The sequence below is a fragment of the Tamandua tetradactyla genome, chromosome 16 (assembly GCF_023851605.1).
Source record: "Tamandua tetradactyla isolate mTamTet1 chromosome 16, mTamTet1.pri, whole genome shotgun sequence".
NCBI lineage: Eukaryota > Metazoa > Chordata > Mammalia > Pilosa > Myrmecophagidae > Tamandua > Tamandua tetradactyla.
In genome coordinates this window covers 52985502-53057590 of record NC_135342.1, presented here as the reverse complement: position 1 = coordinate 53057590, position 72089 = coordinate 52985502, and the positions used below count along the sequence as shown (strand labels likewise).

The 72089-nt window shown below is 39.2% G+C and overlaps 1 long non-coding RNA gene and 1 other non-coding gene across 2 annotated transcripts; one reads left to right on the top strand and one right to left on the bottom strand.

The window, feature by feature from the left end:
• Window positions 1–18440: 18440 nt before the first annotated feature.
• On the bottom strand, window positions 18441–56809 carry LOC143660330 (uncharacterized). Its single transcript, XR_013163959.1, has 4 exons — window positions 56599–56809; window positions 52235–52318; window positions 21953–22077; window positions 18441–18523 (listed from the first exon to the last, which is right to left on the bottom strand). It is a non-coding gene; the product is annotated as an uncharacterized LOC143660330 (long non-coding RNA).
• LOC143660445 (U6 spliceosomal RNA) lies at window positions 31837–31940 on the top strand. Its single transcript, XR_013164046.1, has one exon. It is a non-coding gene; the product is annotated as a U6 spliceosomal RNA (small nuclear RNA).
• Window positions 56810–72089: the final 15280 nt, after the last annotated feature.

Genomic DNA, 72089 nt, shown 5'->3' with positions numbered 1-72089 from the left:
AAAAAATTACATAACCATCTCAATGGACACAGAAAAGGCATTTGATAAAATCCCTTTCTTGATAAGAACACTTGGAAGGCTAGGAATAAAAGGAAACTTCCTCAACATAACAGGACAAATGTGGTAAATAAACAGCTAACATCCTATTTAATGGTGAAAGACTGAAGGCTTTCTCTCTAAGAGCTTGTACGAAGAGTGTATAATTTGGGGTATAGGGGGAAAATGATATTGCACGCTTTGGGCTATGTTGAAGGAAAACATCAACAGTACCGCATCAACACCAGGGATGCATAATAGAGGAGGGACAAGAGTTAGGGGGAGGTTTGGATTTTCTATTTGGTGAGGGTGTGTTTGTTGGCTATCTTTCTTTTGGGGACAATGAAATTATCAAAATTGAGAGTGTTGATGGACTGTTGACTTTGGACATTATACATGAGGCCCAGTTGATGGAGGTGGCTGAAAGATGCACTGACTGAGAAGTGGATTGGTGAATGACAGTGTAGACATATGATCAAACACAGTACTGCTACAAAAAGAAAGTTGTGAGGCATGTAATGATGCGAATGAACCTGTGGAACATCGGTGAGGCAAAATAAGAGCAAAAAAGAGCAAATAATATATGATCTCATTTAGAAAATACTTATAAGAAAACTGGGGCCTAGAGTGTAAGGTCTTATAGCAGTCACATTTAGTCCAGAGTAGTAATTATTATTTCTGGATTTTGAGGGGCTGCTTTATATATGTATAACTTGGTATTTAGAGATAAAAATGGATCCAAACGGGTTGTAATTAAGGTAATTCAGCATACAGGAGTAAGGAAGACATTGCCTGTATTTTCAAACTTCATCTATTCTTTGAGACCAAAGGAACAAAGTTACATTATGTCCAGAACCTAGGTTTTCTGTAGCACACAATCTAATTTAACCTGTCTGGATAGATCATTTAAATGATCTAAACACAAGGAGCCCAGAAAAAGAATGAGAGCCTTTAATCCTGTATAGCTGAATGTAATGCCTGGATACATTCCAGAGTGTATTAAGCAGATAATGAAAAAGTATTGGCCAAGTCCCTCAAGGGATGGGGAAAAGCTATGGAATATTAGACTTTACCACCAAAGAAAACCCAGATACTGTGTCAAACATTAGGGACACCCAAGTCAATAAGCCTAGCCCTCGAGGCTTGCTCTTATGAAGCTTATATATGTAGTGGAGAAGTTTGGCCTACCTATAGGTATGCATAAGAGTCACTTCTGGAGGACCTCTTTTGTTGCTCAGATGTGGGCATTCTCTCTCTGTCTTGGCCCAACTATGCAAATGAAACCATTGCCTTCCTGCCTACATGGAACATGACATCCAGGAATGAACGTCTCCTTGGTGGTCTGGGAGATGACTCACAGGGATGAGCCTGGCCCTGGCACCATGAGATCAACAATGCCATCCTGATCAAAAGGGGAAAAGAAGTGCAACAAATAAGATTTCAGTGTCTGAGAGAGTTCAAATAAAGTTGAGAGGCTACACTGGAGGTCACTCTAACACATGCTTCAGTTAAACATTGCTACCTAGCATAACTTGCCAAACCCCAACCAAAATCACTCCTGCCAATCCTAAAGAATACCTAGGGCATTATATAAGATTCTAGAAAGTTCCAAAACCTCCAACTTCCAGATGGGTCACTGGACCAGATAAGTACTGAAATGCAGAGGGACCAGCCCTTTCAGAACATCAGCTAGTTCCATCCCCCATCCCATATTATTGACAGCCCCTTCTAACATAAAAAAATTATAATGAGCATAGCCCAAACACCCCTGAAGAGTGGGGAGAAAGATCAAAGGTAATGATGGAGTTTTACAGAGGTTGAACAAACAAGTATGATTGCTTAATCATTATACTGACATTTCTTTTAGTCTCCAGTAGCTTAGAGCAGCTAGAAATAAAAACCTAAAATTGTGGAATTGCAACCCATTCCAAACTCTGAAATCTATACTACATCTAATTGTTGCAATGTACTTTGAAATTTATTGCTTTTATGTGTACATGTTATTTAAAGAGAAGGAGTAGTATAACAGAGAAGATAGGATTTAACACATAAGTATGACTGCTGAATCATTATATTGACATTTTCATTGTTTTCCAGTGTGTTTTGGAGCAGCTAGAAGAAAAACAATCATGGCACTGTAACCTATTATATTCTACAACTACTTATTAAAAAGTACTTGGAAATTTATTGTTTTTTTGTATATATGTTATATTTCAAAATTTTAGAAAAAGTTTTAAAAATCCATTCAGAAAGAAAAAGAACGAATATTATCATGCCTCACTCATATGGACTAACTATAATATAAAAACTTAGTGAACTAAAGTCAAGAGCATGGGTTATCAGGTAGGAGCCTATGGTAAAGTGTTTTACATTATAAGTTCTTACAGCAGCCACATATATGCAGGAGGTGTAGCTGTAATTTCTAAACTCTGAGATGCTGAGCTCTTCATATAGAACCTGGTCATTTCCAGAAACTTCGAATATTTATGTAAACCCTGAGTCTCAGAGTTGGAGCTCTGAAGCTATGAAAGTCAGCATTACCCTATACAGGAACTGGTTAAAAAGTTGTAAAAAAGAATCAGACTTCAACTAGAGATAAGAATGAAGCTAAGCTGGATAGGACTGGGGTAGATCCGAATACTGGATAAAGGATGATATCATCCATATTTTAAAACGTCAACTTCTGTGTGAGACCCCAGGGAGAGGTGTTTATTCGGTGCAAAATTAATATTTGGGGTAGCACATTACCTAATTTAACTTGTATGATCAATTTAGTTGAACACCATAAAAAGAAATAAAGGGTGCACGGGTGGCTCAGTGGTCGAATGCTCGCCTCTCATGCGGGAGACCCAGGTCGATTCCCGGACCATGCACTCCCCCACCAAAAAAAATAGAGGAAATAAAACACACCTTAGCATGGCACCATTTTGGATTTTTTTTCATAAAGTGTAGATTATACTTAGAAATAAAAATTTGTGGAACTCTTAAAATAAAAAAAGTCATGCAGATAGGAAATGCGTTAATTAAGGTAAACAAAAGACTGAGGGGATAGATGAATGGCTAATATTGAGGAAGTCCCAATTGATCTGAAATGATTTAGCTGGGAGGCAGCCATCAGGGTAAGTGAATCTAGGAGAAGTTAAAGATAAAGGTAAGACTTCCGGAGAAGATGGCGGCTTAGTAAGATGCGCGGGTCTTAGTTCCTCCTCCAGAAAAGCAACTAAAGAAACAGAAACAATACGAAACAGCTCCCGGAGTCACGACAGAGACCAAAAAGACAGCGTACCCCATTCTGGAACAGCTGAACGGGCAGGGAGAATCTGCTGCGGTGAGATACCCGAGGGGCGCGCGTTTTCCCGGCCGGGGCGGCTGGCGACTGGGGTCCCCTCCACGCACGTGGCTCCCCAGTCTGACTGGGAACGTTGGATAGCGGGGCCCTCCCATCACGCTTGGCGTTTCGTGCCAGCTGGGCAATTAGGACCGGCACTCTCCCAAGCCGCGGCGGCCAGCGACCCCCGCCTCCACGCGCGGTTTCCCGGGCCGACTGCCGTGCAGACAGACGAGCGCCACGAGCGCCACCTACTAGGCAGGAAAAGAAAAACAGAGCCCAGAGATTTCACAGAAAAAGCTTTCAACCAGCTGGGTCCCACACCCAGGGAAATCTGATCAAATGCCCAGACACCAGCAGAAAATAATGGATGATGCTCGGAAAATTGAAGATATGGCCCAGTCGAAGGAACAAACCAATAGTTCAAATGAGATACAGGAGCTGAGACAACTAATGCTGAATATACGAACAGAAATGGAAAAACTCTTCAAAAACCAAATCAATAAATTGAGGGAGGACATGAAGAAGACATGGGCTGAACAAAAAGAAGAAATAGAAAATCTGAAAAAACAAATCACAGAACTTATGGGAGTGAAGAACAAAGAAGAAAAAATGGAAAAAACAAAGGATACCTACAATGGTAGATCTAAAGAGACAGAAGCTACAATTAGTGAACTGGAGGATGGAACATCTGAATTCCAAAAAGAAACAGAAACTATAGGGAAAAGAATGGAAAAACTTGAGCAGGGGATCAGGGAACTGAATGACAATATGAAGCGCACAAATATACGTGTTGTGGGTGTCCCAGAAGGAGAAGAGAAGGGAAAAGGAGGAGAAAAACTAATGGAAGAAATTATCACTGAAAATTTCCCAACTCTTATGAAAGACCTAAATTTGCAGATCCAAGAAGTGCAGCGCACCCCAAAGAGAATAGACCCAAATAGGCGTTCTCCAAGACACTTACTAGTTAGAATGTCAGAGGTCAAAGAGAAAGAGAGGATCTTGAAAGCAGCAAGAGAAAAACAATCCATCACATACAAGGGAAACCCAATAAGACTATGTGTAGATTTCTCGGCAGAAACCATGGAAGCTAGAAGACAGTGGGATGATATATTTAAATTACTAAAAGAGAAAAACTGCCAACCAAGACTCCTATATCCAGCAAAATTGTCCTTCAAAAATGAAGGAGAAATTAAAACATTCATAGACAAAAAGTCACTGAGAGAATTTGTGACCAAGAGACCAGCTCTGCAAGAAATACTAAAGGGAGCACTAGAGTCAGATACGAAAAGACAGAAGAGAGAGGTATGGAGTAAAGTGTAGAAAGAAGGAAAATCAGATATGATATATATAATACAAAAGCCAAAATGGTAGAGGAAAATATTATCCAAACAGTAATAATACTAAAAGTTAATGGACTGAATTTCCCAATCAAAAGACATAGAATGGCAGAATGGATTACGACCCAGCAATACCACTGCTAGGTATCTACTCAAAGGACTTAAGGGCAAAGACACAGACGGACATTTGCACACCAGTGTTTATAGCAGCATTATCTACAATTGCAAAGAGATGGAAACAGCCAAAATGTTCATCAACAGATGAGTGGCTAAACAAACTGTGGCGTATACCTACGATGGAATATTATGCAGCTTTAAGACAGACTAAACTTATGAAGCACGTAATAACATGGATGGACCTAGAGAACATTATGCTGAGTGAGTCTAGCCCAAAACTAAAGGACAAATACTGTAAGGTCCCACTGATGTGAACCGACATTGGAGAATCAGCTTGGAATATATCATTGGTAACAGAGACCAGCAGGAGTTAGAAACAGGGTAAGATAATGGGTAATTGGAGCTGAAGGGATACAGACTGTGCAACAGGACTAGATACAAAAACTCAAAAATGGACAGCACAATAATACCTAAGTGTAATGTAACTAGGTTGGAACACTGAATGAAGCTGCACCTGAAATATGGTTTTTTGTTTGTTTGTTTGTGTGTTTGTATCTTTTGTTTTTGTTTTTTTCTTTTTCCTTTTTATATATATATATCTTTTATTAGTATTATTATTTTAATTCTCTTCTCTATATTAACATTCTATATCTTTTTCTGCTGTTTTGCTAGTTCTTTTCCTAAATTGATGCAAATGTATTAAGAAATGATGATCATACATCTATGTGATGATACTAAGAATTACTGAGTGCATTTGTAGAATGGAATGATTTCTAAATGTTGTGTTAATTTCTTTTCTTTTTTTGATTAATAAAAAAAATTAAAAAAAAAAAGATAAAGGTAAGAGATTTAAAAAAAAAAAAAGTGAAAGGATATCATGTTCTTACCGTTACCATTCTAACCAGAGACTCTTCCCACAAAATCTCCTACCCCTCCATTTGACTCAAAAGGAAAACTCAAAACAATGCTAGACAGGCACAGAGTTCCTGGAAGGTAGGCGTGATGCAAAGGCAGCTCACTATTGCCAAAGAGGAAAACTAATATGGACTGAAATATGGGTTTCAAGAGGACGTGTCATAAAGGGAATTTCCCGCCCTCCTACGATCTGGTTGTTAATACATCTTATTGCCATGTACCCCTGGTATAGGCAGGGGTGTCCCAGACATTGTGGGAGGGGGCACCTGGCAACAAGGTATGTAAACCAGAATTCTTACACAAAGTGGCAGAAATTCAGTATAAAACAGATTAAGGGAAAAAAGACTTTCATTATGGATGTTGATATGGTGTTGATCTGACTTAAAATCCTCTATCAGGTAATCACCCATCCCAGTTTACCTAGGACGCTCCTTTTAGCACTAAATGTCCCACATGTCAGAAAATCGCTCCACTCCAGGCACACTGGTGTAGTTGGTCACAGTAGCCCAGCTTTTTATACCGCCCTATACTGATTTTGTATATAAAATCATTGCTCTTCATTCTTTTGAATTCTGTTTCTTCATAAAATCACTTCAAACCCTCTGTCATCTCTCTATTTCCCTCTCTTTAAGATTATTTGCTCAAGGAAAACAGACATGGGTGAGTATTGAAATATAAAATCAATAAGTTAATTGGGGGGAAACTGCCTTATAGAAAGGGACATTTATGCCATGTTTTTATTAGTTTCCTGTTAGCTGCAACCCTCGCTGCTTTCAGGGACAAATACCAGGACCAACCTGAAAACCTTCTAGCATGTGCTGAACAAAAATACCAGCTAGAACAAATAAGCATTCAGGTCTGGGAACGCAGTCTGGGATTTGCCCTTTCAAAGGGCAGCGGTCTAACAGCTTGTTAGTTAGCCTTTTTAAAGGCCAGCAACCAGGAAAGTAGACCACTGGGTGTGGGTCACTCCACAAGAAAACAAGTCATGCTCCTGCGGCTATTTGCAATGCAATAAGACACTCCAGTCCAGAAGTAAACCAGTCACTCTCGGTCAGGGCACCGGAATGGAATTTTAAAATATTGTTGCAGCTCTAAAAATGCTTGACCTGAGAGCAACTTTTAAGGATTACATTCTAAGGAGATACACCAAATTACCAAAAAGAAGATTTATGTACAAAGATGTTCATACCAGGGTTATTTAGAAATTTAAAACAGATTAAATTCTTAGCCACAACATGATGACATGAACAATAGCATGTCTACTTAATAGCTACTGTAAAAATAAAAGTAATAATAGCTGAACTAAATAGTATGCGCAGTGCCTTAAATAACCTATCTCACTTAATCTTTATAATAACTCTCTAAGATTATTTCACTATTTTTCATCCTCATTTTACTCGTTAGAAAAGATAGGCTTAAAGAGATCAAATGCCCAAAGTCACATAGCTCCTAAGTTGCAGAAGGAAGTTCTTATGGATTCCAGAGTCAAAATTTATCTGCTCTGCAACACTGAAAAAAAAAAACACTTAAAATATGAATCAGACCAAATATTTTTTATACTATCCAATACGAACAGTATCTGTTCTAGCTCCAATTCCACCTATATTTTAGGAGGCTGTATTTGGACCCTGGAGACAAATATTTCTTTCATTAAACTTCCTGTGTGAGCAACAACAAGGACTAAAAACCATACATACTGATATTAAATATTTTAGCTGAATTAATCCAAAACAGCGGTCTCCAATGATTAATTTCTGAATGTAATTTTACAGTTTCTAGTTCCTCTGGCCTGCATAGAATGTGTCTCTAGATTTTATTTTACTCTCCATTTTCCCTCTGTTTAGAGGATATATTATCTTTAAATAAGAAGGCAAATGTTATTTGAGCAAAGGTTAGGGACACATTCTGTGCCCTTAATACAAATAATTTTAAGCAATTTGACAGATAGAGTGCCATTACATCATTTCAAATACTAAAAGGCATAATAACTCTTCAGCTTCCTTGTGAAAGAGAGCTCTAAAAAGAGACAACCGAGTGAAAAGAAAATGTCAAGTTATTTATGGATTCCATCACTCTTTTATGACTCATTGATGGAAGGTGGTCTCTTTGTGAAGCCATGTGTCCAGCCTGACCTTATCTTCAATGGGCATTTGCTGCTCTTTTGCCAGCCAGCATCTTCTGCTTCTACAGGTTTCCATACCCAGATTTTGCTTGGAAATCACTCTCCCCTCTTCTTAGTGCACGTGGTTCACAGAACCTGACACAAGCCCATCCCAGGGGTTCACTTATGATACAAACATAATCAGAGCATCACACCCCTGGCTGTAGATAATTCAGAACACTTAACATATGTCAGGGCACTCAGAGCCAACAAAACTCAATCCTGGAACCATTGCTAGAACACATAGTAAAGGGAGGTATTCTTCCTCAGAGTTTGCCAAGGTTATATGAAACTCAGTCTGGAGCTGGCCCATACTTAGCCTTAAGGAGCTTACTATTCATACATTTCTTTGTATTGTGTGTGCCTAACAAGAGAAATTTTGGTCACAGTGGAAGGAATCTCTTATCTTAATTTAGCGATCTAATTGAGTGACTATGTTACTAAACATAATAGCTATGTTTAGTAAAAGAAGCTTCTTTTACTGTGCAGGGAAAACTATCTTTTAACCAATACAAATTATTGTTATCAATTTATCAATAAATATTCAAACTAATTAGAGATCTTCTTCTTCATCTTTGCTCTGTTACATAAAACCCAAGTGAATTAACAAAGCAAGCATCAACATTCATTTTTATTTTTCTCCCTAGCAGCCATACAAGATTGTGTCTGTAGACCTGAAAACTTTTATTGCATAAAATTTGTTGATGTTTGCAACGAACTATAAACTAAATTCAAAAGTGTTAAAGGGAGAACTGGGGAGGTAGAGGGCGTTAGAGATCATCTGGCCCTTTGGGAAATTTTCCTGATGCAAAGAAAATATGGCCTTTACATCCTCAAGCCAGTGTTCTCTCGATAGCATTACAAAATATTGCATTCTTTCACTAAAGCAATCATCTTAAATATACATAAACTACATACACACAAAACAAATATTGTGAATATGTTTTCTTTTTCTTGTAAAATACACAATTCTATCCTACATTTGGATGCCTCCTTGAATTATAACATGCTCCCTGTGCTTATAGCACACTTCCCTTTTCTCCTGTGGGAGAGAAAATCTTGAATATCAGGTCAAATTATGCTCCTTTTCCTGATGTAACGCGAAATCAGGAACGAGGCTGCAGGCCTCCAGGAATATTTCGCGAAGTTAGAACGGGCTGAGACTAAGGATCCGTAGTTTCGGGAAGCAGGTTTTATTTGCTCGTGCGCATGGGGGGGGGGGGGGGTGCCCAGCTGAGTCACCTCAAAAGTCTGAGCCTCGAACAAAAGGCAACCTTAGCTTTTATAGACTCTTTGACATGATAAAGACAAGGTAAACAATTGGCTGATTTAAGTTGAGAATGGCCCAGAGCTGAACCATTGAGGGGCCCCCATCCCAGGAATGTCTTCTTTTGCCTACATGCATTTTCACCAGTTCCTGAAGGCTAGGGGAGGGGGTTTCTATACCAGGAAATGTGCCTTATCTCACTTGCCTGCAAGGAGAGGGGGTTTGGGGATTTTCCACAGAGAGCACAGCTAAACCAGAAAGAGGGCAAGGCCTGCCCGCTGCACTGATTCCTGCCACATATAGTAATGTACATCTGTTATATGATCTCGTGTTTCCTTGTGCAACAGCTTTTTGTGAATGGGTGAGCCTCCTTACTATAATGTGAGGTGTTTATTTGCTTCAGAAGTTTCCCTCTGCAAATAGTAACACAAACCAGTGTGTGGGAAACAGTAAGCTAAGTTATATATTTGCTAAGTTATTCATAATGCTGTGATGATGATTACTATATGCTAGGCTCTTTTCTAAATAATATAAATACAAATTGATTGCATTCCATCTTCACTGTAGGAACTATTATATCATCATCCCCATTTTATAGGCAAGAAATCTCAAACTCAGGTTATAAATATAGTAACTGGGATTTAGCCCCAAAGATCCAGCTCTCCCATCCATGATCTTACCACTGCACTACAAAGTCTTAGTTCTTACTTTTGACGGTATAGTTTGATATCCAGCTTGAAATTATGAAATTTAGTACACGTAATATAGATGATTAATTAAATTCAAATGGAAGTTGACTTGTGTAGGAAACCTCTTGTATGTTCCCTGAGAAGTATGAATAATGTTTAGCTGCATATATTGATAAATACTAGTTGACCATCCATTGTTTGTTAGGTGACTAAATTTATGGATAAATGAATGAATCCTATGAAAACTGCATAAATGTAAAAAGAATAGTGAAAAGTCATTTGAAATCATGCCTGAAAAATAAACATTATGCTATCAAAACTTAAAAATTCTTTGTGTTTTTAGTTATTGCATGTTATTTGTATGGAAAATAAGGTCTCGAAATGCTTGAAGTTTACAGAAATGCAAGTCCTGAGGCTAATTCTTTGCATAATACAGTGTAGAAAAGTTTCTTATTCCTTTGAACTTTAAATCTTCTTTTCCATGTTCTTCTTAAAAATATATTTTCGCTCTAGCATAAATCCATGCTAAAATGTTACATTATAATATATGTCCACACAATATTAAAAGCTCGTGTCATTTCTTATAGATATCATTCAATTAGTTTATTTTAGATACAATTTTCTGATTAAAATGAAGCTGATTAAAAATAAATTGAAAGTAAACATGAAGAGATTGTTTTCTATTCTGATCTTGTCTTTAAAAGTAGAAATAGCAATGCCTTATTCTGTTCAACCTAATGCAGGTCATGCTGGTGGACCCTTGATGATTACATGCACCAACTGGAAGTCTTGGTCAACTGGATTACAGACATGAGGATGTCAGGCATTTGGTTACAACCACAAAAATTGCATCTGAGTAATAAAAAATGTATTGGATTCAAATAACTGCTGTATCACTGGGAACCAGTTATATAGCTCTACTTATCAGCAACATTCCAGATAGAGATGTTATTCAGTGATTTCAAAGACTGACATAAAGTTGCCAATTATATTTGGAGTCAAAACAAAGATTTTATCTTAAAATCATAGAAGAAATTGTAAAAGTTTTTATGTGGTCTTGTCCTTACACACACACACATACACAACACAGACTTGGACACACCTTGAAATGTAAGAATCTGTCCTCTCTTCTATGACTCTGATTACTCCAGGTATGTCTTGATATTACAAAAGATTGCCCAATGGGAACAGCTATCTTCCATGTGAAAAAGTATTACTCTATTGATGGGTTACTGGGATCAGGTACCTGCCTGATTTATAGTAGGTTGTGTTTATCTCTCAAATACGACTGTGAGCATCAGACACTTGAAGAGTCGATTTGACCAACCTAAACTTGTTTCTGGAAGTGTACAGGTATATCAAATCATAGTAAATTAGCCTGAATCTATGCACCTCAGATCACTTCCCCAGGAGCTGTTTTATTTTCCCAAAGATCTTCTTTCCACTCTTTCACTGACATAAATGTAAGCACATTTTTTAGTTTTTGTTACTGATGCTGATGTTTCATCCTGAGTCATGTATCTTAATATAATTGTAAAAAACTGTGGAAATTATTGGCAATGTATCATTGCTATTTAGAATAATGAGGAGATTTACAGCTTATGAAGTTCAGCCTCTCTGTGCTCTTTCAGGTTTTGCAAAGTCTAGATAGTAGCACCGTAAAACAAGAGTAATCATGTTCTTTAGAGGTTCTTTCAAGTATTCGAACTCTCCTTTCTTCTCTGAAATCTTAGAGTTTTAAGTAATGTGCGGCATTAAGATGCACTGAATGGATGTCCTCTTAGCTGAGCAATTAGGATGATAAATACCCTTCTCTACACTCACGACATGGTGGCCTCAAGTTGCAACAGTTCCTGTATCCTAATTACTGCCAAGAAGAGGTCAATATCCACTCTGCTGAGATTAATATTGTGGGTTTTGGCAGGCATTCTTCACGATCCAAGCAAACTTTCTCTACTGCCTCATCTAGCCAGCAAGTTGACGCAGTCATAGGAGAGGCGCAGTCTACTGTGTGGTTTAGAGAAAAAGCATAAGTTCCATACACTATTGACACAAATCAGAAAACAGCCCCTGGCACACAGTGTCAGTGATTATAAATGTTAAACCACAGGCTCATCAGCTATGGGGCGGGGGGAGGAAGATGCAGATTTTGTGGTGTTTGCTGATATCCATGATGCGAAAACTTCCACCAACAACCTATTTCAAGCTACCAACATGACATCAACGAATCTGCAAAGCAATCTGCTCTTGCAAGCTAGTGCAAGCCGACTCCAGCACACCACTGGGTATATATCAAATACTTCCTTAAATAAATGAAAAGTGACCAATGTGACAAGTGCTACAAAGAAAAGAATGCTAATTCAAGGCAGGATATAATAGGAGGATTTTTCATTGATAGGGAAGATCATGGAAGAGTAGCAGACGCTCTTGTTGGCCCCCCGCACACCATACCCCATGGGCACTCACCATTTCATTTTATGCTAATAGAATTCTATAGCAGATACCCATGACTTTCCAGCTACGAGCATTCTCTCAGCCCACTCAGGGGATGGATCAGAAGTGCCAAGATTAATGCCCTTCAGAGCAACCCTCAGCCAGTGACATATGAGAGTTAGAGGAAAGAAATCCCAGTTTCATTGCACCCAGGAAGGACAACTCTGAGACGTGTTTCACACCATCTCTCAAAAGGCCCCAAAAGCCTCGAGCCTCAGATACCCAAAGAGGTAGTTCATGAATGGTCTCTGATTATAAGCTTCCTTTCCTTCATGGTAAGGTTTATCCCTTCCCCAACTAGTTCTTCCTAGAATCACCTCTCACATAAACTACCTGCACTGTATATACTTGTCTCCAAGTCTGCTCTAAGATAATGAGACTTAGATACTAATCTTTTCTAAAGAAATGGAGATTGATCTAAAGAAAGAGTAGAAACCAAGAGGTAGAATGGGGAGGAAGAATATTCCAGGCAGAGGGAACAGCATGGAAGGAGGAAGCAATGCAAATTTCAGTAAGTGTACATACATGCACACATCTACACACACAATCAAATCTGTTATAGTGTGATGTATGTGTTTCTACAAATCGTGTCATATGCAAAATCACATAATTAAAAACCACAGGGCTTATGGGATATATGGAGTTAAGAACAAAATACTCAAAAACTTCATCACTGACATACAACAACAATAAAAGATAAGAACCTAATAAAAACAGTAGAGTGGACTTATACATGTTAAATGACTAAAAAAACCACAAACGTTTTGTGAAGAGGCCGACAGAAGGAAGGCAGCTTGTAATTTATTAGATGCATCGCAAGGAGGGTTAACAAAATGTGAGAACTTTTGCAGCCTTAAATTCTGGGGCATGTTTTTCTGCCTTTAAAATGTAGGTCTTTTGAGGCATGCATTTATAATAGATAGCTGTTTCACCAAAATTGAAAATTTGATCCTTTGGATGCCTTCTTCTTCAATTAACTTTTCTATCACTGCTGGAAATTCCTTTTGTGGCTTTCTCATCTGCATTCATGGTTCCTCCCTAAAGCTGAAGACTTTAGAAATTGTAACACTGTTTGAAAGCAGCAAACCAAACAAAATAGCACTAAAAGGAGCCACATCTGCTGGATTAGATGGTTTTGTTTAAGATCTTCAAATCTAGATGGTACTTTCTCTTTGTGAAAAAGGTTGTACCTGATTTCTCACTGTTTGGTCTTCAATCAATATGCTTAACAGTCTTTCCATTTCTTTTATGTCTTTGGGTCTTGCTCTTATCGACTTTGCAGCATTTGAAAGTTTCAGTCATAGGTTTTCTTTTATTTTCATGGTGGCATCTCTGATGGTCCACAATATGGAGTCCTTTATGCCTGTTGCTCAGGAAGGTACCCCATGTTCTCCCATTTCTTTCAATATTCAAAGCTTTCTTTTTTGCATGCATTGCTTGGTGATTGTGAACTTGGACATTTAAACATGTTTTGGATTTTGGATAAGTGCTTTTTCTTTTGTTAAATAGAAAAGTTCACAAATAGAGGAGACAAACACAAGCGTATAAGACTATACACATCGCATACCGAGATAGATGGGAGATGTTTGGGTGTGTGTGTGTGTGTGTGTGTGTGTGTGTGTGTGAACTTTTTGTGGTAATCTTATATGGCTCAGTTCAGCTGGATGTAGTTTTCTGCATTCACCTAGCGTTTCTCATGGATGAAATTGAACATAAGTAAACGCGAAATTCACGTCATGCTCAAATTGTCCCCTAATATATCAATCGTGTTGGAACAAATTCGTATTTTCAAAGCAGGCATTATAGCAGAACTAACAGTATATATATGTGTGTGCCTTTGTGTGTGTATGCACTATAAAATAAAGTGTTAATTCCTGATCTGGATCGACAAAATAAAAAAAATAAGTTTCTGATTTCTTTGATAAAATATTCTGACCTTTTAAAATATATTTATGCTGGGGAAATGTTTTGTTTTAAATAAGGATGCAGCAAGGAATAGGCCTCTTCATCTCCAATACCTTGGGATTTTAAGTAGATTAGAGATATATAGAAGACAGAATCAGAGTATCAAAATCTCTGGTAGGGCTAAACACTTCAATTTGTGCCAACCTGAGGGCCAATGTTTGTTTGAATACTGTCTTAGGGCAAGTCCCTTGCAAGCAGTACATGAGATGGGGATTAAGGTTAAAGTGATTTATGAAGATAATTCTCTCAATAAGGGACATGGAAGGGAAGGAGGGAGGCACTATGGGATTGGGGGAAAAGTTAAGCAAAATGTAGTTTGACAGAAAGTCTGACTTCAGCCTAATCCCATTAAAGTATCAATTGTTCTGCATAACCTGTCCCACCCTGATGCAAGAGAGTTGGGGTTTTGAACCTCTGCAGCAGTCAGCCATAGACTAACTTAGTTAGAGGAGGAGACGTAACTCTAAGGAATCTCCTGGAAAGATTGTCCAATCACCCAAGAGCAGTCCTCTGTTAGCAGCAGCACCTATTGCAGCTGATGGATGCATGCATCAAATGGGTGAAAGTGATCCCAGAAGATATAAGAAGTGCATAAAAGTGTCTACTTCACAATGGCTAAATGTCAGATTCTAATACAGTAAGTTATCCAAACTTCCAAATTGCCTTGTATGATAGACATTATTATCACCACTTCTCAAATAAATTTTCAGCTCTTGGTGTTCACATAATTTGTTCACTGTCACATATTAGTTAGCATGAGAGTCTATTATGCAATCTTTTTAACCCATAGCTCATCACCTTTCTTCATAGTAATGCCATATTACATTTCACTTGATTTTGTTTTGAGTTTTTCTTTTTGCTTGATTGGTTTCGTTTTAGTTGTGTAAATCTTTCTTTAAAGCTCACACAGAAATGCACCAAGCAAAATACATGAAATACATGAAATCTCTTGGATTTCCATCTCATTCTTCCCACAGCATCATCGCTGAGGTCCAATCACAGAACCCTATTATATTACATTGTATTGAGAGACAATTCTTCATGGGTCTTTTCTGTTTCTCCCTGTCTTCTGAGCAAAGGTATTGACAGATTTTGCTCTGGGCTTTCTTTTCAAAGATATTTGTATAGCAAACAGCCTGGGGAGAAAAACATAGTGTTTTCCTCTGGTGCAGAGGGCTAGCTAGTTTCCTGAGCAGACAGCATCCGGGGCAAAGGTTGGGCAAGTTTGTTAGCAGCTCCCTTATAAGATTAGAGGTTTCCTAAATTCCAAGTCCTCCCTTACTCCACCCCCGACTTCCATCTCTTCCTCTACATTACAGTGATGTTTCAGTCTGCTTCCATTCCACAACCCAGGGGAGGTGTTAGGTCTAATGAAAAGGTCTGACCAGACCTTAATCCCAGAAACCAGGAACAAGCAGCCCCAGATGCTTATCAGAACAGTGGCAGGGCTGACTTTCCCTGGGGCGAATAAACATCCCCCTCCAGCAGCACTAACTTGTCTCTACTCCAGTGTGAAGTGGAGAATGTGGAGCTGCCGTCCACCAACCCTGAGCAGGGCAGCTTGGTCTTCCAAAAGGCCAGCCATGATGGGATCTTTTCCCCTGCTCTTCTGGACCTTTGTCCTATGTAAGTAATAAATTGGTTATTTGTTGAACGTCTGTTTTGTGCCCTGAGCTTATATTCCCATCATGCATGGAATAGCAACCCATTCCACAGGCTCTACCTGAGCCTGCCTCTTCATCATCCCATGAGATTTGTTGGGGGGGGTGGGGGTGGCAAACAAAATCAGTGTGAACATGAACCTCATGCTGTCTGCTGTGCCATGAGTCATAAAATCCTTCATCTCTGACCCAAGAGTCTCATGTGCTTTGCCAGCATCCGTGAAATCATGGCAGGCTCACTTCTTAGTTTACATGCAGGGAAAATCTCAGACCCTTCCCAGTTTCTGGCATAATCCATCTTCTATTCACATAGATCATATAGAAATAATAACACTCATGTTTAACCAGCATTGCTTATTGTGCAGTTGCTAAATTTCACCACTTAATTAAGTTTGGGAATGGCTCTCATACTCCAAAAGATATTCCCAACTGCATTCGCAGCTGAGACAAACCCAAAGAAGGATTCAGCCGTTTGACAGTCAGATACCCAGTCAGACCAATAGCTCAATGATGTGTCTGGGTGTTTCCAAATGAAACAGTTTCGTACAAAGCTGGCAGACAGAATGGCCCTCTCAAAAAAGCTGTGAAGGGCATTTGGCCATTTAGGATATTTATTGGAAACAGGGTGAGTTTTGGTTTAACTTGATTGCCGAGTATTTCTTCTCTGTGTGAATTCCCTTTATAAAATCACAGCACAGTGTGCTTTTGAGAATTAGAAGAAACGCAGATACTATAGAGTCTGTTCCAAAGCCAGGGTAGTCTTCAGTGGAAACTAAAATGCTCAAAAAGCTGGGAAAAATTTTTTGTGTGTGTATATAAGAAATATATGGGACATATATTACACAATATTTGCATTTACCATAGTCAACATTTAAAGTGTTGTACCAATTGTATTCAATTCCCAATATTACTATCCATATCTAAAGGAATGCACAAAAGTTATCACTGATTATTGAGAATTTTAACAAGTTAGTCCTATGATTGCCTGCCTTTTCTATTTGGGGATCATGAAGCAAATGAAAGGAAAAGTCACTATAGCTGTTAAGGATAATAATAACTAAAACTTATGGAGCATTTACCATATGCCTGGTATTATGCTAAGATTTGTACCTACGTTGTCTATCTAATTGTTAACACAACCAATAAGAAAGCTATTATTAGTTCAAACAGTTTACAAATTAGTAAACTGAGTCTGAGAAATGTCAATTATAAAATCTGGCCAAAGTCACATAGCTAGTAAGCAGCATAGATGGTATTGAAATTCAGTCCTCTTCAATACAAGAATCTGAGATTTTAAGTACTTCCTCACAGGACTTTGCACAACAACACATACTCGATAAACTGAAGTGAAGATAATCGGTAATATTAATTTTGCCAATGCAAGCACAGAAGCATGTATAGGATAAAACTTACTGCCCTCTACTGACTTCATATGTTCAATTTTTAAGAGATGGGAGTAGATTTTTTTTTTTTTTTTTTTTGCATGGGCAGGCACTGGGAATCGAACCCTTGTCTCCAGCATGGCAGGTGAGAACTCTGCCACTGAGCCATCATTGCACTGCCCGAGATAGAGTAGATTTTATAATCTCTAAGGTTCATTTCTGATTTTAATCTTCTGAAGTTCTGTGCTGTTTCTTCTCTATTTACTTGAATGTATGAGTCCTCAAGTCACCAGAACCTCAGGGCTTCCTCATCTCCCTGAGATGAGCTCCAACAAGCTCACTTGCCCCCTTCAATTATTGGCAGGACCCTGTTCCCACATTGTTCCTCTGCTCAAGCCTAAAACAATACAAAATAAAGTGTCTTTTGTAATTTATCCAAAGGAGATTTCCTTTGTTTGTACTTCGAAAAGAGAACTTCTTTTGCAGCTGCTTCGGTGAATGGTGTGTAGTATTTCTGAACATATGATGCATTGTCTTCAAGGAAACGGCTGACTTTGTTTATCTGGAGACCACTCTGACCCTGATCCCAAGGGGTTACCTAAGTATACTGTGGATGTTATTGCTAACACATGGATAGGTTGGCACAGTGACCCAGAAACATGAGGGAACCCCAGGGGAGTGGCTGTGAACAACCTTTTCTTTTGTGATTTTCATTTTTCATTATATTTGACATTTTTGAAGCTGAGCTTTTTAAGAAATACCAGTTTTAGTAGAACAGACTAGGGATATATTTCAAGGAAATGTAGTGCAGTCACAAAAAACAAAAAAAAAAACAGTAGAAAACTTCTCATTTGAGATGGGAAATAGTGTAGGTGCAATGTCTTTTATTTTGTCTGTGCACTGTTCTTAAAACTTTCAGAAATAAACAAATAATCAAATTGCATTTACCTTTTGTTTGTTCTGAAACATCTGTGATGTTAGTTGTCAGCCCTGTGTTTGATGTTTCCAACTGCAGAATACATCTGCACACGGTAGAGATATTTCAAACTACTTCTCATTGTATTCTTAAGATGGAATCCTTGCTCTCTTTATTAGTGAAGATAAAGTATATCAGTTGGCAATTCAGTTGTAGTATTGTTTTTCATTCTTCCCAGGATATGGATGTTCTAAAATTTGACAAATAAGAAGATAGTTATTTATCATTAAAAAAAAGGTGGGAAATTCCTTAAGATTTAATATTATACTCAAAGTAAAAGACTGAAACCTTTGCCCTAAGATCAGGAACAAGACACAAATGGCCACCTTCTCTATTTTTATTCAGTATTGTACTAGAAGTTTTAGTCAGAGAAATCAAGTCAAATAAATAAAAATAATCTACATTGGAAAGAAGGAAGGTAAGACTATTTCTATTTACAGCTGATATGATCTTTACACATAGAAAATCCTTAAGAGTCAATAAAAATATTAGAACTAATAACAAAATTCAGTAAAGTCACAAGACAGAAGATCAACACACAAAAATTAGTCATGTATCTGCATGCTAGCAATGAATAATCTGAAAATGAAAGAAAACAATTCCATTTACAAAAGCATCAAAAAGAATAAAATAACTTAGGAATAAATTTAACCAAGGAGATGAAAGGCTTGTACATTGAAAACTACATAACACTGTTTAGAGAAATTAAAGAAGATCTAATAAAATGGAAAGATATCCTATGTTCCTGGGTTGGAAAACAATATTTTTTAAATGACAATACGTCCCAAAGAATCTATAGATTCAATTCAATTCTTATCAAAATTCCTACGGCCTTTTTGTAGAAATGTGAAAGCTGATCCTAAAATTCATATTGAATTTCAAGAGGTCATGAATAGAAAAAAAAAAACCAAGGTATTTTCTCTTGAAAAAGAAGACCAAAGTTGGAGGACTTGCACTTTGTAATTTCAAAACTTACTACAGGGTGGGCCACGGTGGCTCAGCAGGCAAGAATGCTCGCCTGCCATGCCAGAAGACCTGGGTTCGATTCCCGGTGACTGCCCATCTTAAAAAATAAAATTAAATAAATAAAATAAAATAAAGCTTACTACAAAGCTAGAGTAATTAAACAGTGTTGTACTGAAATGAGGATAAACATATAGAATCTAGAAATAAAAATAAACCCATATATCTATGGTCAATAGGTTTTTGACAGTGATGCTAAGACCATTTGTTGGGAAAAGAACAATCTCTTCAACAAACAGTGCTGGCACAGCTGGTTATTCATATGCAACAAAATTAAGCTATTCCTCACCTCACATCATATAGACGTTAACTCAAATTGGATTGAAACCAATATAAGAGATAAAACTATGAAACTATTTAGAAAAAACATGACAGTAAATCTTCACAACTTTGCATTTGTCAATGGATTCTTATGTATGACACCAAAGCAGAAGCAACAAGAGAAAACACACATAAATTCTACTGTACCAAAATGTAAAACTTTGAGCCTCATGGACACTATCAAGAATGTGAAGAGACAATTCACAAAATGAAAGTATTTGCAAATCATATATATGATAAAGATCTAGTATCCCGAATATATAAAGAACTCTCACAATTCAACCACACAAAAATAGACAAACAGCACAATTTAAAAATAGGCAAAGGCTTGATCAAACATTTTTCCAAAGGAGATATAAAAATGGCCAACAAGCACATGAAAAGATGTTTAACATCATTTGTCTTTAGGGACATGCAAACAAAAACCACAATGTGGTATTACCTTTAATGCACTAGGATGGCTATGATAAAAAAAGTGGAAAATAACAAGTATTGGCGAGAATGTGGAGAAACCAGAACCCTCATACATTGCTAGCAGTAATGTAAAATGTGGCAACTGCAGTGAAAAACAGTTTAGTGGTTCCACAACAACCTAAACAGAAATTACCATATGATCCAGCAATCTCACACTTAGGTAATATCCAACAGAATTGAAAACAGGGGTTCCAACAAAAACTTTTACACACAAGGTATTAATAATAACCTATGGACTAGAGCTAACAGTACTATTTTAATATTATTTCATCAATTGTAACAAAGGTACCACACTAATGCAGTGTCAACCACAGGAGGGCTATATAGGAACATTGTATTTTTTACATGACTTTTCTGTAAACCTACAACTTCTCTAATTAAAACAAAAACAACAATTACACAAATATCCACAGTGGTGGTATTTATAATTGCAAGAAGGTGGGAAAAAATAGATGTCCATTAACATACTGAATGGATAAACAAAATGGAATATATCCAAACAATGGAATATTAATCTTACTTTTAATATTATTAATTAATATTAATATTAATTCTTCATGAAAAAGAATGAGGTAGTTACATGCTGCAATGTGGTATAAACTTGAAACATGCTAAATGGAAGATGCCAGACACAACGACCACATACTGTATGATTCCATTTATCACCAGAAAGGGAAAATCCATAGAGACAGAAAGACTTGTGGTTACCATTACCAGGGTTTGGGAGTGGGAGAAATAGGGAGCAACTGCTTACTGGGTATGGGAATAACTTTTGAGGTGATGGAAAAGTTCTGGAACTAGATAGTGTCACTGAATTGTTTCCTTTAAAATGGTTAAAATGGTTAAATTTTATGTTTCATGTATTTTACCACAATAAAAAAGATCAATGGAAAAATGTGGATGGTCTTCAAATGCTGCAAGGGAGTTTCAATGATTTTGGCCCTACAACATGTCTCCTAGAATACAAGGTGCTAATTAACCATTTGATGAGCAACCACTACTCTCTGTGTTCAGAATCTACACATTTCATGGTGTTTGTGTCACCTACAGATATTAGATCCAGGGACTGCTGATCCAGCCTGAGTTGGAGCAGTCAGAGATGACATTCAATGGTAGAAAGTATCTTAGCATCAGTATTTCAGCTGTACAAGAATCCAATGTTTGCTTTTCGCTGTGTCTCAGTGTCTTTCAGTGTTTCTCCTTCAAAGTATCCACTGCCACCACTTAAAGCAGAAGGCTAACGGCACAGAATGGATGACAATTATCCAGGAAACACAGAAAGCATGGTTTAGAGAGCAGTAGAAAGCCTTCCTGAGTTTCCTGGACAATTGTGATTGTCTGAGTATTCTGTGACATCAAGTCCCTCTTTTCAACTGCATTGTGAATTGTCCTTGGTATCTATAGCACTCACTGGAAGAGGCTCACTATTAAAGGTTATGAGCAAGTGCTGAGATAGAGAAACCACAAATAAAAACGTACTCCCACGCAGACAATATTGCTTCTAGAACTACAGTTGCCTCCAGTTTCCAGGCAGACAGCACTCCCCCACCCTCCACCCCCCAAAAGAAGCTTTATGACTTTAACAAATTGGCAAAGGCCAAATGCATGGTAAAAGATTTCATGGCACCTGACCTAAACTGACAACTATTATGTGAGGCCTTAAAAGTCATAATCTTGCCTGCGCCATACATATATGTGTGTTAAAACAAGAAGGAGTTATTATGTATTATTACACACTTGCAAATGAACAGATCAGAAACGTCATTTCAGGAAAGAAATTTAACCTACCTCCTCCACTCACCTGGCCAAGGATAACTGCAGTCAATTCAATTGGTTCCTAAAAATACATATTTTTTTTTTACTTTAATGTCTCTCCTCCCATTATCCTTTATCTTTCTTTATCAATTTTCATGGAATCTTTATCTCCTGCAACAGTAAGGATATGGGAAAAAGGAAGTAAAAAGGAAAGTTTCCAGGTCTTTCAGAGGGAACATGTTCAGGAAAATGGGTTATTTAGATAATGGAGAGGTGGCCAGAGTTGCAGGAGCAGGCACCTGCTATCAGACCAGGGCCGTGTGAACCACAGAAGAACTGTGACTTAGAGCCTAGAAGCCAGGTCCAGCCTAGGAGGGAGAACTACAGAGAGGCTACCAGCACTGTGAAGGGGTAGCCTTCACTTGTGTATGACTCAGAGAGACCAGGAGAAAGGCAGGCAATGCATCAAAGGGCAAAGCAGTTGACCTGCACACATTCACAACGTGTTCTCTCAGCTATCCTCACCTGGTCATCAAATATCGACAAACTATTTGATGTCTTAACTATGTGACTCCTCTATTTCTCCATTTATATATCCCAGGAGCTGGATAATGTTGATGAATCTCACTGACCTCATTTTTGCTTGTATTTTTATTCTGTCCTATGTTAAGCCACTGTATGGTTTTCAAATTACACTGGGGACTGTGCAGATTCCATGGAACCGCTGCAAAGAGCATAACATTTGCTCAGAATAGGTCACTCTCCAAATCTTTCTAACCAGGGCTATTGTTCCTCTTTTTACTAAAAGATAACCACCACCAAGAACAGGAAGCTCATCAGCCTGCTACAAACTCTGTTACAGACATCTGCTCTGAGAACAGGACAAAGACTGCCTAGAAGTATTTGGCCTGAGCCAGTATGAAGCATCAAAACTGCTCTAAGGGGCAGTGCGACAGTAGCTCAGTGACAGAGTTCTCGCCTGCCATGCAGAGACCTGGATTCGATTCCCGGTGCCTGTCCATGCCAAAAAAAAAAAAAACTCTAATAAGCTGAAAGTTAGTCATTTCCCAGGATTGTTTTTACTACCAGAATCCTTAGTCATAAAATAAGGGTAGCCTTCCAGGAGATTATTTCCTTCTCTAACTCTGCTTTTCTGATCTGCTCCTTCTGGGATTCTCTCATTCTTACACTCTAAATTCCTTCTCATCCTCCTCCAGATTTCACAGATTACTTTCTCTTCCTCCTATCTTACATGAAATGAGATCCTCACTCAAGTCCTCTTCAGTGTAGGCCATTTTCCCACAACCAAATGGGTTGGGTTGGGGGATCCCATTTCTGTCTTCCAGACTAAACCATCATTCTTTTCTTCTTTGTAAAAGCTCATCCTGTCATCTCCTAGCAACTGCCCCTCACTCCTTCAGATTTGTCTAAGGTCATAAAAATGGGCTCCTAACCACCATCAGCCCTTCCACCCAATAAATAACCTATCTCTTATTATCCTCCTAGATGATTTTACACCCATAAATATGACCTATTCCAAATCTGGTCTTAAACTGCAAGGGACCTTTCATCCCTCTCCTCACAGACTCTCTTCCCTGCACCCCTCATCCCCATCACTGGCACTTGTCCAGTTGCTTCACACTTATCTGCCACTACACTTTTAGCTGCTGAAGAGAAAGGAAAGTGCCTTACTGTTTCTGTATCCCCGGGGCCTAGTACATTCCCACCACATGGTAGGAACTCCATAATGAAGTGGGTTGGAGTCTTCATTCACTCTTCATTCATTATGTAAACAGAATAAATAGATCAGGTAAGCAGACACCTTATAATAGCTTCTTAACAAGGCTAAATTAATTCTTTGTGTATAACAGTTTGTACTCAGGGGGAAATAAAGTTCATCACTAATTGTTTCTGCCTTCCTAAAATAGTCTTCCTTTTGGTCACAGAAGAATTGATGCACCAGTTGGTGGTTTTTTTTTAAAAAAAAAAAGGGAATATTTCAGACACAACCATCTTACAAGGGGACCTAAAATTGAAAGTAAGAGCTACTTCATATAATCAGTGAGGTCTCTATATTTTCCCCTGGTCACTTCTGTCGATGATGTGTGGGTAGGACTAACCCACTGCATGGATTGTTTTGTTCTGAGCATTTTTTGAAAAATAGTACAAGCTGATGAGTTACAACAAGCCCCTGCTGAGCACACTGCTTGCTGGTGTTCCCACAAATGGTGCTTGTCAAGGGTCACTAACATTTTGGCAACGGTAGTCGAACAATAACACCTCTTCTGAGTTGAAGTACAGAAAAAGTGGCATTTCCAGGAAATAGAAATGGTGCTGTTTTGTCAGTGTGCATTTGTGCCTGTGGGGGGCCAAAGGAAGAGACAGGGTTGACATCCAGTGTATTTCTTTTGTTTCAGTTACCAAAGCAAAGACACATGATTTGATTTAAGCCTTACAGCAGCCCAATGAAATAGGTGCAATCATTATCTTAACACTATTTTACAGACAAAGACACTGATATACAAATTAAGTATTTCTATACATGAGTAATGAATAATCTGAAGAAGATGTCAAGAAAAAATTTCCATTTACAATAATAACATACCTAGGAATAAACTTACCAAGGATGTAAAGGACTTTTTAGTGAGAAAGTATAAAACACATCGTGTTTAGAAACACAAGTTTTACATGTTGATCTTGTGCTTGGTCACTTGGGTGAATTTTGTTTATTAGCCCTGGTAGTTTTATTGTGGATGTTTCAGGATTTTTTATATGTAGGATCATGTCAACTGCAAATAGGGAAAGTTGTGTTCCTTCCTTTCCAATTTGGATGACTTTCATTTCTTTTTACTGTTTAATTGCTCTGGCATTGTAATGGATGGAGTTTCCAGTAATAACAGTAGGCCTGGTGATGACAAATACCCACAGCTTTTATTTATCTAGTAATGTCTTACTCTTGCCCTCATTTTTAGAAGACAGTCTCACAGACATAAAAGTTTTGTTTCTCAATTTTTTCTTTCAGCGATCATTCCACTGCCTTCTTGCCAGCACGGTGTCTGATTTGAAACTGAAATTTAATCCTATTGTGACTCCCTTGTATATAACATGTTGCTTTTCCTTTGCAGCTTTCAGAACTCTTTCACCATTGGTTTTCAGCTGGTGTCTGGGTATGTTTCTCTTCAGATTTATACTACTTGGGGTTTGTTGGACTTCTAGAGTGTGCATATTCACGCCTTCCATAAATATGGGAAGTTTCAGCCATTCCTTTTTGAATATTTGTTCTGTCCCTTTCTCTCTTTCTTCTCCTTCCAGGACTCCCATATGCATACATTGGCATACTTGATGATGTCCAACAGATTCTTAGGTTCTTTTCACTTTTTGATATCCTTTTTTCTTTCTCCTCCTCAGTATAAATCATTTCAATTTTCTTATTCTTGAGTTCATTAATTATTTTGCCAGGTCCAATATTCTGTTGTACCACTCTAGGTAATTTTTCATTTCAGTTATGTCATCTTCAAATTCAGTCCTTCTGTTTAGTTACTTTTCAAAATTCTATCTCTTTATTGATATTCTCATACTGGCCATACATTGTCTTCCTAATAACCTTGAGTTTTTTCTCTGTATTTTCCTTTAACTCCTTGAGAATATTGAGTCTCAATTTTTTAAAAGTCTTTGGTATGTCCACATTTATATCTGGTCACTCTTATTGGTGGTTTCTGGATTTTGACCATGTTCCTCTGGATAGGCCATAATTTCCTGTTTCTTTGTCTGTCTTAAATATTTTAATATGCTAAAGTGTTAATTCTGTGTTTCAGTTGCTGAGCTCTCCATTCCTGAAGTTTGTATTCAACTAGTGATGTGAGAGATACCTTTAAGTGTCAGGAGCTAACAAAAACAAAGAAACTGACTCAGATAACACTTTTCACAGTCTTTGAAAATTGACTCCGCATGAGCCATTGTGCTCCTTCACAGTGTGCTCCCATCACCAAGGCCCGACCACGGCAGATGTCAAGTGCAGGGTCCTCTCCTTCTTTTCTGATCCTGACTCTTATCTCGGGCTTTTGTTTGCTCATCTCTTTGGGAATGCCGCCATTTACAGGAATTGAATGCCCCTCTACTCCCTAGGAAACAGAATTTCACTCCTGTGCCAGTTTGAAACTGTTGTGTACCCCAGAAAAGCCATGTTCTTTAGTCCTTGTCAATATTGTTGGGTGGGGTCTTTTTTATTAAGTTGTTTCTGTGGAGATGTGTCTCCACCCATTCAAGGTGGGGTGGTTGCTTTCTGAAGTCCTTTAAGGGGGAACCATTTTGGATATAATTTTAGTACCCATACAGCCAGAGAACTTTGGAGATACAGAAGGAAAACGCCCCTGTGGAAGTATTATGAAATAGCAAAGAGAGAAAGCTAGCAGACATCTCCATGTACATTCCCATTTGACAGAGGTGTACAGAAGCCAAAGAACCCAGGAGATGCCAACCACCGGCCTTTTCAGCTGACAAAGATGTTCTGTGCAGCATCATCAGCCTTTCTTGAAAGGAGGTAACCTCTGGTTGGTGCCTTATTTGGACATTTTCATGGCCTCAGAACTGTAAACTTGCAAGTTAATAAATTTCCTTTTAAAAATCTGTTCCATTTCTGGTATATCGCATTCTGGCAACTTTAACAAACCCAAATAACTCCCTCCTGGGATCGTTGTTGCATGATTTAAAGTGGGTAATCCTTTGCCCCTGTCTGCTGTGACTTAATTGTTTCTTATACTGCTTTAGCTATCCATAAGCTGCTTTCACCTGCACAGGAAGTTCTGGAGGGCAAACCCAAGATGAGTTCCCTGGTTCAGATATTCAGGTTGTCACTTGATACATTTGCAACTGACATACAGCCACTCCAGTGTGTGCTTAGGGGTTGCTCTGATCCCTCTGGAATAGGGCTAGGAACCCATAATGGGAGGGCAGGCTGGGTCCACCCTGTACTAGGTGTGGGGTGGGTGAAAGGCCAGCAAGTATACTGTGAGCTTCTCTTACTATTTGCAGCTGCATTTTTTTTTATTTGGCACTCACCCAGTTATTGCAATCTTTAACTTTTTTCTAGAGTTTTGAGGAAGATGGCTTTGCTAAGTTTTTCTCATTGTTCAAAGATTCTGTAGGGGAGTGGCCCTCTGGAGTCTCTTACACCGCCATCTTGATTGCCCAAACTCCAACTTCTTTATTTTTAACTTGAACCATCTTGTTTGAAACATTCTGCTCACTCTGATTTATTTAGATGAAGTTACAAAATCTATTATTTTTCTTGATCCCCAGAGAGATCTTAACACCAGAGCGGTAAAATAGGTCTTCCACTTGTTTTCTTTTAGGTAGAACCCTCAGGGTGTCAACATACTTCCAGTTTATTTAATCTCATATCAGTGATAGCCAAAGTCACTTTCAAACATGAGATTCCCAGAGATTCTATAATCAACAGCTTCAGCTTTCTCCTGTGAAATATAGAGAAGGAGTTCTAAACACAGAGAATTTCAAAAGTCAGTTTTTGATATTTGGAAATGGAACAATGCCTACCTTTGGGTTGAATACCTATCGTATTCTCTAGGTACTGTGATGGACACTTTAGAAATAATATCCCATTTATTCTTTGCAAATACTGTATGTCCCACCCAGATAGGCAAATGATCAGAATCTTTAATAACACCCTGTCTGCTTACAAGTTCTTCTAAACGCTTGAATAAAATATTTTCTCACATTGTCTCTAGCAATCTTTCCAGATTCTACCTCATGGGATAATTTAATACATTTCCTGATGACCTTTTCAGATCTTTCTTTCTGGTACAATACTTTATTAAAACATTAATAAAACTTAATGTTTTATTCTATGCAGTCCATCACACACTCAATAACTCCCTATTCATTGACTCATTCATTCATTCATTTATATAATATTTGATTCCACACTCTGCATCAGACACTGCACTAGGTATTGAGGATATAAAATTGTGCAAAAACACATATGCACTTTCTCCTTTTGAAGTGACAATCTAGTAGGAGACATGTGCTATCCAAAGAATCATAAAAATAAAGTCAAAATTGCAATTATAATTAATGCTATAAGGGAAAAGTTTATGGTGAAATGAGAGCAAATTAAAGGATAGCTGGAATTTCCACTACGGGTAGTGGTAGTTTAGCCTGCAACTAATAAAGCTCTGAACATCTGCTTGAAGACATGAGAACAATGAAAGCACCAAGACTTGAGGGACCAAGATCCTAAAGCAAAGAAAAATTCACTAAGATAAGCCCAAATTCTATTCTGTTTTTTCCTCTTGAGGTATTCACTGATCTATATGGGCTCAGGCCAAGAAAAGCTTAGCAGAATTCAGATCCAAGAGCTTAAAGAGCTGACAGAGCACCCTCAAAGTAATGGAGATAGAAAACATGGTTGTTGGGTCTCATCAAGGAAGAAAGGTTTGTAAACTACCTCAGGCTTTCAGTTAAGGCCCTTAAAAGAATATTACTGTGAAGTAAGGGAATTTTTAAAAGGCCAGATCCTGCAGAAACTGAAACCCAGCCTGGAGAAAACCCAACCCCTGATGGACTAAGTGATCTTCCTCCACTCTAACTGTCAGAAGCTAAAGGCTCACCCAGAGCCTTTTTCATGGTCAATAACCAGTGTTCAATGAAACATTAATAGACATCCAAGCGAGACCACTAAGAGAAAAAACTGACCATGGCAAGAGACTCACAGTTGATTCAGATATTGGAATTATCAGACACAGACTTTAAAATAACTGTAATTAATGACTTTGAAAAGAAATGACAAGATGAAGACTATCCAAGAATTGGCATCCCTGAAAGTATCAAATGAACGTTCTGTAGGTAAACATACAGATATTTAAAAATATTACACTAATAGATGTATAATTAAAGATCAAAACGGGAAAGAGGGAGGATGTACAGAAACAATTTTAAAGAAATAATGGATAGGAATTTTCCAAATCAATGAATAATATCAAGCACTACAAATTTCAAGAGGATAAGTACACAGAAAACCACAACACATCTGAATAAAACTGATGGCGGCAGATGATAAAGAGAAAAATCTTAAAAACAGTAAGGAAAAAAAGTATTGGTCCTTCAAGGGAATTTAACAAAGATATAAAGACTAAAGTCTTATTTCTCATCAGAAATATTGGTGTTTTCAAAGTGCTAAAATAAAAACTACTCACAATAGCCAAAATTTTCAAATACCTAATCAACAAAAGAAAGGATAGATAAATTATATATTTTCTCACATACAGCACATAGCAATTAAAATGAATTACTTCTGTATACACCAGCACAGATGAATCTCACAAACAGTTAAAAGAAAAAAAAGCTAGTCCCAAGTGAATACTGCATGATTTCATTTTCATAAAAAGCCCAAAAACAAACAATATTGTCTTTCTTGATCTGGGTTTAGGTAAATTTTTTGAGCTATATAATAGTGATTTGCGCACTTTTTATAATTGTATTATAATTCAATTACTTAGTTCAGATAAAAACAACAAGCATTGGAGTAAAAGCTCTTCTCATATTGAACTTTGCTCCTCGATCAGCGCTCTGACAAATAGGATGTGCAATCTACATAATTATTTTGAGCAGGGCAGAGTTTAAACTAATTTTCCTATAGTACTGTCCTTTTTCCAGGAAACAGCTCCACCAAGGAAATGTGAAATGCCACCAATGCCATATTCTTATATAATCATGCAAAAGTACCTGAACAAGTTTCTAAAAGTCTAATACCAATAATGTGCTCTTTTCACACTCCTCCTTTTACTCTTTCATCCACTATTGCCTTCCACTCTGACAATTGCTGAACATAATGGAGAATTATAAATTAAACTCATGGGTTCTGAAGCAAACATTATGCAAGTTTATCTCCAGAGGAAATATATTCCTCAAATTCAAAGGCAAAGTTTCTCTTTGTTAAGTTTCAATGGAATGAATACAGGGGAAATTATGTGATATCTGTGTTATCTTATATAAAAGAAAAAGAAATATAAGAAACTTTATTCTTTAGCCAGAAAGTATGCATTTTAATTAAATAGAAAGTTTCCCATTATTATACTTTGAAGTTATCGTTTAATTTAAAAACATTGGAGAATAAGAAATTCTCCAACAAATATAAAATATGTGGTAATCTAAAACTGGAATGTTAATTACTACCAAATCGCATGACCCTGGCTGTATTTAAAATATAAGCGTATATTTATAGGGAGCTATCCATGAGACAATCTTGAAACCAAAAAGCAAGCAAAATATTTTTTAAAGCCTCTTACATCACTCATTCATTGCAGTGTTCGAACAAAAGGCAGACCCCGGGAGAGCACACACCCATGCTGTCTGCACAGGGCTCTCTACCCAAGGAATTGTAAGCCCGTACCCAGGGCGTGCTGCATCCCCTCTCTGTAAATCGAGTATCTCTTTATAGCTAAAAATAAGGAACAAGGATGTATATTGGTCCCAACATCATCTTCCTTGGATGAAATGGAATTTTGTCTTCTGGAAACGTTTGGCTGTGTAGGAATTTCAACCCAAAGCTGACTTCTTCTTTCTTACAAGTTGTGGAGAAGCAACTGATTCACATGCTCTCATCTGCCAAAGAAGAAGTGCAGCTGACGTATCTGCCAGAAGTATAAATAGAACTCATAAAAAGAAATCAGTAGTCGCCCAGCTAGAAGCCTGTGACACCCAACCGCTAAAAGCTGGTCACTTGCAGCTCTTCTGCAGCCACCTTCCTGTGGATCGACAATCCCCACTGATGACTGGGCAGCAGGGCCAGAGAAGGGACCGTGTGGGAGGCCCAGACAGCCCGTCTGGAGCACCCTGATTACAGCTAACTTACGTCGTCTCTGCTCCAACAGTGCCCTTTTGGTTAAATGTAATAAATCTCCTCCTCTTTAAGTGACAGGGAGCCAGAATTGTTATTTTTATTTCCAGCGATGTAAAACAGGGAGAAATCAACCCCACCTAAAATGAGGAGAGCAATGATTCTGAAAAGAAACTCTCAAATAGCTACCTACTTAAACAAAGCTATAAACCAAACTGTTAGCACTGGTTTTTGCTACATGTTCATCTTGGAGGTGATTTTAATTCCTTCTGCATTAACATATATTCAGTAAATTGCCTACAGTTTACAAATCCCTTTCTACAATTCATTATTTTAATATTAGAAAATGAAAAGCCAATAAAAGGGTTTGGGCTTTTACTAGCCAGGCCTTAATAATATTTTAAATGATTTTTATACTTGAAATGTTTTCTGCATTCTCTCTAGAGATAATTTTTCCTTCCTCACCAGATATGGGAGGGTGGGATATTTTGATAGCGCATACATCAAGCAGGTGACACCTGTAGATCAAAAATGAGCCTGGTTTCACCGAGATAAAGCGTGCATCTGACTCATGACATTTCTCAGGGTTTCTCATGGAACCTGAAAGACAGAATTACTACTTTTGCTTTCAGCAATCTAAAGCAGGGATAAACCAACCCCACCTAAAATGGGGAAAGCAATGATTTTGTTATCATTTCCCACAATTTAATAGTATTTTCTGCTCAACTTTAACAGGTATTTAGTAAAGAAAACCAATGTTTGTTTGGTAGTTCCCAACTTCAGTGAAAACTTATTTTTTTGTTTAAAGTCCCACAACAATGCAAAGCACATATTTTTACTTTTCCCATTTTATAGATGGAATACTGAGAATTTCAAAGTAATCGCACAGTTAAAACAGGTAGCAGCTCTAGAATTTTATTTCATGTCTCTATGTTTTGAAACTTGGACTCTTCTTCAATCCATCATATTCCTCCCTGTTGAGAACTGTCTGTCTCTAGGACTTAGGTATTCTCTTTGTTTTTGCAAATCAACCAGCTCAGTCTCTCTGGTTAAAAGTATTATATTAATAGTGCCTTTCTAAATTCAGCCATTAAAAGTTCTGAAATTAGGAACAATACAGAGATTAGCATGGCCCCTGCACAAGGATAACACACAAATTCGTGACGCATTCCATATTTTTAAAAAGAAAAAATCAAGTTCCGAAATTATACCTTATCTCACCCGTCTACCTAAGACAGGGTTTTTCAGCCTTGGCTCTCCTGACATTTGGGGCAAGATACTTACAATTTTGTTTTTGGAGGTGGAGATGGGGAGCAGTACAGTGCCATCTGGGGCGTTGTAGGATATTTAGCAGCATATCTGGCCTCTACCTACCAGATGCCAATAACAACTCTCAAGTTACGACAGTCAAAAGTGCCCGCAGACATTGCCAAATGTCCCCTGGAGGACACCAGCTGAGAACTTCCGGCCTAAGGAATCCAACCAACACTTGCAACTTCAAACGAGTTTAAACAAAGTCACTCCACATATCGTAAAGGGATCTTTCTCTTAGTTGTAAACCATTAAAGGACTCAGACTCTTCGGTATGACAAGCTATGACTTTCTAATAGTATTCTCTAAGAAAGTGAACAGACCTCACATTGCCCGTTTGTAGTTGCCATTTGTAAGCATTATCAGGTCATTTCACAGCACACTTCCTTTCATGTTGAGCACAGGTGCTCTGAGACAGATTCCATCTTAAAAACAGACAGGACTGGATTTTAAACCCATCTCTTAGCATTTATTAGTTACGCAGTTGTGAGGGAGTTAAAATCTCTGGAGTTTTCTTATGAGCAAAATGGCTTCAAAAAACTATTAAGATTCAAAGAGCGGTGCAACACGCTAAAGAAAACGTGATAAACAGACCTATAAACGGACATTTCTGTGACCTTCAGCCAGGAACAAACCCTCTGTGACTCAGGTTCCTCATCTGTCAACTGGTAGGTGAGACTTTAACAGCACCTGGAAGTTACTGCCGAGTTCACCCCAGGAGGGATGAGTAATCACAGAGTTTTATTTTCGCCTTTGATCTTTTCACTATAGTACGCTGGCCTCCACAGTGCTTCTCCTACCCTCCTGACACCTGGACACCGGCCACTCCCTCTGCCTATAACACTCTCCAGAAATTCGCAGGACTCATTCCCTCTGCAACTTCAAATCTTTGATCAAGTATCACCTTCTCATTAGACTTTCCCAGAATAAGCTGTTTTATTTTTATTTATTTATTTATTTATTTGTTAATTTATTTTTGCATGGGCAGGCACCAGGAATTGAACCCAGGTCTCTGGCATGGCAGACGAGAACTCTGCCTGCTAAGCCACAGTGGCCCACCCAGAATAAGCTGTTTTAAAATATCCTTCCAGCCCTAGGGGTGCAAGGGAGGTTCAGCAGTAGAATTCTCGCCTACCATGCTGGAGGTCTGGTTTCGATTCCCAGCCCCATGCAATTCCCCCCAAAAAGCAAACAAAAGAAAGAAAACAGGCAAACAAAAATTCAACAAATGGTGCTGCAATCACATGGAAGAAGAATGCAATGTGACTCTTGCCATACAGCATATAAAAAAAAAACCTCCAAGAGTACACTCTTTTCCCATTGCCCTTATTTTATAATAATTCTATTTTATTAATATTATCATAAGAACAGTGTGTATTTTATTTTTCTTGTCTTTTGTCACCCCTGGAAGGTAAGTTTCATGAGGACAAGAATTGCATCTTTCATTTAACTCAGTGCCAAGAAAAGTACCCGGCTCCCATTAGAAATAGGTGGAACGACTGAATAAAATAGGGAGGCAATTCAGAGTGACATCTGCTCCAACTCTGATTCTGACAAAGCGGATCTCATTTTTCTTAATTTATATTCTGGGGACCCATGTACAAATTTTTGTAGTCATATTTAGGCTCTTCCTCCTAATAGTGTAAAAAAAAGTGGTCTTGGAAATATTCATTATTTACGTTTTCATGGTTGAACTTGGTTTGGTTAAATAAATATAAAAAATATTATACGTTATTGTTTCCAAGATATTCGTTTTGCTTTTTAGTAGCAGGAAACTTTTATAGATAAAGTATTCTATATTAAACACATATTGGAAAATAGATAAAGTTATATTTTATTAGTGCACATTTATTTTATAAGTTCAAAGGTATAATAGTACAAAGTCAGTCCATGAGAATAATGAGACAATTTTGATGAGTAAAATCATTTTAAATCAGGAATTAAACATGGGAATTACAGTCTTCTGTTAGTCTCAGCTAATTTATTTCCACCATTTATATTTTTGATTTCACAATATTCAACAGACCTTGAATCACCTAAATAAGTAGTTGCAAATGGTAATATTTATTAAGAGCTCATTTACTATCTCAGGATACTTCTAAATGTCTACAAAGGCATGATGGCAGAATAGTAGAAAATGTGCTGCAGTGTTTAAAAACTATAAATCTTTTACAACTCATTGCATTATTGCATTTCTAATGACAAATAAGATATGAAGCCTGCACAAGATTGAAATAAAATGATAATGAAGATTCAAGTCTCAAAATAATGGAAAGAGCAGCAAACTAAAAAGGGATTTCTAACCGGGAAAAAAAAGGTATTGACTAGAGATGGGGACTGGGAGGGCTGGAGGCAGGAGAAGGTGCTTTCAATCACAATGCTTTCTGCACCGGGGAGATTCAAAGAGGGTCCTTAGCTGCAGCCTCCCTTAGAGGGAAGGGTAATCAGTGAAAATAAGGTGGATACTGATAACTAGACTCTCAAGCTCTTTAATTTTTGTCATAGAGTTTGGCATGGCCTGAGCCTAAGTGAAAGATTCAATCAACAGAGCTTTAAAAATAGGTGTATACACTCTCATACCCTGTTTATATACGTATGTATGTATACAGATATGTATGTATACAGTGAGTAGATGTGGTATGTTTATATATATGTGCATATGAATATATGTGTATATGTATATACACAAATATTAGAACCATATATCTTTTAAACCCTGTTTTAGTGGTAATTGAAGCATCCATATCCCTTTACAGACAAATATCCACAATCCCTGTTATATTGGCGGGGGAAATATTTAAATATTCGAGTCAGCTTGTGAAAGGGTATTCCCTTGATGCTAAATTTTATGGCTTGTTTTCACTTTACTTAATGTGCAGATTGACCATAATCTTGAAGATTATATTATGCCTAAAACATGATTTTTCAGTTACTCGCTTGCCTCATGTCCCTCGAAGAATGAGTTGAGATTTAGTGTTATAAGTAATTATGAGTTTCAGACATTATGTTTATGAAATAATGGGACATATATCTCATCCCATTTTATATACTGATCAGTGAATGGAGAACATATAGCTTTTATCAGTTGACAATGGCAGCTAGTGACTTAGATTTCATTTTCACTCATCCTCCAGGTAATAAAAAATAATGAATACATCACTATACTTTACTGTCTTAGTAAATGTTTCATGCAGTTAAAGAGTTATAAAGTCAAAATGAAATGTTAATGGCAGAGAAAGAAATGGCACAGTATTAGATACAGAAAGGGTTTTTTTGGTTTTTTTTTTAATCACTTATGAGTAAAAGATAAGACACTTCTACTTTGATCTAACTAGTCTAAGAGTCAGGAAACTACAGCCCATGGGCCGAATCTGTCTGTATAAATAAAGTTTTATTGGAACATAGCCACTCATCCCTTTATGTATGGTCTATGAGTGCTTTGATGCTACAATGAGAGAACAGAGTCATGTGACAGGGACAGTACTGCCCACGAACCGTAAAGTATTTATCATCTGACCTTTTACAGAAAGTTTGCTGACCCCTTGTGCTGGTTTGAAAGCCATGTTTTAAGCCTCATCAGTCTTGTGGGGGCAACAGTTTTTTCCAATCCCTGTTCAGTACTATAGGTTATCTCCACGGAGACGTGACTCAGTCAATTGTGAGTGTTAAATTTGGTTAGATGGAGATGTGTCTCTTGATTAGTTTACTGAATCCTATAAAAGAGGAGATGTTTTGGAGAGAGCTTCAGAATGACGGGAGAGCAACAGAGCAGAGTCACGAGAATGAAGAGAGAACCACAGAGTCCACCAGCCTTCGGAGACAAAGGAGAACCCCCCTGGAGAGCGTCACGAAGCAAGAGGCCTGGAGAGGAAAGTAGAAGACATTGCCGTGTTCACAATGTGCCCTTCCAGCTTCGTCGGCCTTCTTGAAGCAAGGTATCTTTCCCTGAATGCTTTAGATCAATCATTTACAGACTTGCCTTAATTGGGACATTCAACAGCCTGAAAACTGTAAACTAGCAACCTATCAAATCCCTCTTTTTAGAAGCCATTCCATTTCTGGTATATTGCACTCCGGCAGCTAGCAAACTAGAACACCCCTCAACTAATCCATCAGCTGCCTCCTGGAAGCTGTAGAGCAAGTTTCCTTGGACAACTGAAAGGTCCTGATATTGCTCACACACCATTGCCATTTAAAGGTGTGTAAGGAAGGTAAGTACAGTCAACACTTCCCCCCATATCCAGTTCATTGGGCCTTCAAGAACAGAGCCTGGATCTTTGCTAAAAGTGTATGCACATCAAAATATAATATTCATTCATTCAACAGATATTCATGAACAGTCACTGCTAACATTTTTTCAGGCATATACAATGCCCTAAATGTTTTGCTAGATAAAACTTTATAGGTATTATATCATTCAGTCCTCATAACCATCCTTTAAGACAAGTCTGATTATTGTCCCCAGTTAATGGAAAAAAACCAAGACTTGGAGAGTTTAAGTGCCTCCAGTTGAGGGCACTGGACCAGGCGCTTGTATCAAGACTGTCTGACTTTGGAACCCTAACCTCACTGAACAAAAATACAAACTCTGCTGCTCATGCTTGCAGAAGACTTCGCTGTAGCTGCTGCTGCTACTAACGCTACTGATGCCTGGACAAAGGTTGCTAATGCTGGAGGTCAAAGACTCTAGTGCCTGTGTTGGAGGTCCAGTGCCTGATATTGGGAACATGATAGATGACTCTACTGATCATGCTTGTGCTGCTGCTGCCAATATGATTCTTGCTCATCATGCAATGAATCCGCCCACTGGGCTGCCCCGTTGTGGTGGCTTGGAGCTTTGCTTTCCAGGAAAACATATACTTAATCTCAATCCATTCCTCTAGGTGTGGGCCCATTGCAAGAAGGACCTTCTGATGAGATTACTTTGGTTGAGCTGTGACCCAGCTGAATCAGAAACGGTCCCAGTACAAAGGACATTCTTGCTGGAGTCCTTTAGAGACAAAGTGAAATTCATACACATAGAGAGAAAGCCAAGGGGAAAAGCTGGAAGTCAGCAGAACCCAGAGAAGCCAGCAGAAGCTGCCATGTGCAATGCCATATGAAAAAAAACAGGGATCAAGGATAGCCAGCAGTCAGCCTCGGAATGCCAGTCTCTGGGAGGGAGCATCGGTTTGATGATGCCAGGATTTTGGACTTCTCCCAGCCTCAAAACCAAAAGCCAATAAATTCTTGTTGTTTAGGCCAACCCACTGCATGGCATTTGTTTTAGCAGCCAGTACCTGATGGAAATTATATTATAGGCAAATAGCTCTTTCAGTTTTTACTTTAAAAATAAAAAGCCTGCTCATATAAGATTCATATAGCCAACGAGGATGGAATGGGCAAGTCTGAGAAACAAATCCAAGGACACAACTGTCTTTTATTCTCTTTTCTGATTTGTCATGGACAAAATTTCCAACTCATTCTCTCCTCCTCAGTATGAATACTCTGCCACAAAGTAGCTAAGAACCTCACATAAATAAGTCCCAGAAGGTCCTCCCTCCATTTGATTGAGTTACCCTCCAGGCTTGGCAAGATCCTAGCATGGAGACAGAGTAATCTTGAAACCTATGTTTTTGACCATGCAGTTCGAACTTCTCCCTGGATTTTCTCAGCCACAGTTTTCTGCTTGATGTTTTTGGTTCTCTTGCTGGAAGATTGCCTGGCAACAATTGCGCTCTAATAAGCTGTGTGGGGCAGGTTTTATCTTCTCTTCAAAGAGGTCTGTTAAATTCTGTCACTATCCCTCTGGCAGTGACTGTGTCTTCATGAGCTGGTGGGTCCATGTAGTGAGATGTGGGGATGTCTAACAGACATAAATCTTGCAAGCCAGTATTTAACCTAGGCATAGCATGTTGTTCATAGAATCATTGTGGAATTTCAAACAAACAATATCTGCCAAGTACTGAGCACAATACCTGGACCAAGCAGATCTTAATGCTATCTATTATTATCTTTTAAATTACTTGTGCTGTTTAAAGTATGATGCAAGCATTAATTATCACTCACTCATTACAATTTTAATAATTTTCTTCTCATTTTCTGTATATCCATTGCTTACACTAAACAGAACATATGTGTTCCCAAATGAATGATACCTACAACAGGTATAAATGACCAGATTATAAGGTTTCATTTTTAATCTTGCACTTTTGTCACAATAAGAAGCTGTATAATGGAATTTTTGGAATTGGAGTAAATATAATATGTAAATGAGATCAAAGATCCAGGAAGCCCCAACCAAGAAAAGATTTGTCTTCAAGGAGTTTACAGTCTGGAGAGAAAGACTACCGTGGCAATTTACATGACTGGGACTGGCTAAGTTCACGTATCATGAGACCAAACAGAGGCACACCCAATGTAGTTGTGGTCAACTTCACCAATTCACACAAACAATCCTTTACTAGTAAAAACTTTGGAAACAGGCACATTTTCCTTATTATTTTGAAAAAAAAAAAGGGAAGAACACGAATTGTTTTTTAAAAAAAGGATATTTGGTAAATTAAGCTGAAATAGTTTATCTCTCAATTCATAAGGCACCAATCAAACTTATTTTGTTTAGCCATGAGAAAGTTTAAGGAACTAAAACTTGGAGAGGAAAAGAATGTTAAAAAAAAAATAGCTTTTTCACAGTGCTCACATATTCTGTTTAGCCCCATAAATTTCCAGAATCATCTTTACCCAAAGAACTAGTCAGTAAGCATATCTAAACACCTCTTGAAATCTCATCATGGAATATGAAATTTATATGTTTAGGATGAGCTGGGAAGATGGTCTAAGCTTCAGATTACCCACGAGGATTTCTGTGAACTGATTAGACAAAGAAAAAGTTCATGATGGCCGACAGCTCTAGCTACAAGGACAAGTGGATGGTCAACAAATAATAACATTTGCCAGTGGCAGAAACAGCAGTAAAATATAAAAAGATTAACAGATGTTCAATACAAACTTTCTCCTGAATTTTCATCATTTCCTTTCCTCTGCCTAAGGGATGAAAGAACTAAGTAAAAGCACTCACTTATGGTTCTTTGAACATTTCTGTGAAGTAGAAAGTGGAAAGCAATAGATTTCTATCTTGGAAAAGTGAAGATGGAAGAGGACATAGGAGCTGCTGGGATGAAAAAAAAATCATCTCGTCTATTTCAAAGAATCAGAGAAAAATTTTTAAAAAGAATCAGAAAAATTCCTTGATGATTTAAATAATATAAACATACCTTTAGCTCACCCTGCAGCGCAAAAAAAATTACCATTATCGTTACTATTATTAATATCTAACTTTCATTGGAAATTTATGGTTGCTCAACACTGTACTAGGGACTTTAATCACTTCATTTGGTTTTCCTTGAAACAGAGCTGAGATCAGGACTTGGGAGCAGGTAGTTTAGTTGGGAGGTGATCCTTGGAAACAGGAGTGAGGGAATGAGGAGAAGAAGATGGGAAAAGAACAAAAGTTAATGAAATATTTCAAATCTCAGTCGCTGATTTCGGCAACAAGGTCTTGACCTGGCCAAGACCTGAGAAACAAGCATAATGACTTCCAGAATTGTTCTTCTGAACTACAGGAGGCTGCGGCATTTCTCCACCAATTCCCATCTTCTTTGGCTGAAACTTGTTTCCCCAGCCCTTCTGTACTGCCCTTGCATATCAGCTGAGTGGAATCCCAAGGTTTGGAGAAGAGCAGGGGGTCAAGAAAGCCAGGGAGAAGCAGTGCTTGAAGTAGGGTGCTCAAAATTGTCCACTACCTCTGGGCTAAAATCAGAGGTTTGCCAAGAAGTTGTTACAAAGGCAACAAAATGTCTGCTATGCTGCTTATTTTATTTAATACTCACAAAAGCTAATTACGCTAGTATTATTTGCATGTACTGATGACAACATTATGGCTGAGGAACTTATATAATTTGTCCAACTTCACCAAGTTAATAAGTGGTGGAATAGGACTTCACAACCAAGCAGAACGATCCCAGAACTTGAAGCCTCAACCATTCCCTTGTCTGCCACCAGTATTCTAATATCCACAAACTCGTCTTACATCCTCATTTTTACTGTTGAGAAATACAAAGAAGCATTTTCTGAGCATATAACCCATGTCTAAATAGACTTCCATGACTCATCTTTAAGTGTGTCCCTTCATAAATTTAGAAGGTTGAGTTGAAGTTGGTGCTGCACTTCGGTAAGGACTGCGTTACAGTGCTTCCTGTGAGAGAGGTCTAATAAATCACCCAGCAGATTTTCCAGAGTGGCCTTCTCAGGTGACCTGCACAGAGAAGATATTCCCATCTGTAAGAATGAGAAGATTTTTCATAACAATCATGTTTCTGTTAAAGCTCCAGGCTAGAATATCTTCACTATGGAAATCTGTGTTGTATTAAAGGAATAGAAGTGAGCTGGTTTTCCTATCCCACTGAGGTTGGAACTGAGGATTAGTTTTGCAATGATGCATAATGTTTTAAAGCAAGAAGCAAAGCCTATTTACTAGAGGGTGAATAAGGGAGGCTGTGAGATATGGCAGGTGGAACAAAACCTAAGGAAATCGCTAACAAAATAATTCTCTATCTGCAGGGTATTTTGAGCATCTCTGCCTGGACTCATAACTGAGATGACCATATCCATATCCATCAGGGACACTCAAGGGTGAAAGGGGAAGCTATCAATACTTTCACTGGCTGTCCAGGAATAAACCATGGCCAATCAGAGCAAACCATGATTGCCCAACTCATAGCAAGAGGAGAGATCTGTGTTTTTCAGGACATTCCTGGGGCATGAGAATCACCTTGGGTATTTGCAGATTCTTGAGTCCTATCAGAATCTAAGGCACAGAGCCCAAAAGTTTTGTATTTGAACAGTATCTACAGGTGATTCTTAAGTATATTAAAGTTTAAGCACCACTGACTTAGATTTTAAAATTCAATGATTCTATACGTATGTGTCTATAATTCACATAGAGATGTCAAGACTGAAATAGCTCAGTGATATGGTAAAAACTGGGGGGAGAAAGGATTTCATTGATCTCATATGTTAATTAATTTTGCATGGTACATTCTTACTGAATTCTTAGTAGATTCAAGAGTTTGGTGACAGTTATAAAGGAAAAGAAAAATAATAAAACCCTTTGCCTTCTATAAATGTATAGTCTTGCATGGAAGTCTATAAAGTACAAACAATAATAAAATCAACAATAATAACAATGTATACATCAAGTTTGGTGAGGGAATTAATAATTAATATTAGATTAAAACCTCCCTGAAGGCAGTAACCCTGCCTGTCCGGGACCAGATATTCTGTCCTGCGATCATCCGACCTAATCTTCCCAAGACAGGCACTTCCAGTGTTGACACTAGGAAAGTCCCCGCAAACCAGGACAATGTGTTCACTCTAGGAGTGTATGAAGCAATCCAAAGAGATGCGAATAAATGAATGCATGCGTGAATAGGGTTAGTAGACAGTATTCACTTCTATCGAGTTCTACCATTTGTTCAGGTTCTTTTTATACTTATCACGTCAAGGATATATGCAAACCAATAGGGAAAGAAACTGAGGCTCATAGAGTTACTTAATTTGCCCCAGTTCCCACAGATTGGAAATGGCTGGCCAGCAACTGGGACAGGGCTCTTTGAATCTAAAGGACCCAAGGATAAGGAAAGATGATGCTCTAAGCTCTTTGCCCCAAACCTCAAAACAGACAGAAAGGTGGAATTAGAATCACATTTTTTATCCTAGGAAAACCAGCCACGCTTTATCTAGGGAAAGCCATTTTGTTTTTAGCAGCACACACACATGCCAAGATAGTCCACTGGCCTCCCTCCCTTCTGGCAGCTGCTTTGAAGCTGACCAGAGGCTCCAGAGGGAGCCGAGCTGTTTCTAGCAGCTGTTTCTCAAACACCTAACTTCATTTTCAGATCAGAGCTGGGGTTTGAAGCTCTTAAAACCTTTGCTGCTTCAATGAGAGCAGAAGCAGCCAAAACAATCAGCACCTCACTAGCAGCCTATTTGAATGCCTCTGAGCGCTGAGAGCCCGGGGCATGATGTGCTGTGGGGCTGTTTGTTAAATCCATTTTCTGTTTCTCTCCCCCTCAGTTCTCTCTAAGAGAGACAAATTGAGAGAAGAGTCCATCTTGCACTCTCCTCTCTCCTTATTTTTCATGATTAAGAAGCGTTTAAACTCCAAAAAAAAATGAGAACAATGACAAGCATCCATCCTAAAAACACAAAATTGGCATTTTTGTCATATTTGACTAAACCCTTTTTGTAAAAAATTAACTGTCCCTTTGCTTCCCAGAGGCAACACCACCCAGAAGCTGGTGTTTATCTTTTCCATGAAGATTCATTCAATATTAATAATATGTTTGTTTCCATAACCAACAGGAAATATTGTTTGGTGTTTTTTTTTTTCATTCTTCTTTAATAGTATCATATGGTATAACTCTTCTTGGATCTTAATTTTCTATTAAACATTTTCATTTTGTGGGCATGATCTTGTGAAAATATATATGACAATTTAGTACATTTTTTTATTGCTTTTTGTTATTCCATTAAATGAATTTCACAAACTTTCTTTTTTATTCCCCAATGTTAAACGCTTAACTGATGGGGGATTTTTTTGCTCCCTCTTGCATTTTTCTGCTTCTACAGTTAATCTATGAGATAGATTTTACTTCATGATCTCTATTTTACAGATAAGGAAATCAAGGCTGAGGCAAATTACATCACAAGCTATATTTATATACCTGAAAGGTGAATTACAGGTATCAGGAAATAAGTCCCTGAGAAAGAAAAGAAAAGGATTAACGCCTCTGAAGCATTTACTACATGCCACATGCTCCCACCTGTTAGACACACCGCCACCCCCACCCTACCACGAGAGAGTTATTGTCCAAATTAGGCCACTTGTTTCTTCTTGTTGTCAGGCTCCCAGTATTTGCCAAATAGCGAAACTCAAAGTCATAGATATTCTAAAATTTACAATTATCAGTGGTATTTAAACCATAAAAGGGTGCAGTCAGTACCAAAATTAAAGGCATAACCATCATTTCATTTCCGTTCTATCCATTCCATCCCTCCCATTAAAAAAAAAAGAAGTTTCCTTAGGAGTCCAGAACACTGCTGGGAATCTTTCTAGCCCACAGCCCTGAAATCACTAATTCTCATGTCTTTCTACCAAAGATAATAAACTTTAATCCCAGGCTCTAATGCTTCATATCTAGGCCCTCTTCTGCCTTTTGAAATAAAAAAAGCTTAGAAACCTTTAGAAGCTTGTTATGAATTGAAGTGTGTCCCCCCAAAAAATATGTTCAAGTCTGTCATGGTTAGGGACAGGTGTCAACTTAGCCAAGTTGTGGTACCTGTTCATCTGATTGGGCAAGTGCTGGCCTGTCTGTTGCAATGAGGACATTTCATAGGATTAGGTCATGATCACGTCAGCTACATCCACAGCTGATTCCATTTGTAATCAGCCAAAGGGGAGTGTCTTCTGCAATTAGTGATGCTAAATCCAATCATGGGAAGCCTTTTAAGGAGGACTCAGAGGAGACAGGTTGCATTCCTGCTTTGGCTGGTGAGCCTCTCCTGTGGAGTTCATCCAGGCCATCCATTGGAGTCGTCGGCTTCGCAGCCTGCCCTGTGGATTTTGGACTCTGCATTCCTACGGTCACGTGAGACACTTTCATAAATTTTATACTTGCAAGTGTTCCCTGTTGATTCTGTTTCTCTAGAGAACCCTAACTAATACATCTTGGTACCGGGAGTGGTTCTTAAGGAACAGAATCTTAAAAATGGGTTTTTATGAATGGTTTTCTACTCTGACTGGGCTCAGAGACACTAAGGACTCTGATTCCCGTAATCAGAATGACACTCCCAATCCATGGAGTGAGTTGGCAAAGGAGATAGTCAAAATATCATCATTCGATTCTCCTAATGCTTCGCTTGTACGAAGCCAGACTCTGGGGGATAATGTTTTTGACACCTTTACAGAGTTTTGTAGAAATAAGAGTTATAGAGATGTTGGTTGGTTGTTGTTAGATACACTGTCTACATTAAAGGGTGAAAGGGATGGGCTTAAGGCTTCAAACAAGAAGCTTAAGTGCCGTCTGAAAGATGTAGAGGTTTCTATGAGTATCCTGAAGGAAAATTTTATTTCCTGTAGCCGTAGACTTGAGATCTCTGAAAATCAGACTCAGAATCTTATTGTTAGAGTAGCAACTTTACAACGTAAACTGAAATCTCAGTCTTGCATGGTGTCTGCCGTTAAAGTGAGGGCATTGATTGGAAAGGAGTGGGACCCTGAAAAATGGGATGGTGACATATGGATTGATAATGATGTTGGGGGTGAGGTTGAAACCCTAGACCATGCTGAGCCTTCTTTAGATAACCCTGTAATAGTCTGCCCTGAGGACATAGCCGCCCCACCTCCAGCCTGCCTTGAGGAATTGGCCACCCAACCTCCTCCTGAAGGGATTAGCCCTAGAGTTATTAATCCTGTTTCACCAGATGAAACTGCAAATGAAAGCCCTGAAGCAAATGGCTTGGAAGATATTTCTAATTCTTTTCATGACCCACCCCCACCACCCCTCATTTCTTCTAGACCTGTAACTAGACTGAAGTCCCAACAGGCCCCTAAAGGTGAGGTACAAAGTATCACACATGAGGAGGTACGTTATACTCCAAAAGAACTGTGTGAGTTTTCCAATTTATATAGACAGAAATCAGGGGAATATGTGTGGCAATGGATTTTAAGAGTGTGGGATAATGGTGGGAGGAATATAAGGCTGGATCAGGCTGAATTTATTGATATGGGCCCACTAAGCAGAGATTCTGCATTCAATGTTATAGCTAGAGCAGTTAGAAAAGGTGTTAACAGCTTGTTTGGGTGGTTGGTTGAAACATGGATCAAAAGGTGGCCAACATTTCCTGAGGTTGAAATGCCAGAACTGCCCTGGTATAATGTAGACAAGGGGATCCAGAGGCTTAGAGAGATTGGGATGTTAGAGTGGATTTATCATGCAAAGCCTGCTCTTACACCCCAGGAATGTCCAGAGGATGCACCTTTTACCAGAACAGTGAGAAATAAATTTGTGAGACTAGCACCATCATCCCTCAAGAGCTCTGTGGTTGCACTTCTCTGTAGGTCAGATATTACTGTAGGAACTGCTGTCACTGAGCTGGAATCCTTAAACACAATGGGGATGACAGGATCCCGAGTTGGCAGAAGCCAGGTGGCAGCACTTAATCACCAAAGACAGGGTAGACGTGGGTATCATAATAGACAACAAACTCAAAGGAGGCATCAAAATTATATGACACGCAGAGATTTGTGGCATTGGCTAGTAAATCATGGGGTGCCTAGAAATACAATAGAAGGGCAGTCTACAAAATTCTTGTTGGAGCTGTATAAACAAAAGAGTTCTAAGTCAAGGGAACAGAAGTCTAACCTGAATTACAAAAACACAGAGTCACGGCCCCTTAACCAATTTCCAGACTTGAAACAGTTTACAGACCCTGAGCCCCTTGAATGAAGGGGAGGCCAGGTCCCTATGGGGAAGAAACCTGTTACACTGCCACAAATTTATATTGTTAACCTTCCTCTAAGTCTTCCCCAAGGAGACCGACGGCCTTTTACCAGGGTAACTGTGCATTGGGGAAAAGGAAATGATCAGATATTTCGGGGATTATTAGACACTGGTTCAGAAGTGACATTAATTCCAGGGGACCCAAAACGTCACTCTGGACCACCAGTCAGAGTGGGGGCTTATGGAGGCCAGGTGATCAATGGAGTTTTAGCTCAGGTCCGTCTCACAGTGGGTCCAGTGGGCCCCCGGACCCATCCTGTAGTTATTTCCCCAGTTCCAGAATGTATAATTGGCATAGACATACTGAGCAACTGGCAGAATCCCCACGTTGGTTCTCTAACTCGTGCAGTGAGGGCTATTATGGTGGGAAAGGCCAAGTGGAAGCCACTAGAACTGCCCCTACCAAGCAAAATAGTAAATCAAAAGCAATACCGTATTCCTGGAGGGATTGCAGAGATTACTGCCACTCTTAAGGACTTGAAAGATGCAGGGGTGGTGATTCCCACCACATCCCCTTTCAACTCTCCTATTTGGCCTGTGCAGAAAACAGATGGGTCTTGGAGAATGACAGTGGATTATCGTAAACTCAACCAGGTGGTAACTCCAATTGCAGCTGCTGTTCCAGATGTAGTATCATTGCTTGAGCAAATCAATACATCCCCTGGTACCTGGTATGCAGCTATTGATCTGGCAAATGCTTTTTTCTCAATAGCTATTAGTAAGGACCACCAGAAGCAGTTTGCTTTCAGCTGGCAAGGTCAGCAATATACTTTCACTGTCCTACCTCAGGGGTATATCAACTCTCCAGCCCTATGTCATAATCTTGTTCGCAGAGACCTTGATCGTTTCTCCCTCCCACAAGACATCACACTGGTCCATTATATTGATGATATCATGTTGATTGGACCTAGTGAGCAAGAAGTAGCAACTACTCTAGATTTACTGGTAAGGCATTTGCGTGTCAGAGGATGGGAGATAAATCCAACAAAAATACAGGGGCCTTCCACCTCAGTAAAATTTTTAGGTGTCCAGTGGTGTGGGGCATGTCGAGATATCCCTTCTAAGGTGAAGGATAAATTGCTGCATCTGGCCCCTCCCACATCCAAAAAAGAGGCACAATGCCTAGTTGGCCTTTTTGGATTTTGGCGACAACATATTCCTCATTTGGGTGTGCTACTCTGGCCCATTTATCGAGTGACCAGAAAAGCTGCTAATTTTGAGTGGGGACCTGAACAAGAGGAGGCTCTGCGACAGGTCCAGGCTGCTGTGCAAGCTGCTCTGCCACTTGGGCCATATGATCCAGCAGATCCAATGGTGCTGGAAGTGTCAGTGGCAAATAGAGATGCTGTCTGGAGCCTTTGGCAGGCCCCTATAGGAGAATCACAACGCAGACCCTTAGGATTTTGGAGCAAAGCCTTACCATCTGCTGCAGATAACTACTCTCCTTTTGAGAAACAGCTTTTGGCCTGCTACTGGGCCTTAGTAGAGACTGAACGCTTAACCATGGGCCACCAAGTTACCATGAGACCTGAGTTGCCTATCATGAGTTGGGTGTTGTCTGACCCACCAAACCATAAAGTTGGGCGTGCACAGCAGCACTCTATTGTAAAGTGGAAATGGTATATACGAGATAGAGCCAGAGCAGGTCCTGAAGGCACAAGTAAGTTACATGAAGAAGTGGCACAAATGCCCATGGTTTCCACTCCTGCTGCCACATTACCTTCTCTTTCCCAGACCAGAGCTATGGCGTCTTGGGGTGTTCCTTACAGTGAATTGACTGAGGAAGAGAAAACTCGGGCCTGGTTTACAGATGGTTCAGCACGATATGCAGGTACCACCCGAAAGTGGACAGCTGCAGCATTACAACCCCTTTCTGGGGTGTCCTTGAAGGACAGTGGTGAGGGGAAATCCTCCCAGTGGGCAGAACTTCGAGCAGTGCACCTGGTTGTTCATTTTGCTTGGAAGGAAAACTGGCCAGAGGTGCGTTTGTATACTGACTCATGGGCTGTTGCTAATGGTTTGGCTGGATGGTCAGGGACTTGGAAAGACCATAATTGGAAAATTGGTGACAAAGAGGTCTGGGGAAGAAGTATGTGGATAGACCTTTCTGAGTGGGCTAAAAACATGAAGATATTTGTGCCCCATGTGAATGCACACCAGAGGGTGACTTCAGCAGAGGAAGATTTTAATAATCAAGTGGATAAGATGACCCGTTCTATGGATACCAGTCAGCCTCTTTCCCCAGCAACTCCTGTTATTGCCCAATGGGCTCATGAACGAAGTGGTCATGGTGGTAGGGATGGAGGTTATGCATGGGCTCAGCAACATGGGCTTCCACTCACCAAGGCTGACCTGGCTACAGCCACTGCTGAGTGCCCAATCTGCCAGCAGCAGAGACCCACACTCAGCCCCCGATATGGCACCATTCCCCGAGGTGACCAGCCAGCTACATGGTGGCAGGTTGATTACATTGGACCACTCCCTTCATGGAAGGGGCAGCGATTTGTTCTAACTGGAATAGACACATACTCTGGATATGGGTTTGCTTTCCCTGCACGCAATGCTTCTGCCAAAACTACTATCCGTGGGCTTACAGAATGCCTTATCCATCATCATGGTATTCCACATAGCATTGCTTCGGATCAAGGAACACACTTCACAGCAAATGAAGTGCGGGAATGGGCACATGCTCATGGAATTCTCTGGTCTTACCATGTTCCCCATCATCCAGAAGCAGCTGGATTGATAGAACGGTGGAATGGCCTTTTGAAAACTCAATTACGGTGCCAACTAGGTGGCAAAAACTTGAAAGGCTGGGGTAATGTTCTCCAGGAAGCTGTATATGCTCTGAATCAGCGTCCGCTGTATGGTGCTGTTTCTCCCATAGCCAGAATCCATGGGTCCAGGAACCAAGGGGTGGAAATGGGTGTGGTGCCACTCACTATTACTCCTAGTGATCCACTAGGAAAATTTTTGCTTCCTGTCCCTGCTACCCTGAGTTCTGCTGGTCTACAGGTTTTAGTTCCAAAACAGGGTGTGCTTTCTCCAGGAGAAACAACAGTGATACCACTGAACTGCAAGTTAAGATTGCCACCTGGCCACTTTGGGCTACTTATGCCTCTGGATCAACACACCAAGAAGGGGATTACATTATTGTCTGGGGTAATTGACCCTGACTATCAGAAGGAAGTAGGACTGCAACTACATAATGGAGGTAAAGAAGAGTTTTCTTGGAATATAGGAGATCCCCTGGGGCGTCTATTAGTACTGCCATGCCCTGTGATTAAAATCAATGGAAAACTGCAACAACACAATCCAGGCAGGACCACTAATGGCTCTGAGACTTCAGGAATGAAGGTTTGGGTCACCCCACCAGGCAAAGAACCACAGCCAGCTGAAGTGCTTGCTGAGGGGAAAGGGAACATGGAATGGGTAGTGGAAGAAGGTAGTGATAAATATGAACTTCGACCACATGATCAGTTACAGAAACGAGGACTGTAATGCTGTTTTGTTTGTGTTATACTATTTAAGTTGTAAGATATCAAGTTTAAGAATGAATGTTGCCCAAGGATTTGCACCCTATTCTGGAGAGATTTAATGTGTTTCCAGTTATATGCTGGACAGTTGAGCATTGTCAGGTAAAAGAAAAAATGTGTGCTTATTTGTTTTCATTTGGAAATTAAGTATGGTCTAAGGTGATATATATATATATATATATATATATGCCAAGTTGACAAGGGGTGGACTGTCATGGTTAGGGACAGGTGTCAACTTAGCCAAGTTGTGGTACCTGTTCATCTGATTGGGCAAGTGCTGGCCTGTCTGTTGCAATGAGGACATTTCATAGGATTAGGTCATGATCACGTCAGCTACATCCACAGCTGATTCCATTTGTAATCAGCCAAAGGGGAGTGTCTTCTGCAATTAGTGATGCTAAATCCAATCATGGGAAGCCTTTTAAGGAGGACTCAGAGGAGACAGGTTGCATTCCTGCTTTGGCTGGTGAGCCTCTCCTGTGGAGTTCATCCAGGCCATCCATTGGAGTCGTCGGCTTCGCAGCCTGCCCTGTGGATTTTGGACTCTGCATTCCTACGGTCACGTGAGACACTTTCATAAATTTTATATTTGCAAGTGTTCCCTGTTGATTCTGTTTCTCTAGAGAACCCTAACTAATACAAAGTCCTAATAGGATCTTTGAACTTGTTATTAACTAAGATTAAACCAGACTAGATTGGGTGGACTGGTGTCCTTGGAAGACGACATTTGGACATAGACAGAGAAGACAACCACATGATAGAGGCAGAGATCGAGTTATGCCACAAGCCAAAGGATGCCATGGGCTGCTGAGAAGCCACCATCAGAACCCTCCAGACTTCAGAGGAAGCAAGGCCCCATCTGCACCTTCATTGGACTTCTAGCCTCTAGAGCCATGAGACAGTAAAGTTCAGTTGTTTTAAACCACGCAGTAAACTAAGACAGGGCTGTACAATGCTGCCAGAATATTTTGTCTCAGTCTCAGTGTAACTGGTATGGTGGTAGAAGAAGTCATCTTGTTTCAGCCTAATGACTCGTATGTGGTATACCTTGCCTACTCCAAAAGCATTGGAGCAACAGATGGCTAGAGGTCACAATCGAGAAGGTATGCAGTCAGAAGTAAGAAGTGCTTTTTAGGGCAAGTACAGAGCTTTGAACCTTAAGGCTAGTGTATTTTAATGAGTGTGAGTGAAGGACTGGAGAATGGGTAGAGAGTAAGACAAAAGAAAGCATGAGACAATAAATGACTAGAGACGGTCCAGTCATGCAATGGAGATAAAGAAAATCCAAAGATGTACTGTGCTTGTCACTCTACCTAAATTTACCTCCTACCGGCCCCTCTATTACAGCCCCAAACTAATTACTCTATTACTTTGACTTGCCACTTTGCTCTTTAATTGGTAGGCCATATTGGCAGTGAACTTGGATATATTTAGAAAAAAGTTAATATAATATTATCAACTCCTGACACACAGGAGGTACTTAGTAAACATCTGCTGGTTGGAAGAGCAATATGGAAATAAAAATCCCTCAGCATTGGATGTCCACATGAACAAGGAACTAGCTGATCTCTCCAGCTGGAATGGACAGCAAGAATGACATTTACCACACCACCACCACATTTTGTTCGAAGGTATTCATTCTCCCACTTTTATATAGCACAGTGCTGGCAAGTAGCAGGTGCTACACAAATATGTATTAAGTCATTGAGTTTAAAGGACATGAAGACCAACTCTCAATGAGGTTCTAAAATAACTTGTCACACAGGGAACCCTGGAGGTAATAATCAGACACAACATATACAATCAATTATGAAGAACAGTTGAGGGGGCAGTACATGTGGTTTAAACACATCCCAGCCACACATCCTTGAGACCAGCACCCAGAGTCTTACCTGTCATCAGGAGACACACAACTGTCTGAGCCACTTAGAGGAGATGGGACAGCACAGACATTGAATGGCACCACATTTTAGAAGAAAAAAGTTCTTCCCACTTCCAGTTGGTTATTGTAACCCACACGATTTCTTCCACCATACAATCCTACGGTTAGGGGTATATTCTCTTTTTTTCTTTCTCAATGTACAGCTCTAGCCAATGTGTCATGAGCTTAACTGATTGTCATTCACAAGCAACCAGTGTGTACACAAATGTCCAGTTGTAAGACTAAATGAGATATAACACAGAAAATATTTGGCATCGTCACCAGCACATAAAAAAAAAAAAGCATTGAATTTAGATTAGCTTCAGCAGTATTATGAAGCATGGAGGGTTACAGTTTTATATTTGAATGAGAAAAACAATTACTCCTCATAAAAAATATTATCAACAAATGGCAGAGAGGTTTATTCAAGTAAGGGCAACAACATCGAGATAATTTTTGTTGTTATTGCTGATTATTTTTCTGAATATAATCATGTGTTTATAATGGAATAAACTCAGGCAAATCCCTTAAACCAGAGTGGGTTTTTTTTTTCAGCTTCTTGAGAGGTTTAATAGACAGTAACAAGGAAATTCATAATTTTCTCAAGCATTGCTTAGGGCAAGCATATTTTGCTATTTTTCAAAACCTAATGTCTCCATCCAGGGAAACAAATTGAATTATTTGTAGCACATGCAGAGCATTAGGTCCATCCACACATTAGTGATTCTGAGTATATCACAGCAAATGGCATAGATAGGCTCCCGCTGCCTGGCCACAGAAGAACTTGAAAGGAGGGTTTGAACAGCTTATTCATATTGGGATTCATAGAAATCCTCTTTCCCATCCAAGCAATTTGTTCTTCTGGAATTGTATTTTTGAAGTATATTTTCATTTTAATAAAGCAAGTAGTTAAGTCACATTGAAAACTACACTGTCGCTCTCCCAGAAATGTGTGGCCACCCAAGCCCATGGTTTTGACACTCAGTCTTCCAGCGACGCATGGACACAGCCCAAACATAAAAGTGAAAGGGGTATGTGTGTGTGTCTGTGTGTCTGTGTGTTTAACTCTAGCCAAACTATAAAGGGTTGGACCCAAACCACATACCTCAGTTTGGAGAAGTTTCAGCGAGGAAGGAAATATTAGTGGTCTTCAGTTTCATCCCAGATGCAGAAAGGACTCTCTTCAACTCTGTCAAAAAGACAGTAAAGTTCTTCACTCTCCCCAGCATTACAAAATATACCCCAGGTGGGTTGAGGCCTGACACAAGAACAGACTAAAGTTGGACCGGGAGTTTGGAGATAGGGTCTTGTTAGAGGATGTCTAGTTTGCTAGCTGCCAGAATACAATATACCAGAAAAATGATGGCTTTTAAAAGGGGAATTTAATAAGTTGCTAGTTTACAGCTCTAAGACCGAGAAAATGTCCCAATTAAAACAAGTCTATAGAAATGTGCAATCAAAGTCATCCAAGGACCTTGGTTCAAGAAGGCTGATGAAGTTCAGGGTTTCTCTCTCAAGTGCGAAGGCACATGGCAAACACAGTCAGGGCTTCTCTCTCAGCTGGAAGGGCACATGGCGAACATGGCGTCATTTGTGAGCTTTCTCTCCTGGCTTCTTGTTTCATGAAGCTCCCTGGGAAGTGTTTTCTTTCTTCATCTCCAAAAGTTGCTGGCTAGTGGACTCTCTGCTTCGTGGTACTGCAGCATTCTCTGCTCTTTCTGGATCTCTTTCATTCTCCAAAATGTTTCCTCTTTTATAGGACTTCAGAAACTAATCAAGACCCACCCAAATTCTCCACCTCATCCAGTTTAACAATCACTCTTGATCAAATCACATCTCCAGGGAGATGATCTAATTACAGTTTCAAACATACAGTATTGAATAGGGATTAGAAGAAATGGCTGCCTTTACAAAATGAGATTAAGATTAAAACATGGTTTTTCTAGGGTACATACATTATCTCAAACTGGCACAGAGCCCATGGGAAGCAGTAATTTTCCAATGATACTCATTGCCTACACTGAGAAGCCCCATGTGGCAGGAATGACTGATGTAGGACCTGAGTGACAACAGCTGAAAAAGGGGTGAGTATCCTAATTCTTCCTTGCTGATCACTAGAATCAACTGTGTAGTTTTTAAGACAACCTAATGCTCAGAACCCAACCCAGATTGCAGCAGAGCTGCAGTGCAGGTCAGGCACCAGGATGCTTAAAAAATTACCTGTGCGATTTAATGAGCAGCCAAGGAGATAGCAGCAGACCTGGACAAGGTCGTTTTTCTGCCCAAGAGTGAAAAACACGTTTCACCTCCACTTAACACCTTTTGACTATGTTGAATAAACAATCTACATTTGTTCATTGCTGTAATCACAGGCTTGCACATATCAAGAATTTAATCATATTACTGAATGAAAGGATAGTCACTAAGCAAGCAAAAATATTAAAGCAAGATAAGCTTTCCCTTCACTCTGTGTAACGCACTGCTCAAAAACCCCCAAATTTGCCTATTTGATAAGTTACTCAAATTCTTTACAGAATTTATGAAAAAAATTACAAAGATATATATCCAACAACATTCACAATGCAGGTCATAGATCTGGTAACTCACATATGATATATCAATGCAATAGGATGCTATGCAAATGTTAAAACAATGGTGTAGATTATAGTTGTAATGTAGATAACCATCCATGATATATTATTGATTGGTAAAAAGAAAATACATTAACAGCAACATGAATAGGATAATTATTTGAGTAAATAAATCCTGTATGTGTGGGCAGGGGGTCTACAAAGAAAAACTTGGAAGGTATAATGCTAAAGCAGTAGAAGTGGTTATCTATGGAAGATATAAATAAGATGACTCACTATCTGCTTATACATGCAGTTCATTTTCCTCAATTGTATATCATTTTAATAATTGCAATTTCTACATGTGTAAAATTCTTCTAAAGTTAAGAGTAGCTATTTTCCATTCCCATTTTAGGTCCATCTTGATTTCAGATTCCTCAGTACTTGTGAATAAAGTGAGACCAAGTTAATAACAGTAGACATGGAGAAATTTGTCTTTGATGCCCTTTTTTGTACCTTTGGGTCAGCCTGCATTTTTATGTTGGCCTCTACTGGCTTCCAAGCTCCTCATGCCCACCTGAAACTGATCTTTCTTTTTGACTCACTATATCCAGTTACACTCATAAATCTATTTCTTAAGGGCATCCTCTTCCATATCTGATGGGGTTAGGTTATCTGATGTAACTGTTGGTTAAGGCCAATTAGTGCAATGCCTAATTTGTCATTACTCTCCAGGATAGACACAGGCAGAAACAAAAAAATGCTTCTGAACTGGGTTGAATAGTGTCACACACACCCCCATTCATGTCTACCTGTATCCTGCCAATGTAAATTTACTAGGAAATAAGGTCTTTGCAGATGTAATTAGTTAAGATGAGGTCATATTGGATTAGGGTGGGCCATAAATCCACTATGGCTGGAATCCTTATAAGGCAAGAGAAATTTGGACACAGTAACAGTTACATAGGAAAGAATGCCATATGAAGACAGAGGCAGAGATTGATGTGCCTATAAGCCAAGGAACACCAAGGAATCGCCAGCCACCACCAGAAGCTAAGAGCGAGGCATGGATCAGATTTTTCTCTAATGCTTTACAGAGCATGGTCCTACTGATACCTTTAGTATCAGTAGTCTTCTAGTCTCCAGAACTGTTGTTCTATGTTACCCAATATGTGATAATTTGTTACAACAACTCTAGGAAAGTAAGACAGAGCCTCTAATGTAATATAAGAGTTTTGAGAAGCAGGATCTTGTTGAGAATCTTGTTTGTCTCTGATTGGGTGAGGGTAGACACAGTTGGGGGAGAAGTAAAGGCCGGTAATAATGATAGCCAGAAATGTTTGAATGCCTTCTTTATACCTGATGCTATACTAAGCCACTTCGGAAGATTAAAAAATATAAACATTTTAAACAGCATTATGATATATGTATGATTACTACATCCATTTCATAGGCAAAGAAACAGAGACTTAAGGAATTTAAAACTTGCCCAAGGACACATAGCCAATAAGTGGCAGAACTGGGATCCATCCCAGACAATCTCGCTTCAGTTTCTGCTCTTAGATTGATTATTCAGCATTGAGTAGTTTCAAAGACTTCTACAAAATCCTCAATGCCTACTATGTTTGTTTCTGAGGTAGGTGGAAAATATGAGTGGATGAAAAGAAACATGACCAGGGCCCTCACCCTACTCATACACAGGTAGCAATGTACTCCAACAATGTGTTTTTATTGCCTCCTTTCCAAATTATTGGTAAGAGAGGAAATCCCACCTGTAATGGTTTGAAGCTGTATGTACCCCAGAAAAGATCATGTTCTTAAACCTAATCCATTCCTGTGGATTCATCCATTCCCATCATCAGTAGGATCTTCTGGTGAGTAAGATTTTAACTTGAGATGTGACCTATCTCATTCAGTGGGGGTCTTAATCCTCTTACTGGAGTCCTTTATAAGAAGACACAAGACAGAGAGAAGACACAGAGAAAAAGCCAGGGAAGATGAGAGAAAAAAGTTAGAAAAGCTGAAAGAGGAGGATAGACAGAGATAGTAAGAAGCCACAGAAACAGAAGAAGCCACTGAAGCCAGAAACTGGAAGCAATGAAACCTGGGAGAGAAGACAGAGACCAGAAGATGTTGCCCTGTGCCTGGTAATGTGACAGAAAAGCTAAGATCACTGGTAGCTGATCTTCAGAGAGAAAGCATCACCTGTCAATGCCTTGATTTGGACGTTTTCACAGCCTCAGAACTGTAAACTTGAAGTTAGTAGATCTCTATTGAAAATGTCAACCCATTTCTGGTATATTGCATTCATCAGCTTTAGCAAACTAAACCACCACCCTACAGTTAACGGAATGGCGGAACACACAAGACCTGACGCTGGACAGATGAGATGGACAGCAATTTATTAGTGATATATGCTCACAGTTTTAGGGGAGAAAGACATCTCACTCAGGAGTTGTTAGGAGCAGAAGGAGCAAGCAGGGCAGTGGAAAGCAAGCTGAGGAGCATCTAGAGGGTGGGATGTGACTGGCTTGCCTGAATATTTCTGTTGTCTGGCAGGGAACTGAAGCCCAGTACTCACGGATAAGCAGAAATTATACCTGGTCTCCTTGAGAGGAGGGTTGTTTGGCTAGGGGACCTTATTCATGGGAGCAAGAGTGGGGAGGGGAAAGTGCAATAAGGCCATTTGAAGGGCTCCCCAGTTTCAATAGATGTCAAGGCAACACTTAATATTGGACCTTAATTTTAGGCCTTACACCATACCATAAAGAAAAAAACCAAAATCCTTAAGAATCAGTTATCCTATAAACTAATGGTTCTCAAAGTGTGGTCCCCAGACCTCACTTTGGTATCACCTGGGAACTTACTAGAAATGCAAATTCTCAGATTCATCACAGACCTACTGAATTAGAACCTCTGGATGTGGGGGAAGGGTCCCCTAGAATCTGTGTTTTAAGGTGCGGGAGCTTTTGCCGGGTCTCCCGCCTGGGGTCTGCCTCTCGGCGATGGGGGAAACTGGGCCGGTCGCGATCCGGCCGAGAATCCGGGGGTTCGAAGGTCTGGAGGGGCGCGAGAACAAAGGAGGACTCCCGGGAACCGAAGGAGCTGGCAAGGCGTGAGCACCAGAACGTTTATTAGAGGAAGTGCTGAGGCTTATATAGCGGGGTAGCGGAAATAGGGAGGGGGGATCGGGGGATGCGGTGATTGGTGAGTGGAATGGGTGTTGCAATGAAGGTCGGGCCAATCAGGGGGCGAGTGAGGTGGGCTAGGACGGCTAGCGATTGGTCGGGGCGGGTTTTATTACCATAAATGGGAAACTGGATACAGTCCTAGGGGAGGGGGCCGTATTTGTGAGGCCCAATGAGAGGGCTAGAGTATAGTGTAAAGAGTTGCTAGGTAGAGGGCTAGAGAGATGGGGCCGAATTAACATCCGGCAGTATGATGTAAGGAGTTGCTGGGTAGAGAGCTGGAGGAACGGGTCTGAAAATATATGCGGCATAAAGAGCCCTCCAGGTAAGAACCACAGCTTCAGATACCACCTCATGAACTTCATGGGAGTTATTTCATTTCATCCTGCTAAGTAAAATAAAATGGCCACCTGCACTGGGTGTTGCTGGAAGGACATCTTTCCAAGATGGGCTTTTCTAGAAGACAAAAACAATCAACCTTCAGGGGCTTTCTGAGAAAATGAAACACACCTCATAGAACTGCAGATAAGCAACACCTGATAATAAACTAACCCCAGTCCAGTACAGATAGTTTATCAAAATGAACAAGCGTACCATATTAATCAATGTATATATCTGCTCCCCACTTTGTAAGACCCCTACCATCACTATGTAAAATGGAAACTTAATTTCAGTCATTAATGTCAGTTTTTAATTGACATTGAAAACTTAATGTCAGTTTCCCTTACTTGCTTCAGTATTGACCCTCTAGGGGCTTCCTCTTCCACTCCCTTCTATTTTCTGAGTGGAATGCTGCCCAATTCATGAATTACTCAATAAAACTATGAGATAGTAAATAGCATGAAAAGTTTTCCTTTTAACAATCCTCACAGCAGACTTTTTAAAGCCAGTTCATTACTCCCATTTTCCAGATGAGGAAACTGAGGCACAGGGAACAGAATTAATGTTCCCCCAAAGATACAGTGAATAAGGAATAGGGCTAGAAATCTAACTCACATCTGTAAAAGGCTCGTGCTGAGTTTTGTGACTAAGATAGCTCCCACCTTTTGATTCTGCCACCAGCTTCAACACAACCTTCTTTGTTTGCATGTGGCTGTGCTGCTAAAAGCGTTCCACAAAGGCCTGCCAGGGAATACAATGTAATGGAAAACTAAGATACATGTAGGCACTTATCTCATAATAAGATTCTACTTATGAAAGGATCCTATAGTGTAATTAGACTCTGGGAGGCCAAGGGGGAAAAAGTGGCTCTTCTTTTAACTGCTTCACAATAATGGAGCATTGCTGGAAAGTTATTCACACAACAGATGCTGCAAAGATATCCGCTGATTCTGTGGGTTGCACATAACCCCACTGCAACAGACCCTCCAGGGCTCATGCACACAGATATAAGTTCTCCCTAAGCAATGTCTGATGCTTGCAGCAGAACTATAAATCGAAGCTAATAAGAGAAAATGCAACTCCTCCATTCAGACTTTTTCAAAATATTTGTCTGTGATGTTTTGTGCAACAGAGATTGCAAACATACATAGAAAAACAGTATTTATTCTGGGTAGGCTTAATTTGGAGACCCAGATTAGAGAAGGTAATCAAGTACATTTCAATTTTACCTAGTAAATAAGTTAAACGGTCCCTGTGGTTATTCATTAAAACTTTTATGGTATGTTCATCAATTACCAAACAGCTTGAACAAAGCAGAGGTAAATTAATTTTCTGAAATCCACATGGCTTGCCAAAAGGAGTGTACTCACTTAAAGCGATTTCATTGGTTTAAAGTTCATCCAAAATACTATTAGCTCAGAGTCCAATTTTGAACTGTCAAGGGGAATATATACAATGGTAATTTCAGATCATTATCATGACATTCCCATGCAAATGGCCACAATTTAATTCATTATCACTAACATTACATCTTTATTTTGCTACCAACTGATGACTGACATTTTCAGGGCTACAAGAAGCAAATGCTAATTAGACTACAGTGTACTCTTACCCTTTCTTCTTTCATTGTACTTTTCTATCTCTAGGGAGACATGCAGGAATATACGTCTGACCAGTTACTGGCCCTGGACACTCTTTCACTCCTGCCCTCAGCCAGGCCACTATCCATGGGATAGAAATGAATTTCCTATGGATTTTCAGTTCTGTGTGTCTTGAAAAAGGAGTTAATGTAATAAAATGACCCCTTCCTTAAGCCACCCACCCAACCCAATTTAGGAAATCTAAAGTGATCTTCAGGGAGAATGAACGTAAGTGTTAATATGCAAACAAACTGCCAAGAAGTTCAGATTTGCATTTGTACTGGACCAAAGGGAAAGAAATGGCTTTCTATGTTGTTACTTGCGTCATCACAGTTTCACAAATTACTCGTCTCTGAAATGATGTCAGAAAGGAACTTCCTCGGCTCCTCTCGCCCATGCCTAGAGGACTTGATTCATCTCTGAAAGCATACCCTTTCCAGCTCACCATGAGATGAGAAATAGTTATAAAACCTCAAAAGCTCCAGTGAAATGTTTAATACACTCAAATGAAAGCAATTAGTAAGTACAAAACTACAGATCCTCAAAACTTTGAGCTGCAGATTCAGGGAAAAGATATATAAAAATGTTTTTTTCTTTCCCACTTCCCAGATATGGCACAATAGTTCTACCATTATGACTATGTCTATCTTTGGAAACCCCATGAAAATTTTATTTATTCAATAATTCTTTTGTTGCAAGCATTAGAAGGATAGTAGGTACTGAACAGATGGTAGCTACTTGCCAGGTTCCCAGTAACTGACTTTGTACACTTTAATCTTCAAAACAATTATGCACGATATAGATTTGTTTACCAAAAGGGAAGATGAGTCCAAGAGTTCGTGGCCAGTGAAAACAGAAGTAGTAGCTCCAGTTATCCAACATGGTAGGTGACTTACACATACTCCTTTTATTAGCCACCTTCCCTTCACTACGTCACCGCCCAGTTCCCTACCTGTGTTCCCTGCACTTCCCAAGTCAACTCCTCCCATTCAAATCTTTGTCTGAGCATCTGGTTCTGGGAAATCCAAACTAAAACAGCAGAAGATGGTATGATTCCAAACCCCAAAATTACCTGGTCCATAGTAATCACTCAATAAATATGTGTTGGATGTGGAATGAATAAATAAACCACTCTAGTATTACTAGGGCAAAAAAAGTGGACAGAGTAATAAGACAAGGGGATTTAAAAAGGGACAGATTCGAAATGCTTTTCTCCACTAAGAAATCTAGCTGTGCTAGAAAGCATTTATCCTTAAATGTGATTGATACATACATAACTTAATTTAAATGTCAGGTTTAAAGCACAGTAACAATTAAATAAGCATACCTTACTTGGAATTATGCTTGCGAAAATTGGCATGTGGAATGCCATTGCTATATTATAATACCTAATACTCAATGCCACCTTCATAAGCATGAACCTAGACCCTTCCCCAAAGGAAACACTTCTCAATAACAGTTTTCTAAAATTGTCATTCCTCATCCATCATCTAACCATTAATAAATTTCCTTTTAATAACTCTGCACATTTCAGACCCAGAGAAAAGTGAGGTCTCAATGTGTTCCATGTGTCATTGCTCCCGCACTCCTAAAAAATAAGTGTCCTGCTGAAAAACTATGTACCCTCAGGCCCAAGACTAATAGGAATTTCAAGGGCTGTTTTATGTTTGCAACTTAATCTTTCTTTGTCCCCCATGTCAGACAGCAAATACAATTTCATAATAACACAACTCATCTCTGTGTTTTTGAACTGGCTTAGGATTGGGGATCATTGTGTCTTTGCCTTCAGATGTCTCACTTTGATGTATTCAATTTCAAAGAAAGAGATAAAACCCAAAGTTCATTCTCACAATAGGACTTCCTTTAAAGCCAAAAAGAAATGCTGGTCATCTTTCTGGCACACAGCACCCCAGATTCACTTTGAGATCCTCTCTTGAAAGTTCCTGGGCAAGTGCAAAATGGCTTTTGGTGATTTATTTTGTGCCTCTGTCAGAACAGAACTGCTACAGCTCTCTCTGTTGCACCTGTGGGCAGACTGAAGTTGTGGGAGTGAACCAAGGCAAAGAACTTGGGAAATAGGTTTCCTCTAGCCTCTTCCTAATTACTAGCCATGTAGCTAAACTCTACAGCACTAATGACTCCACAGGATATAAATGGCATGTGTGTATTTTGGAAATTTAAATCTGGGCAGGATGAAGAAGAAATCTATTCAAACTCATATTCTTACCACTTCCTCTTTCCCTTTCTCTCTCTCTGGAGTTGAACTCAATTCCAATTATACAGCAAAACAATAGTCATCTGTATATTTCCTTATTAGACATAACACATTTCCCTTTCTATGAGTGTTTTCAAACTGACATTCTATTTGGCTCTTGATTTCCTTCAAATCGCCTTCAAACTGCCATTCTATTTGGCTCTTAATTTCCTAAATCTTGAGGAAGTCTTTTCTTAGGTATATTTCCTCCATCTTTAACTTCTTTTAAGAGATTGTGATTTCTATAGGGATGCATAAGTTCGTAGTTATCTTTAAATCTCCTGTACCTAAAGCAAAGTCAAGAATATGTTATTCACCCCATATATGTTTGTTGAATGAATAAGTGAACAATTGACTAGATGAAATTTTTATCATCTACTTTTCTCTGAACAGTCCTTTCCTGCAAAAAAGAAAAAAAGGTTAATATTTCTGCATGCTCTACATCCTGAAATAGTTTGTCAGTTTGAAAGCACAAGATGGCATATACTATTCTGCTCCTTTCCCTAGTGAGAGCAATTTTAGAACTAAAGAAATGAAGCAAGTTATCAGCCTTAAAAAAATAAGGTGATCTTATCTCAGTGGAAGATAAAGTACAGGGGCTGTCACCATCTACTCACATACGATATTTTCTTGGGTGACATATCATCTCAACTTCTGATACTGCCATGGTTCCCACTGGTAGACTGTCAACCAAGGTTTTAATGGCAGCAATGGTATAATTGAGCATAAGAGGAATCAGGGATCACTGGTGGATTAATGTTTTATTGACTTAATTAGCAAAATATTTTCAAAGTGCCAAATTTTTAAGGCACCATACTAAATACTTTAAAGGAACTTTTTCAAAAACAAGACAGCAGTTCAACACCCAAAAGGCGAAAGAATATAAAACAGGTGCATGTGGATAAGACTTCATAGTTAAAAATGACTTTAGCTCATAAAATAGGTACTATTGGGAGTTTAGAGGACAGGGGTTACCACCAGCAAGGTGGATCACAGGAAGCTTCGAATAAAAGGTGGTGTTTTAGCAAGACCTTGAAGGAATTAATTTCTCATGATCCTGCCCCAGCATACCACTGCTTGATAAATTTCTACTTATGCAGCCCCTCTTCTGAATTTAAATGCTGTATATGAAACTGAAAAGGCCCAACTCTTACAGAAGGACCTGCTGTTGCACTTAAGGTAAAGTGGTTTAGGAAAGAGAACCAAAGGGTCTTTGAAGTGCTTTTAGCTGACCCAAGTTCAAAGAGGCATGATTACACCCAGGAAAATTGTCCTCTGTTTCTCAGCAGCTCTGGGTCTTGAGAGCATGAAGATGTTATTGGCATCTTGATTGAGTCAGAGTAATTCATTAGAAATTTGATTATACATCCCCATCATCCAAACTGTATGAACAGAGTCTTGTGAAGATATAGTAAAAAAAAAGAAAAAGAAAAGAAAAAGCAATCACAAAAGGAAGAATGAGGTTAAAACAGAAGGGGCATGAGTATTTTTCTATGAAGCCCAAATTGGCTGAATGTCAGGGTTTCTTTGGGTGTTTGCCTGATGATGGGAGAAAATTTGGCAAAGGCAACCCAGGCCGCTGGATGTGCTTGTGTTTTTGTTTACTGAGCCCAGGGGTTTATTTCTCAGATGAATTCCTTTTTTTATTTTGATGGTAATAATCATGAAAATCCTCCTGGTAATAAGCTCTGTGAAGGTTCCTTGGCAAAACAGCCTATAAATATTGACCATCTGCCGCATTTCAATATTTTGGTTTAAAATCCTGTAGCCAAAACCTCAGGAAATGTTTTCAAGCAGGACCTATTGTTCTGACTCTCAGCTGGAACTCTGAACAACAGGCTCCGTGTGCTGCTTGGCTGTCATCATCCTGGGCAGAGTGGAAGATGCATCCCCAGGTACAACACTCTGGTGTCTGACCCCCAGATTGAACAAAGAAATCTGAAAAACCTTTTCTTTATTTGATGAAAGGGTGGGCTTTTTGCACACCAAGTCTCTCATCAATCCCTAACTGTATGAATCTAAGAACCGTTCAGTTCTGAGCAAACTAAACAGCAAAGAAGGGAAAAAGGTGTGGGGAAAGAGGCATGCTGGGAACATAGGAGGCGTGGCTTCTGGACATGAGTCTGCCACTAGCTCACTGTGTGACCTTGGCTTAGTCAATTCTCTCTGCAGCTCCAATCCCCTCACCTATAGGATGAAGATGCTGAATTACTCATTCCTACGTATCCATCCAGATCTACGAATCTAGACATCTGCTATCAAGACATTTTAAAATTTTTGTTTTAGCATGGAGCTCTACCTAAAAGTCCCATAAACTAAATTTATTCAAGACCATTTAGGAAATATTGATCATTTTTTATGTGGTCACTCCTAAATTTGACATTAGGGATGGAAGAATTAAAGAAAAGGGATCCTTACATTAAGTTGCTCACAGTTGGGATGTGTAATGGTTTGAAGCTGTATTTACTCCAGAAAAACATATTCATGAATTTAATCCATTCCTGTGTGTGTAAACCTCATTGTAAGAGACTCCTTCAGTTAAAATATGACCCACCTCAATCAGAATGGCTCTTAATCCTGTTACTGAAGTCCTTTATAAGAGAACGAAATTCAGACAAAGAGAGAAAAAGCCACATAGCAAGAAGCTGAAATCAACAAAACCTGGAAGAGAAGGGATAGTCCAACAGACTACCATGCCGTACCATGTGACAGAAGAGCCAAGGTTTGCTGGCAGTCAGCCCCAGTACCCCAGTCTTCAGGAAGAAAGCATTGCCTTGATGATACCTGGATTTGGACATTTTATGAACCTCAAAACTATGAACAATAAATTCCCATTGTTTACCTTGAATCATTTCATGGTATTTGCTTAAGCAGCCTACGAAACTAGAACAGATAGGAAAGACACCATTAAACACACAACTGCACAGGGACCTCTTCTTCCTTTACAATGAGTTTTTACTAATGACTCATAGTCTCCCAATGGTCATTGGAATCATATAATAATGAGAATGTTTAAAGACACATTAGGTCAGTCTAGTCTCCCACTAAGTTTGGCCCTGACAGTGAGGCAGGTTCTGCTGAATAATACAGGTCTGTCAGACAGTGGAGGAGCTTTTCATCTGGGCTGACTACATCTTTGTTAGTTCACTAAAATGCCCTCAGTGTTATCCCTGTGATAACCATGGATATTAGCATCAAGCAAATAAAGGTTTAACTCCAGCTCTGCTATATACTAATTGTGCACTCACATCCCTTTAAACATCAGTTTTCTCATCTGCATAAAGGGAGCATAACACACCCCTCACCACAGGGCTCAAAAACAATGTCTGAAAAGAGACCCACAGAGTAGGTCCCCAACAAATATTACCAATTTTTAGTATTATGAAATATATGCATGCACAGCATAGCTCTTCTACTTGTTTTTAGTAGTCTATGATATTTGTATGAGGCAGCGTTGGGCAATGTGTTCAAGATAAGGGTCTGTGGTCAGTTTCATCAGATCTGCCAAATTCTTATAAACAATTTATGATGTTATCTTAATTTTTCTTTATTTCTCTCTTATCAAGTCTAGTGAATCTAGTTATAGGTATCAATCTACTTTAATTCTTTCTTCCTTCTACTTGTCTCAAATTATGAATGCCACTATATTCCAACAAATTGTCACAATTACTATTAAGGAAGTCTATTTAGGTATCTATGGAAACAGAGGAAAGGAAATCAAATTTACCCAAGTCAAATGAGGTGTCAAGGAAAGCTTTTAGGAAAAGGTAATGTGCCAGTTCGAATTTGTTGTGTACCCCAGAAAAGCCAACTTCTTTAATCCTCATTCAATATCGCTGGGTGGGAGCTTCTTGATTGTTTCCATGGAGAAGTGACCCACCCAATTATGGGTGGTAACTTTTGATAGGATGGTTTCAATGAAGATGTGTCTCTACCCATTCAAAATGGGGTTGTTTACTAGAGCCCTTTAAGAGGGAATAATTTTGGAGAAAGCTTTAGAGCCCACACAGCCAGAGACCTTTGGAGATGAAGAGGGAAAATGCCCCCCAGGAAGGCGTCATGAAACAAGAAGCCTGAAGAGAAAACTAATAGATTTAGCCAGGTGCCCTTCCAGCTGAGAGAGAAACCCTGAACTTCATCGGTCTTTCTTGGTCTTTCTTGGGTCTTTCTTGGTCTTTCAAGGTCTTTCTTGAGTGAAGGCAACCTCTTGTTAGTGCCTTAAATTGTACATTTTCACAGCCTTAGAACTGTAAGCTTGCAACTTAATAAATTCCCCTTTTTAAAAGCCATTCTGTTTCTGGTATATCGCATACCATCAGCTTGCAAACTAGAACAGGTGACAGCCCTTAAGTTAGTTTTGAAATATGAGTGAACATTAGAGAAGAAACAAAAGAGGTGCATTGTGCAAAGGCCCTGAGGCACGAAAACTGTTGCTGCCTCAAGTAGCTCAATCCATCTGCAGCAAGAAATGCAATGTCAGATAGGACTAGCAGGAGTGGGGGCAAAATCTGGAAGGCCCTTGGACATTATGCTAAGTATTTTGAACTTTGTCTAGAGTGATGAAGAGTAAGCAGAGGGCTGGCATGTTCAGATTGGCATTCTTAAAAAATTACCCTTGAAGCTGTACTAAGGATGAATTAGAAGAACATAAAATTGAATGTGGGGAACCACATTTCTAGGCAGCCCCACTATTGCATACATGCCCTTCTTCACCCAAGATCTTTCATGTCTTGAATCATCTCATGGATGACAGATAACTACACATGCTAGTTTAAGTCTAAATGGAAGTAGATAGGCGGAGGAGAGGGGAGAGTAGGAGAAGAGTAAACAGTGATGGGCAAAAACTTGTTTTCTATAGCCTACTAATTGGCTTTTCATGTCATGCAAGTTTTATGGACATTTCCCATTTGAGAAGAAGTCCAAGGCATGATTCGTCTCCAATTATCAGAGAAAGACGAAAACAAACATAAATCAAGGAACCTCATTTGAATCGTTTATTCCTTTTAACTACCTAAAGATTGTAGCCACAGGCTTTTCACTGACTGGTAGAAACAGAAATACAATAAATAAATAGGTGGAGAATATTCCTCTAGGAGGTGTTGCGAAAGCTTTGTAAAGCAGTGAGTAGTAGGAACCATCTGATCTGCACCCATCTACATATCTAATTAGTAGCAGTGATCTGCTTCCAACACCAAAGGCAAATTTCTGAGCCTCTGTCCCACTGTCCAAATTGCAAGTTGCCATGACTACCCCATCATATAGAAGAGGTTCTTGTATCAAAGGGAGATAATATTAGTGTTTAAGAAATATGCTGCATATTGGTGGTTAATGAATACTTTTAGGTGATTAAAAACACTATTGAAATATGAGCTAATTATGATAGTAATGTACTTGGCCACATTGAACAAAAAACAGTAGTGTTTTTTTTACTATAAGCAAGGGACTGGGCTAAGAACTTTTCACTCATTATATCATTTACTATTTTAAGTAGGTTCTATCAATCTCATTATAGAGATGAGAAAATTGAAAGAAGAGAAATTGGGCATATTGTCCAAAGCATCTTTATTAGATGGAAAATGACAGAACATGGATTTGAGTCCAGATCTCTATGGCACAAGAGACCATACTCTTGACCACCGCTTAGTAGAACCATGTCGAGTGAGGCCCTTCAAAGTCTGGGTCCTTTTCGTGTTCCCACATCTCCTTATTCTTCAGCTTCAGCAAGCTTGTCTCTTCCTCCTCGGGAGGTCACACACGCTTTTCCTTGCTACCTCAATGTGATACATCCTCTTTCTGGGGTCCCCTTGCTTGTTCCAATGTCTTTCCATAGGTTATACTTAGAAACGTTTGCTCTGTTGAAAATGTCATATTTAATCTTCGAAGAAATTCAAACAACACAGAAGTACCTAAGTAAAAAAAGAAAGTTTTCCCTTTAAGCCACCAGCTACCCTCACTCCCCAGCTCCTGTCATTGAAAGAATTTGGTGTGCATGTTTGTCCATAAATAAATGTTATGTGCGATGTGTGCAAAAAAAGATGGATTCATATAATTTTTTCAATAAAATATGTTACAAATATCCTTTCGTATTAGTATAATTTTTACTAACTTGAATTGCACTGCAATATTTTGAGCTAAATTTTATTTCTTATCTCCATCTCCCAAAATGCTCATTCATCTTTCTTCTCTAATAGTCTTTCCTCTCTAATATTAACCTGTATTCCCCTTCACCCTTTGGCCAAAGAATCAAGGAATCACTTGGCTTTACAGGTAATTTTGAGAAAGAGAAAGAGAGTGAAAGAAAGAGAGAATATAAAATAGGCAGCTTTGTTATGTGCTTAGGTTTTTCTTTTTAAAAACTGTGTCTGAAGTTCAAGTTCTGTTCCTGAGTTTTTTTGCTTCAATTATACTCTTGGAGCAAGAAATCATAGTGTTGCTTCTCAGAAGTGCTTCGATGAATTTCAGAACAGTAGGATCAGTCAGAAGAGCAAAGGTTTATCCCTCTCTGACTCCTCACCTTAACTTTGCCAGATTTCCATCTTCTCTGTTCTAAGGACACGAGTGACACATTTGTCCTCAGAACTGAGCTGGCCAGTTCAGACTAACTGCTGGAATCAGTTGTTGTCCTCATTTCAGCCCAACTGCTCCCTGAAAATGGGATCTCTCTTTTAATGAGGCACTGCAAAGAGGTCAAAGGCGTAAACTCAGCTGTAGCTCCACCTCCCCATTAACAAGGAAAAACAAAATGAGGAAACAGGGAGAGAAAAATACCCCCTTTATTTTTTGTTTTAAGCCTCTGGAGCTTTGCAGAGCCATTTAGAAAAAGGAAGAAAAAAATAAGCATGAAAGTGTGTTGCATTTAACTCTGAAAATATTCACTTCTTAGCACAATGACTCTGCCCTTGAACTTCAAAACCATGTCCTGCCTAAAAGACCAAAGGGTTTCTAATGCAGACTAAGCCTCATGGTTTCTGAGCACTCTTCCTGTGGGTTTACTATTCTCATATTGTGTTTGACTTCTTTACATTTGTTTCTGTGTGATCAAGAGAAAGGGTTGAACTGAAATATAAGGTGCCCCTGCAAGAGTTATTCAGAGGCATTTAAGAGGAAAACCCTCTAACACAGACCTGACATTCTCCCCATTTATACGATTAAGAAAACAAAGTACATTAAGGTAAAGAAGGCTATCTCAAGCTTGGTTTCCAGCCTGTCAACCAGTGGGATAAAACTCAGGCTTTTCTCATTAGACACAAGAGTAGCTTTTGTTATTGCTGTTATTATGAGGTTATTGGAGACAAGATCAGACCACATAATGTGGACAGTCTTGCTAATAATTTAAATCCTGGATACTAAGAAAAAGATCATTTGTAAAACTAATGCAGTAGAAATGCTATGGTTATTAGCAAAAAAAAAAAAGGTCTAGTTAAAATAAGCAGTATAATGATAATGGATGATACCAGACACCAGAAATGTGGATTAGTCAATGCAGTTAAGGTCTAAAACTACAAAGATTCAAATAGATTGACTATTGGTAAGTAGTCACTCACTCAAGTCAAGGCATCCTAATTCTTGACTAATTATGACTAATATTGAGCCAGAATATGACAAAAGACTTCTCTAACCTTAAAATGTATATTCTGGGTGGGCCATGGTGGCTCAGCAGGCAGAGTTCTCACCTGCCATGCCAGAGACCCAAGTTCGATTCCCGGTGCCTGCCCATGCAAAAAAAAAAGAGTATATTCCATATGAAAGTATTTGCAAAGCCCCTTGGGGGAACGGTGAGAAAGGGGGAAAATTCAACTTCCCCATTTGGAGAATTCCTGATATTCTCGCAAGCAGTAGGGACAACCAAATCAATAGGCCAGGCCATCAACCTTGGGGATTGTCCCTGTGAAACTTATCCCCACAAAGGATAGACTACACCTACTTAAAATTAGGCCTAAGAGTCACCCCCAAGAGAAATTCTTTTGTTGCTCAGATGTGGCCTCTCTCTCTCTCAGTCAACCGGTAAGCAAACTCAACACCCTCTCCCTCTCTACATGGGACATGACTCCCAGGGGTGTGAACCTTCCTAGCAATGTGGGAGAGAAATTCTAGAATGAGCTGGGACTCAGCATCAAGGGATTGAGAAAACCTTCTCTACCAAAAGGGGGAAGAGAGGAATGAGGCAAAATAAAATGTCAGTGGCTGAGAGATTTCAAACTGAGTCAAGAGGTTATCCTGGTGGTTATTCTTACACATTTTATGCATATCCCTTTTTAAGTTTAAGGTGTATTACAGAGGCTAGATGGAAGTGCCTGAAACTGCAGAGCTGTGTTCCAGTAGCCAAGTTTCTTGAAAATGAATGTATAAATGATACAGCTTTTGCAATGCGACTATTGTGATTGTGAAGACCTTGTGTCTGGTGCTCCTTTTATCTATGATATTGACAGATAAGTAAAAAATATGGATTAAAAATAAATAAATAATGGGGAAACAAATGTTAAAACAAATTGGGTAGATTGAAATACTAGTGAACAATGAAAGGGAGTGGTAAGGGGTATAATGAAATAATAATAATAATAAAAAGAGCAAAAAATAATGTATACTCCACCTTGTCATTTCACAAGAGGTCTGACACCTAAAAATTTCCCAGATGTTCTTGGAAAATTAGAAAATTTACCAGATAGCACACCCGCATCCCAACTTAACTAATCTTCTAATTCTATTATATAAGTGTTTTTGTACAAAAGTGCACTACTCAAGAACAGTGACATGAGATTGACTGTGCCCAGCATTGATAATACCTCTAGCTTTGTGGTCATAAAAAAATTGCTTAATCACATAATGGCTCAGTTTACTCGTCTATAAAATGGAGATGCCAGTCCCAACCTTACTGATTTCATGCTGTGAGTAAAGCTGTACTGTGGATAACTGGATTCATTCCATTCATGTGGCTCCCTGGAAAGAAGGGAGGCCTTTTCACTGACCCGACCCTACGAGGCCACTGACAGCATTAACATCTACAGCAGGCTCACAATTTTACATTTTTCAAAGTTCAAACATGGCAAAGGGGACAGGCAAGCAAGGAAAGAAGATCCCATAGACTACTATTAATATAAGCCATGTTTGGGCTATCAAATTCTATTGAATAAACACTTGCATTCTCTTCATCTTGAGAGGAATACTAGTAGAGATTGGAGTCCAAAGACCTGGAATATAAATCCTGTGGCACACTAACTAGTCTTGTGATCTTGAATAAATCATTTTTTTTTCTCAGCTTCAGTTTCCAATTATGTAAACAGGTGGTATTCTCTGCCTTGTCTAACGTGTGGGGCAGAATAAATGTTCATTTATGAAAACACAGCTAAAATTGACTAACCCTTTTCTATCTGCCGTTGCAAGAAGTGCTCTGAATGTATTGTCTCATCTTCACAACAACCATCAGGAGTAAGTTTGATCTATTTCCTTATCCATAAAATTGGAATAATGAGGCTCAGAAGGATAATTTCCCCAAGATCACTCAGGAGTTTAAGCTACCAATATTTAAACATTAGCTCTAAGAATTCCAAAATGTAAGCCTTTTAGCCATCATAATACACTTCTTTGGTTTACTGAATGCAAGAGAAAATGAGCTGCCAATGCAGCAAGGTTTTTGTATGATTTTTTTTTTCTTTTTTTTTTTACATGGGCAGGCACCGGGAATCGAACCCAGGTGTTCTGGCATCACAGGCAAGCATTCTTGCCTGCTGAGCCACCATGGCCCGCCCTTTTTTTTTCTTTTTACTGAAAAGAACTTTATAAATGGAAGGGGTTTTGTTCTAGTTTGCTAGCTGCTGGAAAGCAACACACCAGAGACAGATTGGCTTTTAATAAAAGGGAATTTATTTCATTAGTTCTTCAGAGGAAAGGCAGTTAACTTTCATCTGAGGTTCTTTCTTACATGGGAAGGCACAAGACGATCTCTGCTGGCCTTCTCTCCAGGCCTCTGGGTTCCAGCAACTTTCCCTGGGGTGATTTCTTTCTGCATCTCCAAAGGCCTGGGCTGAGCTGCGAGTGCTGAGATGAGGTATGCTGAGCTGCTTGGGCTGTGCCACGTTGAGTCTCTCATTTAAGCACCAGCCAATTAAATCAAACATGATTCATTGCAGCAGGCACACCTCCTAGCTGACTGCAGATGTAATGAGCAACAGATGAGGTTCGCGTACCATTGGCTCATGTCCACAGCAACAGAACGCGGTGCCTTCATCTGGCCGAGTTGACAACTGACTCTAACTACCACAGGTTATTATCATCATAAATCTGTTGGGTAAAAAAGTCAGAATGTTTGGTTAAGTAAGGTGAATCCCTACATTCTTTGGGAAGGGTTGGATTTATATGAAACCTCTTCAGAACAAGAAAAGTATAACTTTTGCTAATACTCTGCTCAGATTTATTAATGCAAAAATAAAGTAAAGGTATAACACACTTCTCTGTTCCTTTCAACGTCTCACATCGTTTTCTCTAACAAATATATTCCATTTAGGCCACTGAAACAACCCAGATGCTACATGTATTTTTATACTCAACACTTACCATTTGAGTCAATGCAATTAAATTAATAATAATTGAGCTCTTACTATGTGCTGTGCACAGTGCTATTTTTTCAAGACTCACTGCATGACAAGAGGCATGTGTCTACCCTCATGAAGCACCCAGACTATTGGTTAAAAATACCTGAGAGCAAAGCTGCCAGGTAATATTATCATCAATTGACAAATGAAGGAGCTGAAGTTCAGAGATAATATCTATTTTTTCAAAGTTGTAGGATAAGAAAATATTGACATTAAGATTCAAAAACATTCAAAAAAGCCTTCAACACATTTTCCACTGCACAGCCCTGTCTCTTCAAACTACTGATTTGGACTAAAGGGCAGATGAGGTAATTTGGGAATGGGGTAAAGGAAGGAAA